Source organism: Macaca thibetana, chromosome 3, assembly GCF_024542745.1.
Source record: "Macaca thibetana thibetana isolate TM-01 chromosome 3, ASM2454274v1, whole genome shotgun sequence".
Taxonomy (NCBI): domain Eukaryota; kingdom Metazoa; phylum Chordata; class Mammalia; order Primates; family Cercopithecidae; genus Macaca; species Macaca thibetana.
In genome coordinates this window covers 81,004,398-81,076,486 of record NC_065580.1, presented here as the reverse complement: position 1 = coordinate 81,076,486, position 72,089 = coordinate 81,004,398, and positions in this window count along the sequence as shown.

The window sequence follows — 72,089 nt, the reverse complement described above, 5'->3', positions numbered from 1 at the left end:
TTCTTGCATATGTCAGGTGGTAATGCATTGTGGTTTTGATTTGCATTTTCCTGATCATTAGTGATGTTGAGCATTTTTTCATGTTTATTGGCCATTTGTATATCTTCTTTTGAGAATTGTCTATTCATGTCCTTAGCCCACATTTTTTTTTTTTTTTTTTTTTTTTTTTTTTTTTTTTTTGAGACGGAGTCTCGCTGTGTCGCCCAGGCTGGAGTGCAGTGGCCGGATCTCAGCTCACTGCAAGCTCTGCCTCCCGGGTTTTTACGCCATTCTCCTGCCTCAGCCTCCCGAGTAGCCGGGACTACAGGCGCCCGCCACCTCGCCCGGCTAGTTTTTTGTATTTTTTAGTAGAGACGGGGTTTCACCGTGTTAGCCAGGATGGTCTCGAACTCCTGACCTCGTGATCCGCCCGTCTCGGCCTCCCAAAGTGCTGGGATTACAGGCTTGAGCCACCGCGCCCGGCCTTTTTTTTTTTTTTTTCAGACGGAATCTCACTCTGTCACCCAGGCTGGAGTGCAGTGGTGTGATCTCGTCCTTGGCCCACTTTTTGATGGGATTGTTTGTTTTTTCCTTGCTGATTTGTTTGAGTTCGTTGCAGATTCTGGATATTAGTCCTTTGTCATATGTATAGATTGTGAAGATTTTCTCCCACTCTGTGGGTTGTCTGTTTTCTCTGCTAACTGTTCCTTTTGGCATGTAAAAGTTCTTCAGTTAAATCAAGTTCCATCTGTTTATCTCTGTATTTATTGCATTTCCTTTAGGGTTCTTGGTCATGAAATCCTTGCCTAAGCCAGTGTCTAGAAGAGTTTTTCTGATGTTATTTTGTAGAATTTTTATAGTTTCAGGTCTTAGATTTAAGTCCTTAATCAATCTTGAGTTGATTTTTGTATAAGGTGAGAGTCGTGGATCCATTCTCATTCTCCTGCATGTGACTAGCCAATTACCCCAGCACCATTTGTTGAAAAGGGTGTCCTTTCTCCACTTTATGTTTTTGTTTGCTTTGCTGAAAATGAGTTAGCTGTAAGTATTTGGGTTTCTTTCTGGGTTCTCCATTCTGTTCCATTGGTCTGTGTGCCTATTTTTTTTTTTTACAAGTACTATGCTGTTTTGGTGACTGTGGCCTTATAGTATAGTTTGAAATCAGGTAATGTGATACCTCTATATTTGTTATTTTTGCTTAGTTTAGGTTTGGCTCTGCAGGCTCTTTTTTGGTTCCATATGAATTTTAGAATTGTTTTTTCTAATTCTGTGAAGAATGATGATAATATTTTGATGGAGATTGCCTTGAATTTTTAGATTGCTTTTGGCAGTATGGTCATTTTCACAATATTGATTTTACCCATCCATGAAGATGGGATGTGTTTCCATTTGTTTGTATTGTCTATAATTTCTTTCAGCAGTGTTTTGTAGTTTTCCTTGTAGAGGTCTTTTGCCTGCTTAGTTAGGTATATTCCTACGTATTTTTTTTTTTTTGCAGCTATTGTAAACGGGGTTGAGTTCTTGATTTGATTCTCAGCTTGGTTGCTATTGGTGTATAGAAGGGCTACTGATCTGTGTACATTAATCTTGTATACAGAAACTTTGCTGAATTCTTTTATCAGTTCTAGGAGCTTTCTGGAAGAGTCTTTAGGGTTTTCTAGGTAAACAATCATATCATCAGCTAATAGCAACAGTTTGACTTCCTCTTTGTTGATTTGGATGACTTTTTTTCTTTCTCTTGTCTGATGGCTCTGACTAGGACTTCCAGTGCTGTGTTGAAGAGGAGTGGTGAGAGTAGACATCATTGTCTTTTTCCAGTTCTCAGAGGGAATGCTTTCAATTTTTCCCCATTCAATATTATGTGGGCTGTTGGTTTGTCATAGATGGCTTTTATTACATTGAATTATGTCCCTTGTTTGCCAGTTTTGCTGAGAGTTTTACTCATAAAGTGATGCTGGATTTTGTTGAATGCTTTTTCTGCATCTATTGAGATAATCATGTGATTGTTTTTTTTAGTTCTGTTTATGTAGTGTGTTGCATTTATTGACTTGCATATGTTAAACCATCCTTGCCTCCCTGGTATGAAACCCAGTCAATCATGGTGGATTATCTGTTTGATATGTTGTAGGATTTGGTTAACTAATGTTATGTTAAGGATTTTAGCATCTATGTTTATCAAGAATATTGGTCTGTAGTTTTCTTTTTTATTATGTCCTTTCCTGGTTTTGGTATTAGGGTGATACTGGCTTCATAAAATGATTTAGGGAAGGTTCCCTCTTTCTGTATCTTGTGGAATAGTGTCAATAGGATTGGTACCAATTCTTCTCTGAATGTCTGGTAGAATTCTGCTGTAAACCCATCTGGTCCTGGACTTTCTTTATTGGTAATTTTTAAATTATCATTTCAATCTCATTGCTTGTTATTGGTCTGTTAAAGGTATCTAATTCTTCCTGATTTAAGCTAGGAGGGTTGTATCTTTCTAGGAATTTATCCATCTCCTCTAGGTTTTCTAGTTTATGTGTTTAAAGGTGTTCGTAGTAGCCTTGAATGATCTTTTGTATTTCAGTGGTGTTAGTTGTAATATCTCCTGTTTTGTTTCTTATTGAGCTTATTTGGATTTTCTCTCTGCTTTTCTTGGTTAATCTTGCTAATAATCTATCAGTTTTATTTATCTTTTCAAAGAACTGGCTTTTTGCTTCATTTATCTTTTTGTTTGTTTGTTTGTTTCAATTTCATTTAGTTCTGCTCTGACCTTGGTTATTTCCTTTCATGTGCCAGGTTTGGGTTTGGTTTGTTCTTCTTTCTTGTTTCTTGGGGTGTGACCTTAGATTGTCTGTTTATATTCTTTCAGATTTTTTGATGTAGGTGTTTAGGGCTACGAACTTTCCTCTTAGCATTGCCTTTGCTGTATCCCAGAGGTTTTTATAGGTTATGTCATTATTGTTGTTCAGTTTGAAGAATTTTTAAATTTCTATCTATATTTCATTTTTGATCCAATGATCATTCATGAGCAGGTTATTTAATTTCCATGTATTTGCAGGGTTTTGAACGTTCCTTTTGGAGTTGTTTTCCAGTTTTACTCCACTGTGGTCTGAGAGAGTGCTTGGTAAAATTTCAATTTTTTTTTTTTTTTGAGACAGAGTCTCGCTCTGTCGCCCAGGCTGGAGTGCAGTGGCACGATCTCGGCTCACTGCAAGCTCCACCTCCCGGGTTCACGCCATTCTCCTGCCTCAGCCTCCCGAGTAGCTGGGACTACAGGCACCTGCCACCACGCCCGGCTAATTTTTTGTATTTGTATTTGTATTTTTAGTGGAGACAGGGTTTCACTGTGTTAGCCAGGATGGTATCGATCTCCTGACCTCGTGATCCACCCACCTTGGCCTCCCAAAGTGCTGGGATTACAGGCATGAGCCACCGTGCCCGGCCAAAATTTCAATTTTCTTAAATTTATAGGGGCTTGTTTTGTGGCTTATCATGTGGTCTATTTTGGAGAAAGTTTCATGTGCTGTTGAATAGAATGTATATTCTGTGGTTGTTGTATGAAATGTTCTGTATATGTCTGTTAAGTCCATTTGTTCCAGGGTATAGTTTAAATCCATTGTTTCTTTGTTGATTTTCTGTCTGGATGACCTGTCTAGAGCTATGAGTGGAGTATTGAAGTCCACTAGTATTATTGTGTTGCTGTCTATCTCATTTCTTAGTTATATTAGTAATTGTTTTATAAATTTGGGGGCTCCAGTGTTAGGTGCATATATGTTTAGGATTGTGATATTTTCCTGTTGGACAAGGCATTTTATTATTGTATAATGTCCCTCTTTGTCTGTTACTTTAAAGTTTGTTTTGTCTGATAAAATAATAGCTATTCCTGCTTGCTTTTGGTGTCCATTTTCATGAAATTTCCACCCATTTACCTTAAGTTTATATGAGTCCTTATGTGTTAGGTAAGTCTTTTGAAGGCAGCAGATAGTTGGTTGGTGAATTCTTATCCATTCTGCAATTCTGTATTTTTTAAGTGGAGCATTTAGGCTGTTTACATTACATGTTAGTATTGAGATGTGAGGTACCATTTACTCATTGTGTTATTTGTTGCCAGTATACCTTATTTCTTTTAATTTGGTTTTTAAATTGTATTTTTGTTTTATAGGTACTGTAAGATTTATGCTTTAAAGAGGTTCTCTTTTGGTGTGTTTCCAGGATTTGTTTCAAGGTTTAGGGCTCCTTTTTGCAATTCTTTTAGTGGTGGCTTGGTAGTGGCAAATTCTCTCAGCAATTTTTGTCTGTAAAAGACTGTATCTTTCCTTCATACATGAAGTTTAGTTTCACTGGAAACAAAATTCTTGGCTGATAATTGTTTCATTTGAGGAGGCTGAAGATAGGGCCCCAATCGCTTCTAGCTTGTAGGGTTTCTGCTGAGAAATCTGCTGTTAATCGGATAGGCTTTCTTTATAGGTTACCTGGTACTTTTGTCTCACAGCTCTTAAGATTCTTTCCTTCATTTTAACTTTAGATAACCTGATGACAATGTCCCTAGGTAATGATCTTTATGCAATGAATTGCCCAGGGGTTCCTTGTGCTTCTTGTATTTGGATGTCTGGGTCTCTAGCAAGGCTGGGGAAGTTTTCCTCAATTTTCCCCCAAATATGTTTTCCAAACTTTTAGATTTGTCTTCTTCCTCAGAAACACCAATTATTCTTAGGTTTGGTTGTTTAACATAATCCCACACTTCTTGGAACATTTATTAATATTTTCTGATTTTTTTCTTTGTCTTCGTTGGATTGGGTTAATTGAATACCTTGTCTTTGAGCTCTGAATTTCTTTCTTTTACATGTTTGATTCTATTGCTGAGATTTTCCAGAGCATTTTGCATTTCTGTAAGTGTGTCCATTGTTTCCTGAAGTTTTGGTTGTTTTATATTTATACTATCTATTTTATTGAATATTTCTCCCTTCACTTCTTGTATCTTTTTAAAAATTTGCTTACATTGGTATTTGCCTTTCTTTGGTTCCTCCCTGATTAGCTTAATAAGTAACCTCCTGAATTCTTTTTCAGGTAAATCAGGGATTTCTTCTTGATTTGGATCCATTGCTGGTGAGCTAGTGTGATTTTTTGGGGGTCTTAAAGAACCTTGTTTTGTCATATTACCAGAGTTGGTTTTCTGGTTCCTTCTCATTTGGGTAGGCTGTGTCAGAGGGAAGGTCTTGGGCTGAAGGCTAATGTTCAGATCCTTTGGTCCCACGTTGTGTTCCCTTGATGTAGTACTGTCCCCCTTTTCCTATGGATGTGGCTTCCTGAGAGCTGAGCTGCAGTGATTGTTATCTCTCTTCTGGGTCTAGCCACCCAGCAAGTCAACCAGGCTCTGGGCTGGTACTGGGGATTGTCTGCACAGAGTCTTGTGATATGAACCATCTGTGGGTCTCTCAGCCGTGGATACCAGCACCTGTTCCAGTGGAGGAGGCAGGGTGGTGAAATCGACTCTGGGTTCTTGGCTTTGGTGGTTTAATGCACTAGTTTTGTGCTGGTTGGCCTCTTGCCAGGAATGGCACTTTCCTGAGAGCATCAGCTGTGGTAGCATAGGGAGGAACACTTGTGGGGTGGGGCCCTAGATCTCCCAAGAGTATATGCTCTTTGTCTTCAGCTATCAGGGAGGATAGGGAAGGACCACTGAGTCAGGGCAGAGCTAGGTGTGTCTGAGCTCAGACTTTCCTTGGGCCAGTCTTGCTGAGGCTGCTGTGGGAGATGGGGGTGAGGTTCCCAGGTCATTGGAGTTATGTTCCCAGAAGGATGATGGCTATCTCTACTGTGTCATGCAGGTTGTCAGAGAAGTCAGGAAAGCTGGCAGTCACAGACCTCACCCATCTCCCATGCAGTCTGAAGGGCCTGTCTCACTCCCACCAGCAACGCCCACCGCCAACAGCATTGAGTCTCTTTCCAGGCAGTGGGCAAGCAGGGCTGAGAACTTGCCCCAGGCTACCCGCCTCTCAGCTGTGAAAGCAAGTATGGCTTTCCTTTTTCTCCCACCTGTGGAGTTTGCACACCGGATTCATACCCTCCCCCAAGTTCTGGCTAGGAGACTTCTCGATCAGTTCAAATTGTTACAAAGTTCAGCTGGAGATTTCCTTCTTCCTGTGGCCTTTTCCCAATGTCTCTGGCTACCCTCCTAAAGGATCCCTGTGAGGCCAGGCAGGAATGGCTTGCTAGGAGACCCAGCAAGCTCACAGGGCTTTTCCCACTGCATCCTCTATTCCTGTATTTTGCTTGGCTGTCTAAATTGACTCAGCTCCCTGTAAGGTCAGAACTTTCTCCTGTAATCTAGACCAGTTTCCTCAGTGGGGGGGTGTGTTTGGGGACAGACAATCTCCCTTCTCCACTTCCACAGTTTGACTGTGCAGTCCTTCAGAGGGTCTGTGGGTCTGTGGGTCCTCTTGGGTTTCCTGATTCATTCCTGCAGTTGTTCTAGAGAAAAATTTACAATGTGAGCCTCCACATGCTTCTTTGTCCATTGGAGCTGCAATCTAGTCCTGCCTCCCATCCATCATGATCCTCTGTGATCTGAGCTTCTGATTTCCTTGGTGCACATTAGTTTTCTTGTGATGAGATCAGGGCCTTTTTGCCAAAGATAGAAATATAACAGAGTCAACCTACAGTTTCTTTTATAATCCAATTAGCAAGAGGGTAATTGTGAATGAAAACCAGTAAAAAGGAGAGTTACCAAAGACATTACGCACCTCTTTTTCTCTGATAATTTAGATGTATTTTTTAGTTGTTGCAATGATAATTCTTACTGAATATTATTTATTAAGATGGTTATACATGGTCAGAGAGTTAAACTTAGCTTGACAATCTACAAATTAACTGACGGAGCTAAAGTATAAATTGTAATTCAGTGATTGTAGACATTTGTGAGTTTTTCTTTTTCTTTTAGCAAATTCCTTTCCACTTGAAGGTTAAAGTAGGGCAGAGATAACAACAGGGAAGGTACAAGAAAAAGTAACAGAAGCTTGAGAAAATGTTTTGGGATTAAGCAAGATTAAGCAGGATAATATTCAAGAACAGAACTTTGTAAGCTGTAAAGCATCACATGAGTATTTATTGTAAGAAAGTGTAAAAGAGAAATTCCTTGTGTGATCATTTATTATTTGCATGACTCTGAGGCTCTCAGGAATGATACTCTTTAACTAGCAAAAGTGATATCTTTTTGGTGTAGAGGCCATACAGATGGTGAATAGAAGTTGACATGATTGTTACTGATTTTATTGCTGTTTCAATACTAATAAAATTTTTGGCATACTTGTAAGCCAGCTAGTCCATCACACAAACTTAATGCACTTATGGAACATCACAAGAGTACTGAACCAGGTACTGAAAATAAGTCAGTTATGATAGAAACTGACGCTATGTTTCTGCCTTTTAATAGTTTGCAATTTAAGAAGAGAAAGCAGAAACAAAGCCCACAAAACGAGTATTAAAAGTACATATACTAACAATCACATAGTCAACTCTTGCTATGTAAAATAATACATATAATTATGTAAAAATAATTGTTTAAAACATGTCCTTACTGCCACTGTAGCCATCCCCCATGTTAATACTATCTGACTGTCTCTGTATTCAATTCATGGTCCCTACATTATGTCAGACTTCCTTATCAATCTCTTTTCTTGTCCATACAGATTATTATGTCTACCTTGAGGGTGCTGTCATTCAATCTTAATGTTTTACTCCTGAGTACCTGTAGTTGAATGTTGCAGTGATTTCAGAAGGAATTAACTTATTAGCATTTGGGAACAATAAAATACCTTCTAGACCAGTAAAGCAGAAGTTTTGTGTTTGTTTGTTTTGTCTTTTACTTGCTGTTTTTGTTACCACATTTATTTATGGTTGTAGCTTAAAAACTATAGCATTTCTTGAAATAAATTATTGTATCTTATTTACAGTTTATACATAATCACAAAAAATTCAATGGCAGATTGTTGATTTCAGGAATAAATTTTAAAAGCTAATATTACCTCATTTTGATCAGTTTGCTTCCCTGTGTGTGTATATTTTAATATGCTTATACTTGGGTTGATTTGCTAAGTTAATGTTTATTTTCTGTTAAAGATTATGATAAATGAAGTTTAAATCTTGTTAAAATTACAGAATATTCTTTCTTCCTAGGTTCCTTACTCCAGAATAATCTGATTTTTTTTTCTCTCACTTATTGATGGTCCCTAGAAAATTATTATGCCAAATGAAAAGCGGCTTTTTCTTTCCAAGCGAAAGGGGAAAATACAATAGTGTTATGGCTATGAAGAAGTGGGATGTTTTAAAAACATTTTTGGAGGAGACAAGTCTGTGTTCTTCAACACTGAGAGCTGAGGGATTGCCAACTGAAGTGTGTTTGATTGATCTGCCTAACATAAAAAATACGTTTTCTGACAAAGTGTTAATAAACTCTCTCTAGCAGTTGTAGGCTCCTTTCAAGATTCTACTGTTTGTTTTTGAAGTAGGAAAATGTACAGAGGACTATTATAACGTTCTAATTGAATTTCACAGAAATAGCCCTGGTATGACCCAAAATGGAAGGAAAAAAACCCAGCCCACAAAACCCTACACCATAAAGCAACTCTCTGCAGAATCGTTGTTTAAGGACATGAAGTAGAAAAGAGAGGCCCAACTCTCAAATAATTAGCCTCGGTTAATGAAGACTTTTAAGACACGGCAAGATGATGTTGATAACTTCTGTGGGACATAGGGAGATGATGAAAAAGATTGGCAGCTATAAAAGAGAAGTGTTTATTAAAACACTTTTTAAATAGCCTGGGGATATAATAAAAAGTCATCTTTGAAGGAACTTATTAAAATAAAACCTAGATGGAATTGATAATTTCACCACCTGCAGCTTTCACAGAACTTTCTTGGCTTTTGTGAAAGCTTTTACAGACTTCATGGAAAGCTTAACATATAGTATCTAGATTTTGCACTCTTTATTTTGGTGAATCATATTAAAAGAGGTTTATGGTTCATACTAACAGGAAAGTTTCCATATTTAAGCAAACAGTGATGTATGCGAAACACTTTTCTTCTCAACATGGCCAGTGATTAAGGAGTTGATACATAAACACCTTATCCTACAGATAGTAAAGTCATTTTTCTTGTGAGTTTATTAGTTTATAGAATGCTTCCCATTTATTGTCTCTTACCTTCAAAGTAAGCCAATGGTGTATGGCAAGCAGGTAAGGGTATTCTTAATTTTAATATGGAGAAAATGAGGCTAAGAGGTGAAGAGATTTGCACAAGGTCACATAGAGTTACAAAGGTCATACTATATTTAAGAGGGGAATGGGAATATAAACTCAATATTTGAACTATAAGGTCAAAACTATTTCTATTACCTTATAGGAGTGTCATGAGGGTCAAATGAAATAATGTACCTGGCCCTTAGGCCAGGCTCTTTCACAAGCTAAGTGCTCAGTACATGTTAGGTGTTATTATCACTTCTATTCTTATCAGACAATGACTCTTTGCATATGAAAAACACCATTCGAATCTTTACACATTTAACTGGAAAGCTGCAGTGTAAATAATGCCGTCTATAGGTAATAGAACCACTAATAGTATTTTGGGTTCCTCAACAAAGAAATTTGACAAATAGCCAGCTCTATTTCTCTCTAAGCTTCTCTGTAATGCTTTATTGGCTTTGTTAGCTCAAAATCAGACATTTGAAGAGAGGATATTCAGTATACCTCAAAATCCTCAAACATTTGACTTCTCTCAGGCTCTTCTCTTTCAGATCTGTCATCACTCAAGGGTTTGAGGGCTTTGGGGAGGTATACAACTTGGTCTTCACAGTACTATGGGATTGTTGCATTGTCACAGTTGTGTCTCCCAGATGGAGTCTGTGACTGCTCACCTGCTATGTGCTATTTGCTATACAATATATGATTGTCCAGAGTTTTGAGTCCTGGGAAAGAGGCTGACATTTCTTTAGAGACTTATAGATAGAGCATGAACTTACAGATAAGTAAGGACTTACAGATATGTAAGTCCAGCCTACCTGGACTTACAGATAGTTCATGAATTGACTAGTACTCTTCTGTGACAATAAATGGTATGGATGATAGTGCTAGGCTGGTGTTTGCCTTGGAAACTGACCTGCGCTGAGCCCTGGATATATCTGACATGAGCCAAGTCTCAGTTCTTGAGGAACTAAAGGTACAGAAGAGGCAGCTTTGCTAGTTCATTAGCACAGATGATTGCTATAAACAAAAAGTCTGATTGCTAAAATTCATTTACGTATGCTTTAGGTCGAAATGAGACATCATGACAAAAAAAATTCCATCAATTTCCTGTTTTTATATCATGTTGAAATAATAGGCAATGATTACTATTTTTGATGATCAGACTTGAGAAAACTACTACAACAAACAACTAGTGACTAGATTTCCTATTTTTTTCCCTGACTTCAATTTGAGCATTAGAATTCTGATGATAGGGCCTATGGGAGGTAGACACAGCTGTCATCAGGGTCCCAGGAATCCCAAGAGGGAAGAACAGAAAAGAGGAGGACAGGAGGACGTATTTGAAATATACAAGCAGAATGGCACAGATCGTCATAGAAACAAAAAAGAACAAAAGAGGACAGGAATGCAGGCTTTTCCTTTTTTGATTTTATAAAATTATATCAATTTCACTATCATGACCTCAAAATGAAATCTAAGCTTTCCCTAGGGAGCAGAGACAGGCCAGAAAAAAAATTATTTGGGAACTTCAGCCCTATTAACTCAAGATAGGATGAAGAAAGGAAAGTGTGTGGCATTATTTTTTACAAGAACAAATATTACCTCACCTGGAAAGACAATTGTTTCAAGTAATTTCATTGTTCTAAGCCTTGGCATGTATTTCCTTGTTCTAAAGTATTGAAAATATATATTATTGAAAACTAATATTTCTAGTCAAAAGTAGAATTTAATGTGTAAGCTGATGATGTGTAAGCACTGGTGAGAAATCTCCTTTGACCAATAATATGTTTGTTTCCTTATTAGAGGAGAAGTCATTTTTAACTCTTCTCATATTTTAAAACATATTTTCTGACTCTGTTAATGCATTCAGGTTTCAGAGGCATTCTATAATTTGTGGAGCTGGTGTGAATAGTAGGGATTTGCATATCCAGTAACTGCTGAAGTGGTTCAATCATGGCTCTGGGAAAGTCGCCCTGGCTGTGGAGTGTTTTCATAAAGATTTGATCGTCATCAAACACTTTTAATGAAAATCTTTCCCAAATCATCACGTATCACCAACAAGTATTTACTTAGTGTCCGTTTGCAAATGAATCTGCAGTAGATAGTTTTCAAACAGGTTAAGCAGTCGTGGTCCATACTGCCTACTGGAAATTTATAGGAAATAAGAGCCTGGGATAAAAGAAAAAAAAAACCCAAGATAATTTTTATGCAAAGACAAATGATACCTTAATTGGCAGCCTTAAGATTGAATCTGAGATGCTGTGGCCTTTAAAATTTAAGTGGCATATGCAGACTCAGGTGCTTCAGACACACTAATAGAGATAATCTTGTATTCTCAGATAAATGTTTGGGAGCCTCTTGCCTGCTGTCATTTAAGGATATGTGGCAAGTAGGGCAAGAAAACCAAAAGAAACCGTGAAGCCTGCATATTCTAGGACTTGCAGGGTATTATTTCTGTTAGCTGTGGCAGGCATACTCATGATAAGCATATCTAAAAATGATTTTAGCCATAGAGGTGATGAACTGATGAGAGCAGGCTCTAAACCTTTTGCCTTGTTCCTAAAATGTGTGGGCATCTGGTGGCTAAAGAATCAGTTGCACTAATCACCTCCCACCTTGGCTACTTAGTGAGAAAAATGTGATTTTGGTAATGGGGAAAGCATGGCAGAATCTAAGTTTTATAGAGCATTAAATTAATGATTTAGGAGTCATCTTTAAGAAAAAGAGTCTGAAGTATGTTGCATTTGCAAAATTTTAAAAAGAAAAATGTGAAAACATTGTAGGGCCCCTCCCAGGCTTTGGTCAGGACATAAGTGAAGAAAGGACACTGATATTCAAATTTTATTATCTCTGTGGTAAAGCTGCCCCTGCTTCTGGTATGTATGGGAAAGAGAAGGTCTGAAGACAGGTTTTCTACTAGTCAACACTTTAGGGTCTCGGGTTAAGCTGTTGATTCATTCATTCATTTAGTTTTTACTAAATTCTAACATGAAACGAATCACTAGTTGTCATCACAGATTGTGAGTCTTAAAGGATCGGTTACCTTTTAATTTGTTTTCTGAGAGTAGTCCTTTGCAATAGCAATAGTGGAATGGAAATAAAATGCTTTAGAAGAAAAATAATGAAATATCCCTTGATTGTAAGTTTCCTGTAGATCATAATCAGCTATCTATAATTTACTAGGATAAAAGTGAATTATATAGTTTCCAAATTCTCAGTTTCTTACTATTTTAATAAGGTTGGAATAGATCAGGCTAGTTTAGAGCTCAGAAGTAGGTCTTATTTGTATACAGGCATGACAATGGTTATGATAATGCCATAATAATTATGATAGCAAAAGTTAATGAGATACGTATAAAAAGCCTGTGAAGTCTCCTGCTGCTGAGATACTTTGGTGTCTTCTCAGATCCTCTTTATTAGGCTGGTGCTCCCATCTCCAGCTTCTGTGGTTGCTGAAAGCTCACAGGGGCACCTTTTCTGGAGGTTGGTTCTAGGCAGACAGGAGGTGCTTGGGAGGCCCACAGCCAGTGACTGACTACTATGGAGGAGTGGCAGCTCAGCCCCCTTACCTCTGGTTAGCACAACCCGTGAGATTCAATTCATGCTCCCAAGCTCCCTGGGGGACCAATCTGAGGCCAGGCTTCTGAAGCGACCTCATTATCCACCCTCTTTCCCTAATCTGCCTCCTTCCTCCAGCTTCTTAAAACCACTTCCTCAATAGATCATGGGTCTAAGAATACCCATATTAGTCTCTGCTTCCAGGGAATTCGACCTAGGACAGACTCTTAGCAAAGTCAGACTAACTTGAGTGTTTTGTATTTTCACTCAAGGTTTTTATGAATGCTAGTGACAAAATATAGGAGAAAGGATAGAAGTGATAGAAGTAGGGAACACATTTCTATAGTCTTAGTGTCTAATGCCTGACTAGCAATCAACTAAGTGAACTTTAAAATTAAATATGGAATAATTTTATAAGTAGTTGGCATCAAACCAGCACAGTGGCTTTCTCCTAAGAAATGTATTTTGCTAGTCATTTTGTAACCAAGCCACACTTTCTGGCATGGTTTGACATTTGCCCCCTGGTCAGGGTCAGGCATTCTGTGATACCAGACAGCCAATTTCAAGCATTGTTGGAGCCACAAAATGAGCCATTCATATGACAACAGAAGAGGCAGGAGTTGCAGGATGCTCAGGCTTCTCTTGGCAATTGTGCAGCAGGGCTGAAGCCAGATGCCAAGCTGTTTTTCCGTCTGCTGTTGACTCCAATCTGAATTAGCTAAACAGGACTCAACACCTGTTGATTAAAAACAGTTACAGCTTTGAAATGAGCAATTGGTCTTTTATCAAGGCCAGATATGAACTCATAATAACCAGATAACTGATATTAATATATTTCTGATGTTCAACAGTCTTTCTCAGTATCTGCAGAACAGTTTGAATAGGCTTGGTAGTTGTGATTTATACTCCTAAAAGTCCATTTGGAGGCAAGTTTTGGAAGACCTTGCCTTGAAGTAGCAGATGTTTTGAAAAGATAGTTAAATTGACCTTTTCTCCTCCATTTTATATTTGAAAATGAAACTACTCAGTGAATTGGGCTAGTGTGCCTGGAATGTTGAGTGTCAGGAGGGAGACTCAGGAGATGAGGTGGATAGAAATGGGGCAGGATAATGAAGGACTTTGCAAGTATTTTGGACCTTAAAATAAACAACCAAATTTTTAAAAATGAACCAAAGATCTGAACAGATCTCCTACCAAAGAAGAAATACAGATGGCAAGTGAGTTCATGAAATGATATTCAACCTCATATGTCATCAAGAACTGCAAATTAAAAAGAAACATATGACCACTACATACCTATTAGGATGACCAAACTGTAGTATACTGACACCTATTAGGATGACCAAACTGTAATATCCTGCTGAAATCATGGAGCAACAGGAACTCTCATTTATTGCTATTGCAAATGCAAAATGGTACAACCACTTTGGAAGACAGTTTTGTAGTTTCTTTCAAAACTAAACATACTGTTACCCTGGTTGTGCTTCTTGATGTATACCCAAAGGAATTTAAAACTTAAGTCTACACAAAAACCTAAACACAAATGTTTATAGTCACTGTATTAATAATTGCCAAATGCAAGATAAAATATCTGGCAGTTTTAATTGTTTGAAGTATAAACTATAATCCTTAAAGCTGGATCAATGTGAAAATATCAAAGCTAAATAACATATTTAGTCAAGGAGTTATATAAAAGCTTTCTTATATTAAAACTAAATAATATTTAGTCAAGGAGTTTTATAAATTGGATTTGAACTTCCAAATAAGTAGTCCATCAATAATAATGCCATTTAGAAACTATGTTAATTTACAGTGTTTTTTTATTTATAGCTAATTATTTCCCAATGATAGTTTTAAATAGCTTTTGTTAAACCATATTTAATCACATATAAGTAGGAAATATTTCATAGAAGATAAGCAAATGATATATTCCTATGAATCTTAAAGATTTTTGATATATCAAGTAATTCTCAGTGTATCATAAATACCTTCTTAACTAAGGCAAAAATTTAAAACATTCTCAGAATCCAAGTATAAAGGATGGTCTAAATTTTTTTTGAAATAATTTAAAGTAGTAGGAGTGCATAAAACTGGTCTGATTCAAGCACCTAAGTCATAGTAAATAGGTTTCACTTCATTTGTTATTTAAGAACAATTAGTCAACAGTAGTTAATACATTGCTATATGTCTATGTCATAGATCAGGAGTTGATAACCATTTAGAAGTATTAAGCCAATGTTGCGTGTGAGATAAGGTGGAGGTTGCTGATCTCTGAATGTTTTGGTGGTTGTGGTGTACCCGTATCTCAGGTGATGTATAGAGGCCATACTGATTGTAACAACAGTGAACAGGGAGGTATTATCGTGCTGCGTTTTTGTGAGGAAGTCTCAGTAAATGAATGAATCCCAAGTGACAAGCAAGAATTTTTGGGTTGATGATGGATCCACATCACCAACAAAATCTCTTTGAAGGGAATCTCTATTATTTATGCTTCTCCCACACCCTTTCTAATATTAGCTTTCTCCTTTTTGGTTGAGAAACCTATGCCATGTAGTTTAGTTGGTGCTGACTCCCTCAGGGTCACGTGGGTGGAATATCAGAATATCCCCACCCCCACTCTACCACAGTGACTCATACAGAGACGGGTCCCAACCCTAACTGTGCCAGAATCCTGTCAGGACCATTCCCAGGCACTGCAAGTTGAAGTAGGTTGTAGCCGGTCTTATCTGTAACCAAAGTAGAATTTTCGACGCTGAAATAATTTTTTACTCCTATGCTTAATAATTTAGCCTTCATTTACAATAAAATATAGGATGTTACCTTACAATATGAAAAATCATCAGAATTGTTTATGTTGTTAGACCATAAGAGAATACTTTCTGCCTCATCCAGGGAGTGAAAGAAATAATAGGTTTCTCTTCAAAGGAGCTAAAAATAATACAGCATAGGCATTTATCCCTAATGATTATTTTTCTTGATGTGAGAACTGAACTGAAAGAACTCAGAGGCAGCATCCATTCATTGTGAAAAATGTTTTCTCCTCACCAGTCACTTTACAGATGTCTCTTGGTAGGTGCTGGAATTGAACTTTCTGTGATTGAAAATGGCCACTTTTTCTCTCTCTTTAACAAAGGACCATTAGAATGTCAGAAAATTCTACCTAAGGAATAAAAAACTCTAACATCCCATGTACTCTGCACAGTGAACCCTAGATTATTCCACATGTAAGTAGACTTCAAATGGTTAGACATTGAAATATTAATTCCCTGTGTTGCTGTAGACAGGACAATGTCTGCTTGTATTATTTTGGATGTAACAAAGCCTCTGATGCCCATTTGTAAGAAAAACTTTTTTTTGGTAACACTCAAGATAAAAGGTGCTCTTTTTTCTCAAAAAGGAACAACAACAAAAAAAATCCAATAACTCCCCAAATAAATAAACAAACAAAACCCAAACAGAATGGGAAATAAAATGTATACAGTGATAAAGTACCTATTTCCAGTTCAAAATATTGTCTGGTTGATGGTTTTTATGTCTGGGGAATTGAATAATTTCACTTGATCTTGCAGCAGTTAAGAATGTGCTGGAGTTTTATCAGTTACTGCACATTTTGGTCAAGCAGGTGTCAAATATTCAGAGCCTTTAGCATAGTTGGGGGTAGGTTGAAGAATAGGCAGGTATTGAGAATCCTAAAACAAAATCTTTACTCCAACCAGGTGATAACATTGTCAGCAAGGGGCATTGTGGAGCCTTGAGAACCTGGGAAGCTTATAGTTCCTGCTTTGCTTCCCTTTACTTCATGCAGTATGTTCTTGTATTCTTCATTTCCAGTAAAGTTACTTGTTTTCTTCTCTTTCTGTCAATCATTCCGGCATTACCTTTGTGACAACAGTCCAGTAGGCAGGTAACACTGTAAGAAGACATTTGGCAGGAAGTGCTTTAGAAAGCCATGAACTAACTTAGTCTCAGGAGTTGTATAGATCTGTGCTATAGGCATTAGGAACAGTCATGGAAAGGGCATAGAGATGTGATTAAGGATACTCTCTTAAATGGCTTTGTTGATCTGTCACAAAAAGAGGGACAGACTCTTCAGGATTTAGTAAAGAAGGCTTGCTGTAAGGAAGTCAACATTCTGACAGTTTGTATACGATATGAACCAATTTAGGACACTGAGGAAAGATTAATGATGAAAAGGCTAGACTGAGGGAGATTAGAGTGAGATTTTCTTTATAGGATTTCACTAATTTCAAGATGCATATTTTTCATACTGTAACATTTCTAAAAATGAGATGTGTCTTATTAATGAGACTGTGCCATCTTTAACTGGCAGTGTTTTTACATTCTAAGTAGAACATAAAAAATACATCTTGTAACCAGTGTCATCTTAGAAATATGGTAACTACCTAACAAAACAGGTTTAGAATGACACCAACTTCACATTAACTTAAGATATAAAACCAAAGTTATATCTTATGTGAAATGTTTCATAAACTACATATAGCATATTATAGACTAGAGGTGGAATAATTCTTGAATAATCATTTCTATTCTTTCTACAATGCCTTAAACACAGAGATCCGCTCTTGATATTGCTTTTCCTCTCATTAGGCTGCACTTTTTATAACGTGCTGATGATCACGTGTTTCATTTACCAATGAATTTCCAGCACTGATGTTACATCAAATTATCCATTTCTAGGGGATCCTATTTAAATCAACTTTGATACCACAACTTTACAAGAAGTTATCCATTGCCAAGGGATCCTATTTAAATCATCTTTGATACCACATGAGAGATACTGACCTTATGCTATAACTACTTTCCCTTGTATAAAGAACATTCCTTAGGTCAGTTTCCATAATTATTAAAGAAAATAATGTATACATTTTTAGCTGAGACAGAGCTTTACATTTAATTTTATAAAATAGTTACCTTAAAATGAATAATAGGAAGAAGAATTATTTTTAATTAAGGATAGAATTTATAAAGGAATGTAGGGAATATTATATATGCTGTAATGCAATTTTAATAAAGATGTTTGAAAATTTCAGTGAGTTAGATGACACAGCCATCTAATGACTGAAAAAGGTTTTTAAATAAATCCTAATGGCTTTTTTGTATTAAATATGTGTGGTATATAATACATAATTAGGGAGCAGGGGCAAGATGGCCGACTAGAAGCAACCATGTTTGGAGGCTTCCGTTGAAATAAGCGATAATAAGCATGTGAATTCTTCACCAGCAAACAAGATATCCAGGTTCTCTCAGCAAAATTGATGAGAAGGCTGGCATGACCCACAGAAGGAAGAGCAGTGTGGTGCCGTAGCCTACCTGAGAGCCACAGGGGAAGGGGAATCCCTTACCCCCAGCCAAGGAAGGCATTGAGTGAGTGCGCTACCCAGCTGGGGTAACTGCATTTTCCATGGAACTGTGCAATCCGTGGATCAGAAGATCCCACTCACGATCTCACAGCACCGGGGCCTAGTGTCCCAACCCTGGAATGCACAGATTCTTACACCCTCTCAGCTGGAATCTGCTTAAGCCTACCGAACTCCCCGGGGAGACCAGCACTAGCTGTTGCTGTCGCTGTCTAAGTCATTTGAGCTTCTTGAGGGAGGGGCAGCAGCCAGCACTGGGACTCACAACTGCCTAACATGCTAATCTTCTTGGGCGGGGGAAGGGTAGCACCCATTTCTATAGCTCCAGGCTGCGCTTTTCCCCTGCTGGGGCCAGGGAGGCTGAAAGGCTTGGTCTCAAGACTTGTCCCCACAGCCTAATACATTGGGTGTGCCAGTATGTGGCCAGAGTGCCTCTTAAGGCCTAACTCTGACCTATCCTTCCTCAGTGGGTGGAGCTTTCCCTCAGGATCTCCAATAACTCCAGCCAGAGGGTCAGGGACAGAATTCAGATCTCCCTGGGCCTGCCTGAGCCCCTAGCGGGAGGGGTGGCTGCAGTCTCTGTGGACCAGCAGACTTAGCCTGTCCTCCTGGTAGTTCTGAGGAATCCGGGCAGCCCAGACAAGTGGGTTTCCCCTAGAAAAACACCACCCCCATCCACCAAGGGACAAAGTGCTTTGTTCAATGGGTCCTGCTCCCTGTGCCACTCAACTGGCCAAGACCCTCCAACAGGGGTTGTCAGATGCTTTATATAGGAACGATCCTACTGGCATCAGGTTTGTGACCATCAAAGTCAGAGGTCCCAAAAGGAGCAGGCACCCATCTTTGCTGCTCTCCAGCCTCCTTGAGTGACATCTCTGGGCACGGGGGCGAATCAGATGAATAGGGCCTGAAGTGAATCCCCAACAAACTGCAGCAGCCCTACAGAAGAGGGACCTGACTATTGAAAGAAAAACAAACAAGAAGAAGGCAACAACAAGCATCAACAACAACAAAAAGGACCCCGCAAAAACCCCATCCAAGGGTCAGCAGCCTCAAAGACTGAAACTAGACAAACTCATGAAGATGAGAAAGAAACAATGAAAAAATGCTGAAAACTCAAAAGGCCAGAGTGATTCTTCTCCAAAAGATCACAACGTTTCTCTATAAAGGGCACAGAACTGGACTGAGGATCAGATGAATGAACTGACAGAATTAGGCTTCAGAAGATGCATGTTCTAACCCAATGCAAAGAAGCTAAGAAACTTGATAAAAGGTTAGAGGAATTGCTAACTAGAATAACCAGTTCAGAGAGGAACATAAACGACCTGATGGAGTGGAAAAACATAGCACAAGAACTTCATGAAGCATACACAAGTATCAACAGCAGAATTGACTAAGTGGAAGAAAGGATATCAGAGTTTGAAGACCACCTTGCTGAAATAAGGCATGAAGACAAGAATAGAGAAAAAAGAATGAAAAGGAATGAACAAAGCCTTCAAGAAACATGGGACTTCATAAAAAGACCGAACTTATGATAGATTGGAGTACCCGAAGGAGATGGGGAGAATGGAAACAAGCTGGAAAACATGCTTCAGGATATTATGCAGCAGAACTTCCCCAACCTAGCAAGTCAGGCCAACATGCAAATTCAGGAAATACAGAGAACACCATTAAGATACTCCACAAGAAGAACAACCCTGAGACACATAATCATCATATTCTCCAAAGTTGAAATGAAGGAAAAACTTTTAAGAGCAGCCAGAGAGAACGGCCAGTTTACCTGCAAAGGCAAGCCCATCAGACTAACAGTAGACCTCACAGCAGAAACTCCACAAGCCAGAAGAGATCTGGGGCCAATATTCAACATTCTTAAAGAAAATAATTTTAAACCCAGAATCTCATATCCAGCCAAACTCAGCTTCATAAGTGAAGGAGAAATAAATTCCTTTCCAGACAACCAAATGCTGAGGAATTTTGTTACTGCCAGGCCTGCCCTGCAAGAGCTCCTAAAAGAAGAAGTAAATACTGAATGGAAAAACCAGAACCAGCCACCACAAAAACACACCAAAATGTAAAGACCAATAACACTACGAAGAAACTGCATCAACTAGTGTCCAAAATAACCAAATAGCATCATGAGACAGAATCAGATTTACACAATACTAACCTTAAATGTAAATGGGCTAAATGCCCCATTAAAAGACACAGACCGGCAAATTGGATAAGGAGTCAAGACCCATTGCTGTCTTCAGGAGACCATTCTTACATGCAAACACCCACAGGCTCAAAATAAAGAGATGGAGGAAAATTTACCAAGCAAATGGAAAGTGAAAAAATCAGGGGTTGCAATCCTAGTCTCTGACAAAACAGACTTAAACAAAGATCAAAAAAAGACAAAGAAGGCCATTACATAATGATAAAGGGAATAATTTAACAAGAAGAGTTAACTATTCTGATTGTATATGCACCCAATACAGTAGCACCCAGATTCTTAAAACAAGTTCTTAAAGACCTATAAAGAAACTTAGACTCTCATACAATAATAGTGAGAGAGTTTAACACCCTTCTGTCACTATTAGACAGATCAATGAGACAGAAAGTTAACAAGGATATTCAGCTCTGGATCAAGCGAACCTTGTAGATGTCTATAGAACTCTCTACCCCAAATCAACAGAATATGCATTCTCCTCAGTGCCATGAGGCACTTAGTCTAAAATCGACCACATAATTGGAAGTAAAACAATCCTTAGCAAATGCAAAAGAACGGAAATCATAACAAATAGTCTCTCAGACCACAGTGCAATCAAATTAGAACTCAGGAATAAGAAACTCACTCAAAACCACACCAATTTCATGAAAATTGAACAACCTACTCCTGAATGACTCCTGGGTAAATAATGAAGTTAAGGCAGAAATCCAGAAGTTCTTTTAAACCATGAGAACAAAGAGACAACATACCAGAATCTCTGGGACACAGCTAAAGCCGTGTTAAGAGGGAAATTTATAGCACTAAATGCCCACATCAGAAAGCTAGAAAGATCTCAAATCGACACCCTGACATCACAATTAAAACAGCTGGATGGGCAAGAGCAAACTAATCCAAAAGCAAGCAGAAGACAAGAAATAACTAAGATCAGAGAAGAATTGAAGGAGATAGAGATACAAAAAAACCTCCAAAAAATCAACAAATCCAGGAGCTGACTTTTTGAAAAAATTTACAAAATAGACTGCTAGCTAGACTATTAAGGAATAAGAGAGAGAAGAATCAAATAGACACAATAAAAATGATAAAGGGGATATTACCATTGACCCTACAAAAATATAAAGTACATCAGAGAATACTATAAACACCTCTATGCAAATAATGTAGAAAATCTAGAGGAAATGGATAAATTCCTGGATGCATACATCCTACCAAGATTAAACCAGGAAGAAGTTGAATCCCTGAATAGACCAATAACAAGTTTTGAAATTGAGACAGTAATTAATAACCTACCAACCAAAAAAAAAAAAAAAAAAAAAAAAAAGCCCAGGACTGGATGGGTTCACAGCTGAATTCTACCAGAGATACAAAGAGGAGCTGGTTCCATTTCTTCTGAAATTATCTAAATAATTGAAAAGGCGGGACTCCTCCCTAACTCATTTTATGAAGCCAGCACCATCCTGATACCAAAGCCGAGAAGAAATGCAACAAAAAAAGAAAATTTCAGGCCAATATCCCTGATGAACAGTGATGTGAAAATCCTTAATGAAATACTGGAAAACCAAATCCAACAGCACAACAAAAAATTTATTCAGCATGATCAAGTCAGCTGCATCCCTGGGATGCAAGGCTGGTTCAACATATGCAAATCAATAAATGTAATCCATCACATAACCAAAGACAAAAAAAGCATGATTATCTTAATAGATGCAGAAAAGGTCTTCGATAAAATTGAACATCCCTTCATGTTAGAAACTCTCAATAAACTAGGTATTGATGGAACATGTCTTAATAAGAGCCATTTATGACAAAACCATAGCCAATATCATACTGAATGGGCAAAAGCTGGAAGGATTCCCTTTGAAAACTGGTACAAGACAAGGATGCCCTCTCTCACCACTTCTATTCAACATGGTATTGGAAGTTCTGGCCAGGACAATCAGGCAAGAGACAGAAATAAAGGGTGTTCAGAGAGGAAGAGAGGAAGTTGAGTTGTCTCTGTTTGCAGATGACAGGATTTTATATTCAGAAAACCCCATCATCTTAGCCCAAAACCTTATTGAACTGATAAGCAACTTCAGCAAAGTCTCAGCATAAAAAATTGATGTGCAAAAATCACAAGCATTCCTTTACAATAACAATAGGCAAACAGAGAGCCAAATTAGGAATGAACTCTCATCCACAATAACTACAAAAAGAATAAAATACCTAGGAATAAAGCTAACAAGAGATGTGATGGACATCTTCAAGGAGAACTCCAAACCACTGCTCAAGGAAATAAGAGAGGACACAAACAAATGGAAAAACATTTCATCCTCTTGGATAGGAAGAATCAATGTTGTGAAAACAGCCATACTATAAAAAGTAATTTATAGATTCAATGTTATCCTCATCAAGCTACCATTGACTTTCTTCACAGAATTAGAAAAATCTATTTTAAATTTCAATATGGAATCAAAGAAGACCCTGCATAGCCAAAATAATCCTAAGCAAAAAGAACAAAGTTGGAGGCATCACGCTACCTGACTTCAAGCTGTACTACAAGGCTACAGTAACCAAAACAGCATGGTACTGGTACCAAAACAGACATGTTGACAAATGAAGCAGAACAGAGATCTCAGAAATAACACCACACACCTACAACCATCTGATCTTTGACAACCTGACACAAACAAGCAATGGGGAAATGATCTCCTATTCAGTAAATGGTGCTGGGAAAACAGGCTAGTCATATACAGAAAACTAAAACTGGACCCCTTCCTTACACCTTACACAAAAACTAACTCAAGATGGATTGAAGACTTAAAGGTAAAATCCATAACCATAAAAACCTTAGAAGAAAACATAGGCAATACCATTCAAGACATAGGCAAAGATTTAATGACAAAAATGTCAAAAGCAGTTGCAACAAATCCAGAGTTGACAAATGGAACCTAATTAAACTAAAGAGCTTCTGCACAGCAAAAGAAACTATCATCAGAGTGAACAGGCAACCTGCAGAATGGGAGAACATTTTTGCAGTCGAGCCATCTGACAAAGGTCTAATATCCAGAATTTACAAGGAGCTTAAACGTATTTACAAGAAAGAAACAACCCCATCAAAAATTGTGCAAAGGATATGAACAGACACTTCTCAGAAGAAGACATTTATGCAGCCAACAAACATAGAAAAAAGCTCAACACCACTGATCATCAGAGAAATGCAAATCAAAACCATGATGAGATACCATCTCATGCCAGTCAGAATGGCAATTATTAAAAAGTCAGGAAACAATAGATGCTGGTGAGGCTGTGGAGGAATGGTAACACTTTTACACTGTTGGTGGGAATGTAAATTAGTTCAACCAATGTGGAAGACAGTGTGGTGATTCCTCAGGGATCTAAAACCGGAAATACCATTTGACCCAGCAATCCCATTACTGGTATATACCCAAAAGATTATAAATCATTCTACTATAAAGACACATGGACACTTATGTTTATTGCAGCACTGTTTACAATAGCAAATACATGGAACCAACCCAAATGCACATAAATGAAACACTGGATAAAATACTGTACATATACACCATGGAATACTATGCATAAAAAGGAATGAGATCATGTCATTTGCAGGGACATGCATGAAGTTGGAAACCATCATCCTTAGCAAACACAGGAACAGTAAACCAAATACTGCATGTTCTCACTTATAAGTGAGAGTTGAACATTGAGGGCGCATGGACACAGAGAGGGGAACAACACATACCAGGGCCTATTAAGTGGTGGGGATAAGGGGAGGGAACTTAGAGGACAGGTCAACAGGTTCAGCAAACCACCATGGCGCATGTATACCTATGTAACAAACCTGCACGCTCTGCACATGTATCCTGTTTTTTTTTTTTTTTTTTAGAAGAAGTAGGAATAGGGAAAAAGAAAAAACTTAAATGAAATATATGAGAAAGAAAAAAAACCCATAATTATGTACTATATATACTGTCTACCTACTTAATATTAAAAGCTATCATTTTAGAAATATATAGTTATATAAGTTAATCTTATTTATTCCTGCTTCTAATAATTTCCTAAAACATAATTCAGGTGATATTGCACTAATTAAAATATACATGTGCTGTATATATTGTATCTATATACCTGTTGTTACAATATGAGTCATTAAGCTATTATGGCCGCATAAGGATCTGAAATTTGCTTTTCACTTTTTATCACCTCATTGTTAGATCTTGATCTCTGTAGCATATTAGTTTTAATGAAAAAGAAAGATAATATAATAAAATATGGGAACTTACTATTTGCCTTAGAAACTATAAATATTAATCTAAGAATATAAAGTTAGGCTTCCCATGAAGACTAATAATGGAAATGTTTTGGTATTATGAAAAAAGTATAAGAAAGCTACTCTTAGATCAATGATAGGCAATGCTGATATTCTTGATGATTTGGGGACATTTTTCTCTTTCTCATTCTCAAATGTATTCCACGTTCTCGCTCTCACTCTTTCTTGATCATCTTTTTCTATTTCTTTTTCTCCCACTTCACTCCTTCCTGTCACCACAGTCTGTCATTCCTTGGTCTCCCTATAGCATCCAGTCTGTCAGTATGAATAGACAAAGACCATAAGCTTCACAAGGTCAGAGACTGTGTCTGTTGACTCTCCACTTCATCCTGGTGCCTATCACATTGCTGTCACATGGCAGGCACTCCAAATTGCTTGATGACTGAAAGAATTCTGAGTCTGACATATATGTGAAGTAGACACTGTGTATGAATTTTAGACTATGTCCAAAGAGTGTTTATTGCGTTAAATAATGCTTATTTGGTTGTTGCTTTATTACCATTGTTATGCATTGTTTTATTAGATTTGAGTTGGTTCCTTAAAAGAGGGATAATGTTTTATTTTAATTCCTCTAGCTAAAACTAACTAACTTTTGCCCTCCCTTTCTACAAAGGTATGAGTATGATATGATAGCTTGAGACCCATGAATAGTTTTACAAGTTAGAGAGGACTCCCAGGCACTAGTGTAGAAATTTGAAACTCATGCAAGCTGAATTTTCAAAGTGTCACTGAATATCTGATGATCATGTTGAAATCCTAGGCAGGGATTAGAAATGATTGTTTTGCCCATGGCCATAGGATGTGCTTTCTTTAACAGAAGACAATTCCTGAGAAAAGTCTCAAGTTCTGAAATGAAAATAATAATAATTAATAATAATAATAAAGCCAGAACTTTACTAATGACATATTTACCTTTTCATGTCTTGTGTATTATAGAAAATTGTTCCTGTTATATGTATTGACTTAGTAAATGGGAACCTATTAATATAACATGTAATTTATAACATGCTAAAGGGTTTAAGATAATAAAATAAAAATAGAAAATTAAAAAATTTTTCAATTATATTGGCATTTCTTTGACATTGTCTTTCTTATCAGTAAAAAAAATCTTCCCAGTGTTTTTAAAAAATATATATTTCGGCCGAGCACGGTGGCTCACGCCTGTAATCCCTGCGCCTTGGGAGGCCGAGGTGGGCAGATCATGAGGTCAGGAGATAGAGACCATCCTGGCTACCACAGTGAAACCCCATCTCAACTAACAACACAAAAAATTAGCTGGGCGTGGTGGTGGGTGCCTGTAGTTGCAGCTACTCGGGAGGCTGAGGCAGGAAAATGGCGTGAACCCAGGAGGCAGAGTTAGCAATGAGCGGAGATTCTGCCACTGCACTCCAGCCTGGGTGACAGAGCGAGGCTCTGTCTCAAAAACAAACAAACAAACAAAATATATATATATTTCAAATTGTACTGCTAAAAGAGTACCTAACCTAGCACTAATAAAAGTGATTTTAGGCAGAATATGCTCCTTTTATTGGCTCTAACAGAAGATTTGTGCTTATATCAGCTCCATGGGGACATGAAGTGAGAAGAGAATTAGAAGGAACAACTCCTTTGGCAGATTACTTTTGTTTTTGCAATTTCCTCAGGTCTCACAGATGATTTCTGGTAGTATTACTGGCTAGTGTTTCAAGCATATAGATTCTCGAGTTGCTTTCTAGGTCCTCACGGTTCTAGCTAGGGGAACTTTCTGTACCTTAAACTCTTCATCCTTACAGTGGGAATAATTAAAATAATAACAACAACAATAATAACATTATTATATAGGGTTGTTATGAGGCTGAAAGGAGTTAACATATGTAAAACCTTCCCAACAATGCCTGTAACATATGAAGTACTTAGGTAGTACCTGGAACCTAATTTGTATCAGTAAGTCTTAGCTAATTATCACCAGATAATTATCATCAGCATCATAATTACACAAAATACTTTCTACTGGTGTTTCTAATAGTCTTTAGATTATTTCCAAAAATAAAAAATAAAACTAGTTCCTTAAAACCAAGTCATCCTCTTGGTATTCTTTTATTTAAAAAAAAAAATATGTGACTTATTATATGACTCATTTATTTATGTTGTGAGATCTATTTAGGCTAAATTAAATGTATTTAGTTTAATATTCATGAATGAAAGTGATTTGTTTTTAACTGCTCACTGCAGTGCAAAAAAAGCTCCTGAACAATTAACCTAGATTCATATAATTTGCAGTTTTTTGCTTTTTCTAGTATTAATCTTTTTGCTGAACCCACAAAAATGTTCTTACTCTTGTGTGTTTCAGTTCCATTTCATTGTCTTTTTGCTTTCAGGTGGAGACCAATTCAAAGCCACACATTTCATGCTGTGATAGTACTTTTCCAGTGTCAAAAAGAAAGGAAGAAAATTAACATTGACTTCAATTTTACTTGTATTCTTATCTAACAACCTCTTGAGACAGATACTATCTTCACTTTGTAAGGAAGTATGAAGGTGCTGAGGTCACACAAATAATAAATGTTGGAGCTTGGTTAAAATTGAGGTCATCTGACTCTAAGGGAGTGATCATTTCTCCAAGTCACAGCACACAGTTCCCAGATATGGACAAAGATTCATCCAAAGGAACACCAGAAAACTTTATTTGGTCAGAAATAAGTTGCTAAAGCTTACTTTCTTGGTGATTGTCCTGGAGAAATAGCATCAACCATCTTAAGTGAATTTGTATCTTGGCAAGTGTATGAAAATATGTGTATCTGTGTGTGGGAATAGAGAACAGCATTGTTATTGACATAATTTTGATGCTAATAAACATTTGGGCCACACCTCCTATTGTTGCTGCGCATGATGGCCCTTGGCAGGACTGGATCTGCCTTTCTGTGGTCTGAAAATAGCTCTGAAAATGTCACGATCTGCTGTTTTCCCCTCATGTAGAGGCAGCCTGATCTACATAGGTAAATGAAGTGGAAGATTAAGTAATTATTTTCAGAATTTGATTAATGTGGAAAATCAACATGAAAAATTTTAGCATCTCGAGCATTTTTTCCCCTCAATTGTGCATGTTCAAACCTTAATTAAGTAAATATTTCCTTAGTCTTTTCTGTGATTTTGACACCAGGATTGAAGAGGACAGCGTTCAAGCAATTCTAAAAGGGTTTTAAAAACTCCTGAAACAAAAGATGTTAACTGTGGGCCATACAGCCATAGTGGTCTTCAGCCTGAGACAGTGAGGGTCAAGGAACACAGGCATTGGTCCTAAGGCCATACCATCATGTCTTCTGATTCTCAGCCCCACTCTCCATCAGTGTTCCACTGCATCTGTTTACACAGCTGACTACTCCATCTTTCAGACTGTGTGGAGTTCCTTCGTATCTCCAGTCACAGCCTTGTCTCTGGGACTGGTCAGCTTCTAAAATGGCCATCCTTATTCAAAAAGTCTGGTACTCTCAAAGACTTTGTACTTTGCCCCTACAGTGTAAATCCTCCACAGCAGCTAAGGAATAACTTTACTATTATAAATTAATAATAATAATTCAGTAATTATCTGTGAAAATTTGTAATAATTTATATTGTTTTGAAGAGTTTAAGCTATATTCCTCCATGTGCCTTCCACTCTTGGTCAATGCCCTGGCTACCACTTCCTTGGGAGCCTCCATTCCCTGCTGTATCCTTTAGTTACTGAATGGGGCTCAATCTAGAGTGGAAAGAGGGCGATACCTACTGGTCATTGTTCTGATCTTAGATTCTTGCCAGAGAATGAAACTCTTGGATGTAATCATCAGATGTCAGAGATAGAACTGGTGGAGGAGATAGGCAAAGGAGGGGAGTTAATGCAATAAAAAGGAGAATGTGTGCATATATGTGTGCCTACAAGTAATAACTGCTAATTTTATTCAATTTTGTAATCTAGGAATATGGTAGTAGCCAGTAGCCTGAAGCCTCTTCCTTGTAGCCTTTTTTTTTTTGACCATGTATCTCTAAAACTAATTTTTTTTAAAAGTTACTCTTTACACATTTTAGATCTTCATAATATTTTATAATAAATTGAAAAAAATTGAAAATAATGAGAAAGTATGTTAAGTTCAGTACAGTCTTCTCTCAGTATCCATCAGGGATTGGTTCCAGGACCCCCTTGGATACCAAAATCCACGACTGCTCAAGTCCCTTATATGAAATGGTGTTGTATTTGCATGTGACTTTTGCATATTCTCCTGTATATTTTAAGTCATCTCTAGACCACATGTAATATCTAAAACAATGTAAATACTCTGTAAATAGTTGCTATACTATATTTTTATTTGTATTATTTTTACTGCTATATTGTTATTTTTATTTTTTATTTTTAATATTTTGATCCACAGTTGGTTGGATCCGTGGATATGAACTCACAGATACAGAGGGCTGACAGTATATTACAAATACTGACAGCAAGAAGTAAAATTTTCCATTACTCTTTTACATGTATTCAAAGAAATATCAAAAAAATGCATAAGTAGTTTGATAACCATCATCTGTCTATTTATGTGGATTTATGTATATATGTGTATGTATACATATATATGTAAAATCTAATGTGATAATTGAAACATTTACATTATTCTTTATTTTCCCTCAAATTTGTACTCCCATTCCACTTTTTGCAAAAATTTTTGTCCCAATGTAATATAATTTTATGCTTGCAGGATTTTTATTGATCACCCTATCATACTTCTGTACAACAAAAATTATTTATACATTAACTTTTTATATAACCCAAAGTTTTAAGTATTAATCTTTTCTGTGTTGTTATATTATAAATATTATCATATAATTGATCAAAACAATATAAATGATCACAAATTTTGCAGATAATTATTGAATTATTATTAATTTATAATAGGTTGTTTCTTAGCAGCTGTGGAAGATGTACACTTTTGGGGGCAATGACCATGAGAGGGCTGTTTTGTGACATGGAAGACTGGTGAATGGGAGAGGGAGAGAGAAGGAGAACTTGCACATCAGTGACTCTACAGGTAGATGAAGTTTCAGACAGAATATATACAGGAATTGAGGACCTTGAAATTACTTTTTAAAAATTCTGACTTTTTCAAAGTAACGTACCGTACTTTGAAGAGCCCTGCTGTAAGCTTTAGTTCTTGTGTTAGTTTTTTTTTTTCTCTACACTGCAAGCAAAGGAGTTCCATTTGAGTCTCTTCCCAACCATCAGTGATAGAAACAACATTCTTTTCTTGACTACATAATGGCTGAGAGAGCTTCTGTTTTTCCCACAGTAGTTTACTGTCCATTCCTCATATGTTTCCCAAATAGAGTCCCCTTAAATCCTCTTTCCTCTCTCAGGGCTTCTGCCATGTAATCCATGACTGTGAATTCACTAAGGTTACAAATATTAACATTTTTGCGATAAGACATTCTGAAAGATATTCTAAAATTAAGTCAATGTAATCAGGTACTCAAAAAGCTTACAATGTAGTAGAAGAAATAGGATATACACACAAATCACTAGGCAGAGATGGGAAGCTAAGGTATTATAGGTGGGTGGAGGGGGAGGGGGCAGATGACAGGTGGAGATGTCCCAAAGTGTCAAAGCACAAGGTGTCACCAGAGAATGGGAGCTGTCCAATCTGCCTGGAGCACAGAGCAAGCTTAAGAACAGAAATTCCTGAATCTGCAGTTCAAAGTGTATCTATAGAACAAATGTTAAAAAGTGTTTTTGAAAAAGAGCTAGTGACTGTGTTAGTTTTGTTTGAATTGTCAGTTTTGAAGTCAAGTAAGTAAAGAAAATGCTAATATGCTAGATTTTTTTAAAAATCAGACTTCTTCATTATAGAATGTATTAATTCCCACCAAAGTTTCATACATTAGGGAAAGCCAGGAGAGATGGTAACACAAAATTATTTCCAGCTCATTTTTTTTTCTTTTTTGAAGGCTATCTAGTCAAACAAGAGGGCAAGGAAGAGGCTTAGAAAGAGCAGTTTCAGAAATAGTTAGATATAAGGAAGCAAAGATATTCTGGAGTCAGGTTGCTAAAGCATAACATGCGGAATTGCTTTGGTAAGTGGTGAAAGTCGTTGATGGCTTTGGCAAGATTGCTCACAAGTTGAGATGTAATATGGCTAACCTGGTGGTCTGTGTGAGGTGAGGGATGAACTAGCAGGGGGTACAGAGGAAAAAAAAAACACCAAGGCAAGAAGTATTAAACAATTACACAAGGAAAAAGTAGAAGTATATATCTACAGTTGGGTAGTTTAAGTATAGTTGAAGTGGGAACAGAGAGAAATGTATACCTATGTGCACACACATACACACGACCATTTGCAAAAGTTGAAACTTTTAGTTAACTTGATGTTGAGGCTTCTTTTTTTTTCCAATTTACTTTTACTTTTGTGATGTTAAATCAGAAGTTTAACTTTCGTCTCCTTTGAGTTTATATTCAAATAAAAGAAAAATTCTTACCTAAAAACACAAAACATCAGGACAAAAGAACTGTTTAATTTTTTTTATGTTTTCAATGTTGATATTTTTCCCAAGAGGTAGAGAAATATCTCTAGATGGTTATCTAAAATTTATAATTTTTGTACCGATATGGTATATAGGGCAGTGTCATAGTTTTAATGTTGAAAAAGCATTCTTTTTAAATTATAGCAAATTATAAAGTATTTATATACATAATATGGCAATATCACTTCAGGAATTCAGAATTTTACAAACTAAAATAAGAAAAAAAAGTCAATTTAAATACAACATTTAATTATTTAGGTGGTTTACCCTATCTCCCATTTATTTAGTCTGGTTGCTTTGGTATATCTTTAGATTGGATAAGATTTATTCTCTTCTTGTTATAGGACATCTACTCTAGCATTTTAGATATACATTCTTTAGCACATTGTGTAATGGTTTAGCAAAAATTATAGCTTTATCCCTATTAATATAAATCAGAATGATTAATTAGCCCAATCAAATATAAAAATGCAATCCTTAATTGGTTCTTATTGTAAATGACCCACAAACAACAGTTTCAACCACCTTCAGAATAAAAAATAAAACACTTAAGCAAGCATAGTAACACTTAATAGAGCACAGTAATTTGACAGCTAATGATTTGACCAATTGTATTGAGACTTGATATGACATTTTGATAGAAAACACTGTAGCCTGTTTAATTATTGAGTAATGCATACCATGGACTCTTAACAATGAACATTTAGTTTCCTGTGATAAACCGACATTAAGTAAGAAATAGCACAATGCTAAAATAAATTATCTTAAAATAAAATTCAGATCAAGAATAATCATAACAATAATACATAATAATGGCCCTGATTTATGAGTATTTACTATGTGTCAGTAGCTTCAGATACAGTAGCTTAATCCTCAAATAGTTTTGCCTGCTGGAAATTATCACCCCATTTACAGGTGGCAAAACAGGCTTCAAAAATGTAAATGAAAACCTAAGTCCCACAGTAGGTAGCCTTTCTAATATTCTGTGCTGCTCCCACACACTGCAACTCATCATTGGTCTTGAGCTTAGGTATTATGTAAGCTCTGACATAAGATTAATAGATTGTGCTTTTATTTCAGCTCAAATTTTTCATAAGAGATCGTGAATTTTTTTAAAGCTGTGTCCTTGTGTTTTTCAGTATTTTGTGTTTCATAAAAATATAATTGATTCAGTCATGTGTGGGCTTAGCAGAAATCAGCATTTCTTAGATTGGAAAAGGAAATGATCTCCTTGATTTGGTTGATTGACAAAGTTTAAATGTTTGACACATGAAGTGGGTATGTATACATGTATGTTTGATCTATGTATCTATTATCTGTGCAAAAAATAATTATGGTTTTAGATTTCAAGGGTTTTTACAGTTGCGTAAGTTCAAAATTTCTGAGCAGAGTCAAATCACTTTGGTGCAAAAAAGCCCAATATAAGGTAAGAAAAATAAAAGCTTCAACTAATTGTGCTTAGAAAAGCATGTAGGCAGTTACTGGCTGATTGCCAAGAATTATATTCTGCAGATTCTTTTTAAAACTGAAATGCACAAAGTTTGGACATATGCTACAAATTCTGAACATAGATTATATACAAATACCTACTCCATTTCTTGAGATTAATTATAATCTGCTTTAGGGGAAAAGGAAAAAAAATCTTTGCTTCATCTGGTGCTTGAAGAGGGGAGATAGGTTTATTTTTTATGACCAATCTTGCCCTTCAGCCAAAGTTTCTACATTTTTTTTCCCCTTAAGATTAGCCTTGTTCCTTCTGGTAAGTAGCATCTTGTTATTGGGACTGATTTCCCCCCAAATGATGTATTTTCTGAAAGGCTTATGTTCAAACTGTAGTTATAATTATTATGTAAGGTACCCTAAAATGACGAGAAGTTCACAAAAGTTAAGGAGGTAGCACACAAACTGAGAAAGGTAGCTATTTCTTAGGGCAATAGGTCCTTTTGAGAAATGTTGCTTGGTGATTTGGAATTTGAACATTGTGGAGTTACACATGTGCTTTACCATATTAAGCTTTCTCTAACATTTGGAGCTTTCCCTACATAAAGCTTGGGGCTCTTATTTGCATTCTCCCTACTGCCAAATGGCTGCCTAGGGCTCCAATACACATTTTCCTCTATTTCAGTGATCTGTGGGATGGCTTTAGAGGCCTTAGAGGTCATTTGAAAGGACCTAAATACTATGTGGAACAAAAGCAATTAGTTCTGCTCATTTATTGATCTTAGGAGTCTAGGAAATGGAACTCAGGACTACTTGTCTTCAGTTGGGGAAGAAATCTACCAGGTAGAAGAGGCAGTTGCTTAAGAGAGGGGTGAGTACCTACTACGTTTCAGGCATTGTTACACACTTTTTATATTAAATTTCCCTAACAGATATATGAACAAATATTATTATCTACATTGATATCTGTAGCTTTGATTTCTCCCCTGTGCTCTGTGACCATATACCCAACTGCTTAATGGATATTTACATTTGAATATCTTACAGGCATTCCAAATTAACAAGTCCAAAACTGACCCCACTCACCTCAGCCCCCTCACACACAATACAATCTATCTCTGACTCCTGCCAGTAATAACTTTTAAATGTTGCTCGATTTCTGTTCATTTCCTCTGCTACCACTCTATTTTGAATGAACGTTGTTCTCAGTGGGACTGTTGCAATGGTTTCCCTGCATTTCTACCCACACTTCTCCCTTTTGAATCCACTCTTTCCACTATAGTCAGAGTAATCTTTTCAAAAGATGCCAAAGCTCTCAAAACACTTTATTGCCTAAATGACTTTAGTGGTTTCCCATTGCCCTGAGGATGGAAGTGAAAATACTAAACATGTGCAAAGACCCCACCTCCTTCTCCAATCTCCCTACCACTCCCTCCTTCTCTGCACTTGCATTCCACCCGCTCTCTTAGTTCTGTGAAAAAGCAGAGATTTGTCCTGTTGTAGGGCCATTATCCCATTTGTTTCTTCTCTCAGGCCTCTCTTCCCCAGTATACATAGTTAATTTACTATCTGTGCTTTCAAACTTACTTCAGATATCACTTCCTCCAGGAGCTTTTTTTGACTCTAGATAAGAGAGGTCAAGATTCCCTGTTAAATGATTTTCTTTCGGAGTTCCACAATGATAATTAAATGTGGTATTAATACAAATTAATATTTGTATAATTAGCTATCTAATATTTGTTTCCCTAGCTACAGAGTAAGACCCAGGAGGGCAGGGGAAAAATGTTTTACACATACTGTATCACCAGAGCTTTTTACAGTACTTTGCCCAGGAGGTTGTTAGGTGAATATTTTTTGAATGAATGAGTAAGTGAATGAGCAGATAGGTATTTTCCAGTGAAGAAATTTAAGGTTGGATGGGTAAGTGATAGAGTGGGAATGTGAGCTCAGGATGAATTCACCCTGTAATTTGTGTTCTTTCCGCTTAAAATTTTCCAGTCAAAATTTTACAATTCACATTTATGTTATTTTTACCAATACTATTTCCATAATGAGTTTTTAAATAATATTATATATTTTACTCGAGTGTTGTGGGGCCAAAATACTAGAGACAAATATTACACTTATGTTTTTTCCCTATTGTAGAATTTTCCATAATATTAAGTGATTTTTTTTGTCACTTGGATTGTACAAATTTCTTTGAGTGACTTTAAGGTGCTCATTTCTAATGTAATAGAGTTGTCAGTTTGATTTGTCACTAGTATTTCTATCTTCTTTATTTAAAAAGTTTTATCAAGTAGTAAGCAGCAAAAATGTAATTAGGCTGGTTATTAATTTGAAAGTTTATGAGGACTAGACAGAGAGCATAAATGGGTAAAGCAGCTTTACAGGACATTGGTAACTGGAAGAGACCACTGTTCTGTCTAAAGTGAGAGCACCTGCTTGCCTCCCACCAGTGGTGACAATGTCAGAATATGAATAGAACATTGTCAGATTATGTTTTTTTTTTTTTTCCAAGAGAAGACCTCAACTGAATTTTTGTAAGCAGTCATTTGTTTCTATCTGTTGAAAATGTATTGGATTAAAATAACCACCACCACTAAAAACTCTATTGGCCAAATAAAATGTATCTGTAGGTCTGTTCTAGCCTCTGAGTTGTCTGTTTTCAGCCTTTCATGAAGACCATGTTTGATCTGTATTTTTGTTTAGGTCCTATAGAAGTTATTCTTACAACAGTGATACTTGAGTTTTCTACTGAGCTCCATTCTCTGGATAAGCACTTGTGAAATGTGTTTACATGATTTGGAATGAGGTGTTTTACACCTTTGACCTTTGACTTGTCTTTGTTGTCCTTTCACTTGGAGTTATAACTTAGATGCCTTTGTGGTGTTTTCCTTCTGATTCTTTCAATAAGGAATCATTAACTGACCTATGACCTTCCAAACACCCTACAAAATGAGCAAATGAAATACTGAATTCATTTTGTTATTGAGAAAGGCAAATAAATGTTCTTGTGTATTTTATGGCTGATTTTAAAGGCGTTTAGTTTAGTCTGGTTTTCTCAATAAGTAGTTGAAACAGCAGCTAAATCAGCACAAGGGCTGGGGAAGCAGTTCAGCCTATTCATTTCTACATTTCACTAGTAAATGACTATTTTTGGTCCTTTCATGGTAGACCCTTCATAATGGGTATGACAAAATTAATTTTTTAAATGCTTGCTAATTGTTTTCAGAAAAAAAGAAACTTCGGATATTTTTGGAATCCTGTCCTAGATTTTTATTTGGAAGCTTACTGCATCTTGACTGTGCACACCATATTAAATATTATTAAACTGTATACATAAATTAAGCAGTTGGGAAATTGAATTTCACAATGGATCACTGACTTTAAACTACAGAATTCTACCTTGGGCTAAATTAAAAAGTAACCACTTGGTGTTTTGACGTCTCAGTAGCAGCAATCTCTGCAAAGTCTTGCTTAGAAGAATGAAAACTAGAGAAGTTATTTTGTGAAAATAATGTTTTGGGAATTAATATTTTTAGATAATGAATGTGTAGATTTTTTAACAGCAATTAGTTAACTTTAAGAACCTTCTTTGTTATCTAAGTTTGTTTTTGCTTTCATTTCTTTAAAAGCTACTTCAGAAGATGTTTGTAATTATTTCTGTGACTACCCTATAAACATTAAAAGCAAAGAAAAGAAAAACAAAGGAGGTGTGAAGTTTTACTATTAAATTGATTTTTCTCTTAATCCAGTCTGATTATGACCAAACATAGATCTGTTAGTGGGGATATGAGGAATAAGACAAGAGCATAAACAGTTTCAGGAGTGATTCAACTATTTCTGCTGCAATGATCCTATTTTCTATGACCTCCTGCAGCCCAAAGTTCTCTATGCTGAATATCAATATAAAGAACTCTTAGCAGCTGTGTTGCAGCCAGAGTTGTTCAGTGGCAGCTGAATAACTCTCCTCCTTGTCTGTAAAGGTGCATGGTGTCACCTTCAAAGTGTAGAAAGGGGAATTTTCTTCATTACAATTTTATAGAAGTAATAAAACAAAAAATAATTGAAGACATTGTTCTTAACTTGCTTTCCAAAATTACCAGGACCAGGAAAGACTTGTTCAATTGTTTCAATTCTCTTTAGAGAAATTTCAAGTGTTTAAATTCCCTGAAACATTAAAATACAAATTTGTGAATCTGAAAAGTGCAGTACTCAAAGTTTTTCTTATTAGATCATTGACAGTTTTTCCAAATATATTTATGTATTTTAGTGGAAGCCAAAGTCAAGATTGAGTGGTGATAGAAGAGTATACATCATGTAGGAAGCTGGAACTAATAGCCAGAGCACATTCTAAGGTTCCTGTGTAAGATATGGTGGGGTCAGCCACCATTGGGAAAATATCAAGGCTGTGAAAACAGTCAAAATTCATAGTAAATACTGGATCAGAAGCAACAAAATGGTGAGAAATAGGAGCCTGGAAGAACTGTTTCTAAGAAAAAAATAGTCTAGCCACTCTAATAATTAAAAACCCATGATAGGCTTGGAGTGGTGGCTCATGTCTGTGCTCCCAGCACTTTGGGAGGCCTAGGCAGGCAGAACACTTGAGGCCAGGAGTTTGAGACCAGTCTGGCCAACATGGTGAAACTGTTCTTTACAAAAAATACAAAAATTAGTCAGGCATGGTGGCTCATGCCTGTAATCCCAGCTACACACAAGGCTGGGGCATGAGAATAGTTTGAACCCGGAAGGCAGAGGTTGCAGTGAGCTGAGATCACGCCATTCTGCGCTCCAACTTGGGCAACAGAGTGACACTCTGTCTCAGAAAGAAAAACAAAACAAAACCAAAAACCCATGATGATTCTCTAATACCCCAAGACAAAATCTAAATTCCTCCCAAACATTAAAAGTCCCATATAACTTGATCTTGGTCTATTTTAATGACTTCACATTCTGCCACTCTATTTCACCTTTCTCTCCATTTCCATCTACCAACATCACCCATGCAATTGTCTGCCACGCTAAGCCACCTGGTGAATTTTAAGTTTCCTTGTTAACACCTGTGTCTCCATTCTTTCATGTGACACACCCCCGAAGACAAGCCCTCAGCCCTGTCCATGTAAGTCATTTCAAGGATATATTTTAAATATAACTGACGCTAAGCTTTTCCAGGTTATCTAGGCCAAGTCAGTGGGCTATTGGTGCTTTCATGTCACCTTGTTCACACGTCTACCATGTTACTTACCACAGTGGTTCTTCACTGTTTATTTACAATTTTGTTTCCTCCAATACTCTGGGAGTGCTGAAATGAATCTAGGAGATGGTAAAATGTCTGGGCTTGTGATCTGAAAATTAGGACGTAGACCAAAATGACAGGTTCAAGGAAAAGTCTGAATAAAAGACATGAAACCAGAATTAAAAGATGTCACTGTGGGAAATTCTAGACCTAAATAGAGTTTTGAAAATTCCAGTAGACATTAATTCCTGCTCCTAGTCTTCCTAAGTCCTGCAGAGGTAATGAAAGACACAAGGTCCCCCAGGGCTAGAGAATATGTGTGGCTAGGCTATAAAGGCTCACACTGACCATCTGTCTAATATGCAAACTCATAATGGCACAGATCTCCAAACCCAAAACCTAAGAGAAATCAGATTAACATTTTAAATAATAGAAGCTGACTTACCACTCTGTTTAGACAGTAAAGGTTTATTTGTATGAATCTTCAAAAAGGTTAAGTAAACCCCTGCCTTCTTCCCCAATTTCTTCTCTATCAGATAGAAGGCTAAATACAGGGGATAAATATCTATTTTATTTAATTTGTTTTCTTTTTTTAAATAGGAGAAAATCATACAATTAATAATAATCATAATCATCATTATTTTATATTAGATTCAGGGGATACACGTGCAGGTTTGTTACAAAGGTATATTGGGTAATGCAGGGGTTAGGGTTTCTAGTGAACCTGTCACCCAAATAGTGAACATAGTAACCAATAGGTAGTTTTTCAACCATTGCCCGCCTCCACCTTTTGGAGTCCACAGTGCCTGTTGTCTTTATGTCCTTGTGTACCTGTTGTTTAGCTCCCACTTATAAGTGAGAACATTTGAAATTTGACTTTCTGTCTCTGCATTAATTCACTTAAGATAATGGCCTCCAGCTGCATCCATGTTGCTGTAAAGGACATGATTTCACTCTTTTCTATGGCTGTGTAGCATTCCAATTAGAACATGTTTTCTAGTTTTTTGATGGGTCATAATAAAAGGACAGTTTGCATGAACTTATTTTATGGTTGTAGGAAGCTAAGTGAGAGGCATGCCACCAGGAATAACAGAATTGGGAGTGTTCCATCTCTGTAAAGCTATACATCTTTTTCAATCATCTTCCTCTGTGGAAGTAGGAGAGTTTTAAGATTCCTATGAAGACAAGAAGGGACATTTATATCCTCAATCTGGACCCCTGGTGGGAGTAAAGTTCAGTCCTCTAGGTAGGAGGTTTCCAAAGTTGATTTTGTGTGAGTCTATCAGTAAAACATTTCTGTGCATGGCTCCTGCTATTCATTTATTTATGTATAAATTATATGGCTGAGCTACTTCATGCGTGGACAATGTATGTAAAAATAGAAAGTAAAAAGATAATAAAACCGAACTAAGCCATCTTTCAGAAATCACTTTTTTAAAAAAAATCAGAATATAGTTTATATTAGAGTGGATATAAGCCCATCACTCAAGTAGTCTTATACACTGGATGTTTTAGGCTGACATTTTGGCAGATGTTATTGGTGTACTTTTGGTCTTAAACATGACTGATGGAGAGCTTGAACTGGGAGTAGGGGTGCGGGCCCATCTCTGACTGTTCACTTGGAATTGTAGCATTCTTAATTTGAAGATGATTGTATTAGTTTTTAAAATTCATATGTCCATATTATGATAGTTGACTGTTGTATACTGTGGAATCAATTAATGTAACAGAGTATGTAAACTGCAATTTGTCATAATATGCTAAAAAGGAATGAAAAAGGGAAGGTAATACTACCACCCCTTCACATGATAGAACTCCTATGATTTCTTGAGGATACCTCACTGATATGGTTTGGCTATGTCCCCTCCCAAATCTCAACTTGAATTGTATCTCCCAGAATATCCACGTGATGTGAGAGGAACCCAGGAGTAGGTAATTGAATCATGGGGGTTGGTCTTTTCCGTGCTATTCTCGTGATAGTAAATAAGTCTCACGAGATCTGGTGGGTTTATTAGGGGTTTCTGTGTTTGCTTCCTCCTCATTTTTCTCTTTCCGCTGCATGTAAGAAGTGGCTTTTGCCTCCCACCATGATTCTGCGGCCTCCCCAGCCATCTGGAACTTTAAACCTCTTTTTCTTCCCAGTCTCAGGTATGTCTTTATCAGCAGCATGAAAATGCACTAATACAATAAATTGGTACCAGTAGAGTGGGGCATTGCTGAAAAGATACCCGAAAATGTGGAAGCAACTTTGGAACCGGGTATCAGGCAGAGGTTGGAACAGGTTGGAGGGCTCAGAAGAAGATAGGAATGTAGGAAAGTATGGAATCTCTTAGAGACTTGTTGAATGGCTTTGACCAAAATGCTGATAGTGATATTGAGAGGTGACAACGTGCTAGCAGCCCTCGCTGGGTACCTCCTCAGCCTCGGCATCTGCTCTAGCCCTGGAGGAGCCCTTTAGCCTACTGCTGCGCTGTGGGGGCCCCTCTCTGGGGCTGGCTGAGGCCAGAGCCGGCTCCCTATGCTCATGGGGAAGTGTAAGGGGGGAGTCGCGAGTGGGAACCTGGGCTGTGTGGGCCAGCGCCAGTTCCGGGTGGGTGCAGGCTCCACGGGCCCTGCACTCGAATTGGCAGGTCAGTGCAGCAGGCTGTGGGCAGTGAGGGGCTTAGCACCCCGGCCAGCAGCTGCCGAGGGTACGCGGGGTCCCCCAGCACTGCTCTAATTCTTGCGGGCCTCAGCCACCTCCCCCACAAGGACTCCTGTGCAACGGAGCCTCCCTGATGGGTGCCAACCCCTGCTCCGCGGCGCCGGTTCCATCGACCACTCAAGGGCTGAGGAGTGTAGGCATGGGACTGGTGGGCAGCTCTGCCCAAACGGCCCTGGCACGGGATCCACTAGGCAAAGCCAGCTGGGTTCCTAAGTCGGGTGGGGACCTGGAGAACTTTTGTGTTTAGTTGGAGGATTGTATATGCACCAATCAGCACTCTGTATCTAGCTAATCTGGTGGCGACTTGGAGAACTTTTATGTCTAGCTGGAGGATTGTAAATGCACCAATCAGCACCCTGTCTCTAGCTTAAGGTTTGTAAACACACCAATCAGTGTTCTGTGTCTAGCTAAAGGTTTGTAAATGCACCAATCAGCACTTTGTGTCTAGCTAATCTAGTGGGGACTTGGAGAACTTTTCTGTCTAGCACCCTATGTCTAGCTAAAGCATTGTAATGCACCAATTAGTATTCTGTGTCTAGGTAAAGGTTTGTAAATGTACCAATCAGCACCCTGTCAAAACAGACCAATCAGCTCTCTGTAAAACGGACCAATCAGCTCTCCATAAAACAGACCAATCAGCTCTCTGTAAAATGAACCAATCAGCAGGATGTGGGTGGGGTCAGATAAGGGAATACAAGCAGGCTGCAGTGGCAACCTGCTTGGTCTCCTTCATGCTGTGGAAGCTTTGTTCTTTTGTTGTTTGCAATAAATCTTGCTGCTGCTGCTCACTCTTTGGGTCCACGCTGCATTTATGAGCTGTAACACACACTGCGAAGGTCTGCAGGTTCACTCCTGAAGCCAACAAGACCACAAATCCACCAGAAGGAAGAAACTCCGACGCATATGAACATTGGAAGGAACAAACTGTGGACATACCATCTTTAAGAACTGTAACACTCCCCGCGAGGGTCTGTGGCTTCATTCTTGAAGTCAGCGAGACCAAGAACCCACCAGTTCTGAACACAATATGAACAATAAAGTCCAGACTGAGGTGGTCTCAGATGGAGATGAGGAACTTAGGAACTGGAGCAAAGGTGACTCTTGTTATGTTTTAGCAAAGAGACTGGCAGCATTTTGTCCCTGCCCTCGATATTTGTGGAACTTTGAACTTGAGAGAGATGATTTAGGGTATTGGGTGGAAGAAATTTCTAAGCAGCAAAGCATTTAAAAGGTGACTTGGGCACTGTTAAAACATTCCATTTACAAAGAGAAACAGCATAAAAGTTCAGAAAATTTGTAGTCTAACAATGCAGCAGAAAAGAGAAACCCATTTTTTTTGTGGAGAAATTCAAGCTGGCTGAAGAAATTTGCATAAGTAACAAGGACCCAAAGGTTAATCCCTAAGACAATGGGGAAAATGTCTCCAGGGTATGTCATGGATCTTCATGGCAGCTCCTCCCATCACAGACCGAGAAGCGTATAAGGAAAAAGTATTTTGTGGGCCAGGCCCAGGGTCCCTATGTTGTGTGCAGCCTAGGGATTTGGTGCTCTATGTCCCAGCTGCTGTAGTCCTGACTGAAAGGGGCCAACATAGAGCTTGGGCTGTGGCTTTAGAGGGTGGAAGCCCCAAGCCTTGGCATCTTACACATGGTGTTGAGCCCGTGGGTGCACAGAAGTCAAGAAAATTGAGGTTTGGGAACCTCCGCCTAGATTTTTAGAAGATGTATTAAACACCTGGATCCCCAGGCAAAAGTTTGCTGCAGGGGTGGGACCATCATGGAGAACCTTTGCTAGTACAATGTGCAAGGGAAATGTGGGGTAGGAGCCTCACACATACTGGGGCACCACCTAGTGGAGCTGTGAGAAGAGGGCCACCTTCCTCCAGACCCCAGAATGGTAGATCCACTGACAGCTTGCACTGTGTGCCTGGAAAAACCGCAGACACCCAACATCAGCCAGTGAAAGCAGCTGGGAGGGAGGCTGTACCCTGCAAAGCCACACGAGTGGAGTTGTCCAAAGCCGTGGGACCCTACCTTTTGAATCAGTGTGACCTGGATGTCAGACCTGGAGTCAAAGGAGATCATTTTGGAGCTTTAGAATTTGACTGCCCTGCTGGACTTCAGACTTTCATGGGTCCTGCCATCCCTTTGTTTGGGCTAATTTCTCTCATTTGGAATAGCTGTATTTACCCCCATTGTATCTAGGAAGTAACTAGCTTGCTTTTGATTTTACAGGCTTGTAAGTGGAAGGGTCTTGCCTTGTCTCAGATGAAACTTTGGACTGTGGACTTTTGGGTTAATGCTGAAATAAGACTTTGGGGGACTGTTGGAAAGATGTGATTGGTTTTGAAATGTGAGGGCATGAGATTTGGAGGGGCCAGGGGCAGAATGATATGGTTTAGCTGTATCCCCACCCAAATCTCAACTTGAATTGTATCTCCCAGAATTCCCACGTGTTGTGGGAGGGAACCAGGGGGAGGTAATTGAATCATGGGGGTAGGTCTTTCCCTTGCTATTCTCGTGATAGTAAATAAGTCTCATGAGATCTGATGGCTTTAGCAGGGGTTTCTGCTTTTGCTTTCTTCATTTTTCTTTCGCCTCCGCCATGTAAGAAGTGGCTTTTGACTCCCACCATGGTTCTGAGGCCTCCCCAGCCATGTAGAACTTTAGGTCCAATTAAACCTCTTTTTCTTTCCAGTCTCGGATTTGTCTTTATCAGCAAAGTGAAAACAGACTAATATACTTGACCACTACATGGCAGTTCTATCCTTTTGATATGTGGGCTGAGGAAAGATACCAGTGTCGATCAGTATCTTAATGGTTTGTGAACTTTAGTTGCTTTGATAAACATAAGCACATTGAATAATATTGGCTTACTTGCACCCTAATAACCTAATCCTTTTGGACACACCTTGAGGAATGTGTACCAACTTTGGAGACTACTAGTCAGTATTATAGAGAATCAGACAAATTGGAACTATGTTCCTCAATGTAATTATTGGCAATAGTTGAAGTTTTGAAAGAAATAAAACAATGTATTTGTTTCAAAAAAAGGCACAGGAATAAGGGGTAGGTTTTTAAATTGTATGATTTTCTTCAAAATATGTGAATTTATGTTTATATTCATGGGTTTCAGACCCTACTTTTGAAAAGATGTATGATTTCTTTTGTTAGTGTGTTTCTCTTCAAATACTTGGTTTGGTTACAACTGATCAAACTGGCAGTAAATTGTGATTTATGTTGCAAGTGAAGCAAAAATGAAACTTTGGGGAGTTTTATAGTTTTAAAATATATTTGAAGAACTTGGTTTCTATACACTGCATATACTTGGATTCCAAAATGATATTTATAAAAGTTCTGCAAGATTCAGAAAGTCAATGAATATCACTCACTCTGTGAGAGCAGTCATACCCCCAGTGCCACGCAAGGCACCAGTAGACAACCTGTGAATACTGATGGAATAGAAGGAGTAGATTGTCTTAATGAAAGACCATTTTGTTTAGCAAATTCCTGCAAATCCATGGTAGTCTAGGGAAGAGCTATAAGGTTAATTTTAGTTTAGGAAATGTTGGTAAATTATAAGAGATGCCTTTAGAATAATTCAGAAAATGTAAGCTAAAAGACAAAAGTATTTTTTCAATTAAGAGACAGTATATATAATTGTTCATTAAAATAAAATGAAAATGAAAACCACATTCTGTGTAGCAAACGTCACATAAGATTAATGCATCCTTTTAGAAAAGCTGAACAAATAGAAAATATATGCACTTTATTTTATATACTAGATGTGTTTCTTGAAATTTTCAGGTGCATCAAACTGTTAATTGAACTGTTTGAATTGTTATTTCAATATATCACCATACTTTTAAACTTTTAAAATTAGAATTGCTGAAATTGGATGAGAAGTGTGTGTATGGGGTGGAAGAAATGGTGGGGATTAAAGGGGCAGGAGTAACTAGTGACAGTGGTTTTAGATCTTTTATCCCTAAGATACCAGCAAGGAAACCCCAGAGCTTCTTGGGATTACTGAGATGATAAAACTTAGAGCTTCCTTTGAAAATTAAATAATTTAATTGTTTTTGCCAGTCTATATGCTCATTCATTAATTCATTCATCTATCCACCATTCATGCATTTATTCAATCATACATTCATTTGGCTAGACTTCATTGTTTGTCCTCTGTGTTACAGACACTGCATTTGACCCTGGGGAATTACAGTGATAATACAAAATCCCTGACCTTGAAGTACCTATAATATTGTGAACAATTGCTGCCAGGCGGGAGCATTTACAGGACTCCCTTCTGTTTTATATTGTTAAAGTGAAATGGGACTCCTTATAATCAGGCTAATTAATTTTTTAGAAATTGGTTGAAGTAGAAAATACCTTTTAAAAGTCAGTTATAAAACCGTCTATTGATAGGTAAGAGTATTTTGTAATGCATCTGTGTAGTTACTTTGTGACTTTGATTACCCACATAGCTGATATTTAATGTATTGGCATCTATGATGATGTCTTTTTTCCAGTGACCTTCAAACTTAGCCTCAGTGTATTTATTCAAATTATCCATTAAAATAAATTATATGTTAGCAGAAGTGCAGATAACACCGTGGTGGTTTGAGGGTTTACTGTGTTTATGTCTGTTAAATCTTTACTAATGTTATTGTGTTAGAGGAAGTTCTGCTTGGCACGACATTTCTGGCTGAAAAGCCAGAGTTTCTTAAATTTTTCAGTTCTCATAAAATGTAGTTTCAGCCTTTATGTATTATGTATGATTCTTTATGACATCTAATTCCCTCCCCCTTCCACCCTAGGGTCTAACTATAAATAGCCATAACATTTAGCCCTGGCGATTGAACAAGCATGAGGAAAATTTAGATCCAAATGGGAGTCATTACTTCACATTTCATGATTCAGTGTGCAATCTATGTTTTAAAATGGCTCTTTTATTATTATAAATATGTTCCTTTCTGCCTAATTGTGACATCCTCAAGAACAATTATTGCCAATCGAGTTCATGGCACTTTAAAATAAGTAACTCCTATGGTTTGAAATGAGTGAAACAGTAATTATATTGTAGATGGGATATTAAAAAAAACTTTTTCTTTAAAGTTCAGCTCAGCCACTATCAATAGTCATGTGGGACTTTTTATGGATATGTTACTAAAGCTGGTTGATATAAATTCACCTTGCAATTTAAAATTTGAAAAGATGGAAACCATTAATATTTGTATTATAAAGAAATTAGTCAAAGAAAGTTAAAATTATATTTTGGAAAAAAAGCCTTAAATCTTACCTCCAAATGATAGAGCTCCATTGATGCTTACATACTGTTATTGCTTTGAGAAATTTTGAAGTGAATTGGAAACACTGACATATAAAATCTTTACCTCTTGTGCTGGTGAAACTAGTCAAATACAAACAGGGATAACATGAGGATTAAATGAGGAAACATGAAAATCACACTGACACAGTAAATATTGATAGAATGAATGATTACATGATAAATAATAAGGTAAAGCTTTAACTGTGCTGTGTGAGATTAATTAATAGTAGGCGATCAAGGAAGGGTCTAAATCAGTGATAACTGTAATGACAGGCAAGACTTGGCTCCAACACTTCATTAAACTTCTATTTTTATGGGGATTTCTTCATTTCCACTGGAATGAACAAGTCAGTATGCATGACTTACTCTGCAATGAACTTTGATGAATTTTTCTAAGTACATTAAAAATGAGTTGCACCCTTCTCTTAATCCGAGAAACCCCTTATACCTACACTGATAAACCCTCTGATGCACATGTAAGAAGGCAGGATAATGGGCATGAAGGACAATCCTCTATATGTATATGTAAAAATATATTTTTGCTTGTCAGTAATAACTCTGAACTGCCTACAGCATTCATCGTGCCTCTTAAAAGTCAGGTATTGTATTGAATTCAAAAATTCTCTTATGCTGAGCAGGGAAAGGAAAAAAAAAATCAAACACTTTCTGAATTGGGCCCAAATATCCAAGGTTAATTTTCTGAGAAAGCTGCAGCGGCTTGATAAGGCCATCCCCTGCAAATTAGTTTTGCCTGCCTGGATTACAGCTAAATTTATGCAGCTTGCCTTATCCTTTCGGAAACGCCTCTGAAGTGTCGTAATTAACTGGCACACATAAAGTGAGCACATTTTCTGCTTGGTAGCGGCCATTCCTCATTGCATCTCAGTTCTAACCCAAATGGAAAGGTAGTTTCTTATTTTTACTGTTAAAAACACACATGAATGCACTTGTGTATGTGTGTGCACACACACAAATACACTCTCCAGTAGTTTACCAGAAGCCTTTGAAAACAATCATAAAACAGTTGCAGAACAGAGTTTGGAAATTTAAAGGGGTAAAGAATACTGCTGAAAGAGCAGAGAGAAATTTTTTGCAGGAAATTGAAATAAAGAGTATAGGCACCCTTTGTGAAGTGGCTGAACCTTTTTTTTTATTTAACTAGAAAAATTATGTTTTAACACATTTTCTTTGTGTATTTATCTGAATGGAAACTCAGAAATCACCAAGAAATGGTGAAAACAAGTATGATGAATGTCTCTTTAGTTTGTATTTTCTAATGTCATTTTAAAATATATCTTTTAAATACCCCCTTATTTTTTTAAACCTAATAGTTCCATTAAAAACTTAAATCCTCCACCTCCCCTCACCTCAAAAAGCTCAGAGCAAACTATCATTAGACAACATTCTCAGAGATGTGACTCTGTCTTCCTATTTGTTGTTACTTTGGCTAAAAATTTTTTTTTTCTAAACATAAGGCTGAAGCAGTCAGTGTTTATTGAACTTCAATGTTAGTCTTTGTTGGAATCATCCCTGGCATCATATTTGACTGTGGATATCTCCTGGAAAATACAGTAGATATTAGAGCACTCCTTGCTTAACTTCTTCATTAAGGAGTTATTTTTGTTTTGAAGACAGAACATTGGACTTGCAGCCTACAGAAAGTGATCAAGAATCCCACAATGTCCAGGTTCATGGAGTTCAGTGTTGGGAATGACACCAGAGCAGTCATAATCCTTGAGGGGCCAGGAGAGATTTTCTGCCTTCCACCCTGTACTCTGTTCCCAGATTTGCTTTGGATTCAGTTCCTCATAGAGTTATTATGAGGATTAAGTGTGTTAATACATATAAAATGTTTAGAACTGTGCCTGGCACACGGCAAGTGTTCAATAAATGTTCGCTGTTATGATTCAATTCTCAGGAGGAGGATGCTCCAATGCTGGCTTCTGGCAGAATCCTTTCTTACTCATTTAAGTAGCAGTTGCCTTTTTCCTGGACAAGTCCTTATTTTTAGCAGGTGAACTGTATCAGGATTTCATTTTTTTTTTTCTTTCAGTTTTTGTAACTTCTTTCCCTTCTAGGAAGCAGAGAACACCACTTCCTGCCCCCTCTAGTGGCTTTTTCCTCTCAATCTTGCTTTCTTCTTCCCCTGTAAAGTTCAGGGCATCACTTTTCACCCTCTTTTCTGATGTTTGCTGTAGTGCTCTCTAGGACCTTTTCTTCATTCTTCTTTACTATTCTTATAACCCTTACCCCTTTGATTCTCCTTTTTAGAAATGTTTAATTTCCTGTCTCAAGTAACTAACTACCCACAAGAAATAGATACCAAATTCTTTTGTGTAGGGGAAGCACTCAGTGGTGCCTGAAGGAAGATGTAATCTAATTGTGAAGTCATCTAATACAGTTTAGAAAATATTTCCCTTCCTTGATTATTTTATCCCATGGGAAAATTGTCATGCTGAGACTTCTTTACGTGAAATAGATTATTCACGTTTCCCACTCTAATACACACTTAAAAGACAATCAACACTTTGCAAAATTCATCAGAGTTATACAGATTGATAGTCTCCTCTACTTACCTTCAAGATGCTTTCCAATTGATGGTGACTAGTCTTGAGACTTTCTCAGGAAAGTCAAATACATCTATATTCTTTTGGGGTGTGATGGAGCGTGTATGTGTGTGTGTGTGTGTGTGTGTGGGTGTCTGTGTAGAGGGGGTGGGGAAGGTGCTTCATCTTTTGGTGACATCTTAGAAGTGAGGGAGAGAATAAGTCAAAATATTTCCCAATGGGAGATGGACTTCTTTAGGACATCTGAGTTTTGATCCTGGTTCTAGTTTAAGCCATTACTTTTCTAAGTGACTAGAGAGTAAATATAATATGATTATTCTAAGACTGAGGCTAAATAGGATGTTCACTTTGAGGACACCAAAAATACCAGTCTCTTCAAGGTCTAAGAAGTAGGCATCAAGTTTCTGGGCATAGATCTTGTTACTGAAGTAAGAGTGCTTGAATGATATCTTATTCAAAGGTACTGTCTGGAGGGAGGCAGACTTGGTTGTAAGATGAAGACATTACTCAATTTTTGTTGACTTGATTAAAGCAGCTGGTTCCTGAGACACCTTTGTAATTCTGACCACCAGAATGTGTTGTTAACTTTAGTTAGGAGCCCAGAAGACTTATTTCAGCTCTAGCTCCTGGGAAGACTTGGGCCGGGCAGAGCACAACTTCATCACCATATCATGAAGAAACAAGAAACAATGACAGTAACAGAATTTTCTCTTTCCTCCCACCCTTGGCCTTCTTTTAGATTTAAGTGTAAAATTTTGCTTAAATAGTTATTTAATGTTTTCAATTGATAATATGTTATATTTATATATTTTAGATAGGTGTCTAATTTTTTATTATAAAATTATACATGTGTATTATTTAAAATTTGAAAAATGAAGGAATTTTTAAAAATTTATAGTTTTACATTTTAAAAATGATACTTGATATTCTTTGCTGTACTTACTCTTTTTTGTTGTTATTAAGCTTGTGTTTCTCGTGATGTACTTACTCTTATCACTTCAAATCTGCAGTGTGTGGTTCATCACCTAAGTTATGTTATAGCTAAAATTGTTATATGGGCCTATCAAAGATATTTTACTACATGTGTTTAACAGTATTGCACAGAGAGCCCATGCCAGAACTTACTTTATGTATTCTGATCCCAAACTTCTAAAGCTAATAAAAGAGGACTTTTAAATGCAACCACTATGCCTAGATAGTGTCACTTTTATTGAGTGTATTACCATAGTAGAATGACAACCCAAGTTGATCTATAGCAAGATTTAAGCATAAAATCTTCAACTAGTGATCACCAATAAATATTTAATGAATACGTAATTCCTCTACCCATGTAAGAAGAGGTAGAACTCTATTGTCTCCTCCTAAAATTTTATTAATCCTGAGGTAGGAATGAGGGGAGGAATACCTAGCAAAAAAGAAAAAATATCCTCAGTGATGTATCTAGAATGCCATATCACCTCCTGACCTGAATCAGGCTTTGAGCTGAGCAGAGAAAAAATATATTTTAATCCAATAGCTCTCATCTTCTTTAATGTCTCTCTGTAATGTTTACTTCAAAGAACAGTCATTACTTTTTTATACTTAAAAATATAGATTAAACTAATTTCCTAGAATTATGCTGCAAGCTTTCATGTCAAGTAAATCCTTACTCTCAACCTTAGTATTATGCTGCAAGTTTTCATGTCAAGTAAATCCTTACTCTCAACCTTAGTATTAAAATACATTTTATATTTTAATTCATATATTTATATTTTACTATATGAACAAATATAAATAATTATAAATTAAATTATTATAAATTAAATATTATAAATATTTGTAATATTTGTTCATATTTCTTGCTTTAAAAAGTGGTCATTTGTGGATGGACTTGAGTGTTGGTGTCATATTTTCTTGTTTTTAGGTTGTGATGGAACTAAAACTCTCTGTTCACTGCAAATTCAGTGAAAATTCCCAGCAGAGGTCATAGTCTGCACAGACTGGAAATACACTTAAAACATCTAACATGTTTAGTTTTTTTTGAGGTATATTAATTTTAATAAAACCAGGACTGACCGAAACCAGAAAGCAAAGATCTATATTCTAAAAACCTAAAGAAAGAAAAAAATCAATTATTTATAGAATTAGCACAGGATTAATTGGCCTTTAACAATAGCAATGACTATAGGAATATTACCATCTGTGGAAAAGGTTGAGAATTCATTTTTATATTCTTTAGAATTAGGAACAACTTCCCTCAGTCTAGAGGCTTAGAAAAAGAATGACACTTAAAAAAAGGCATTCCAAAGCCTGTTCATTTTGAACTTGTTCTTCACACAATTGCATGTATGTGACCGTCTTTCTATGTCCCTCTTTCTTCTGGCTAGAAATGTGAGGGCTAGGTGATTTTCAGGTCTTTTTATTGGCATGAGTAATTTTTATTTTTTTTTTCTGTAGTAAGAAAGAAAATGAATAACTACAATTTCTACCCTCCCCTTACATGGGGGAATAACTCCTTTTTCTCCCAAGCGTAATCTTACAGTAAAATGGAGTGAGCTGGAGATTTCTGAACTGAAAGTGGTGCCCAGCATGAAACTACCTGCTGCTTCAAGCAGTGCCCAGCAGCAAAGGTTCTTATCCTGTCACCCTCAGCAGCTACTCCCAGTACCAACCAGCAGCTGTTCCTTCAGTAGTGACCCTGGTGGAAAACAGTCCTTGCGGCAGTGGTTTCAGCTTCCAGTGCTTTTTTCACTTGTCGAGAGTGAATTCAACCAGCAGCTTTACTCTGATAGAGGCTTCTGGTCTTTCATCTGTGAGACAATTTAGGGTAATGAGAGTGATTCTTTTTGCATGTTCCTTAGTATTCCTGAGGTACTTACATGTTAAGATCACTTAACAGCTCCCTCCGCCACCAGGCTGTGTGCCGATTCAGTCTTTGGGAACGTGCCTGTTCCAGGGAGGCGAAAGTGAAGGAATCTAGGGCAGTATTTGGATAGCTCAAAATTATCTAGAGTTTGTGTTTGTGTCAGTTACTAGGAACTGGGATCTTGCTTTGTTTGTGACTTCATCACTTACCTCCCCACTTACCTGTCCTAGCACATGGATGATGACACCTTGTTCTAGTTCCTTGACCTGCTCCTCATTCTTAAGTTGGGTGTTTGTACCCAATGAAATGCTCCTGTTCTACCTTGCTTTTGCAACTTCTTGCAGGGTGAAGACTTCTTTCTCTCATGCTCCAAAGACACAGAGTTCCAGTAAGTGGATTCAGGCCTTTCCTTTAGGCTCTAAATCCTGCTACTGAACAGTTACCCGCAAAGGTAGACAAAGGTAGGAGTCTTGCCAAGACTTCTAGGCAGTGTTAAACTGGCTGTGGTTTTTGGAGCCTTGATTCCAATACAATCCACCAGGTCTGCTTTGTGTTTGTTTAACCATCAGACAGACCTCCTAGAAAAAGAGAGCATATTATCTTTAAGATATATTCTGGTCTCCATGTTTTCTAAACAGTAAATATCTGGAAGCTTTGTTTCACAGTTAACTCTCAAGGTAACTTATGTTTTTCTATTCTCTCCTCCCCCTTCCTTCTCTGAAGTCTCAGCAATGAAATAGTTTTCTCTGAGCCTGGGATCTGGGAGGCATTCTGTTCTTGGAGAATAACAAGGAGAATATCATTCACTTCAGGTAATGATTGGCTCTTGTTAAGAGCACACTATCACATTTAATTCTTTCCTTAATATATGGAAAAACTGAGTGCCAGGGAGTTTCTAAACTCTGGCATACATGGATTTGGAAAAAACCTTCAATTTTTCTTTATATATCTCTTTTTAGAGATATTCTGGGTCAAAATGCAAATTAAATTCCCTGAGAAAACTTCCCCAAGGTAAATATGCAAATTTACTCTAATTATGGCCATTCATTGCATATGAATATGCCCTTTCTTGTAACAGAATTGGTTTCTGTTATTAGGTATTTCCATGTATTAAGTATTTATCATTACTTTGATAAATTAACATGATGCTAGATTACTGACCCTTTCTTTTACAATTTTTTTCCAGTCTTAACATGGTAAAGCCTGCATAATCTGCTTATTGTAGCCATGTTTGGTTGAAAAAAAGTTTTAGTTATATCCGAGCTGTTAGTGTTGAAAATATTCATTGAAGAAATGTTAGAAACATTAACAAGTAAATAAGAAGAAAGATGAATAGCTAAAAGATTATATATGTAGTAATTAAAAATTTAACAATTATCATGACAGTGAAGGTGTGGCATCCAAGGACGATAGTTTTACATACTTTAGGGATATTTTGGGAGGGTCAGCAAAGCAAAAATCCATGCCAGAAATGAATACCCTAGTGAAAGTCATGAAAATATGTAAAAATTATTAATAATCAGTGAAAAGGGCATGGGTTTTTTGATAAGATAGGAATTTGTGTTTCAACTTTTATTTCTTACCCTTCACTATATCTGTGGCTTCAGGGAATTTACTTACCTTATTGATTTATCACCTTTCCTATTTTATTAAATGGATCCAATAATGATAATATTTATGTCACAAGTTATGATGAAGCAAAATATATGAAAGTGCCTTATAAACTGTAAAGCATTGTATAGATGCTAGTTTTATTTATTTATGCATTCATTTTATTATTTGCAAAGCAGTGCTGTAAGCAGGGTGGAGACTACAATAGTGTGTTGAACACAAGGGACGGAAGTCCCTGACATAAAAGAGCTGCATTTTATATCAAAGCAAGAACTTTAAGGCTGACTTTTTTCTCTGTATTAAATCCACTGGAGTTTATTTATAACTTAGCTTCATCTAAGCTTGAGGAAAGGTTTAAAGGTTGAAGGTATTTGTGTTTGTTTAGTTAAATTCTGTGTCCAAAAAAGCTTCCACAATGTTTACTCCTAAGATTATTTGGATGATGTACATAAGGGGAACAAGGATTGGATTTGGGGTATTTATAAATTAAGATAGTGAAGCCATTGAGAAGTTCTCAGTAGAACTGTTTCTTTGCTTCTGGATATAAACTGTACACGAATATGACTGCTTTAAAAAAGTGTTATCTTGAAAAACAGACTGCGTATGACAGTCAAGGTCTCTCAAATTATTTAAGATTTGATTAAAAATCTGTCTCTTTGAAGACATCACTTTGGCTGTAACTGAGAAGCACCTATGATGTCATAGTCAGGTAGACTGTATCAGCAATGGGTGCATTAATATTTCTGGTCCCACATGCTCTTTCTGTTACTCATCCTTCAAGAGATAGAGTTGATTTCCATTTCCTTAAACTGAGAAGGGCCTTTGTGACTGTCCTGATGAACAGAATGAGGTGAAATTGAGGCTACACATGATTTCCAAGGTTAGGTCATAAAATAAGACAGCTCCTGCCTGCCTTTGTTCCTCTTGGAACATTTCTCTTGTAAGAAGTCCAGTTATCCTTAATTCAGCATCCTGGAGAGACCTTGTGGAGAGGGCTCACAGGAATAGATGTCTCAGGAGCCTCAGCTGTGACAGTCCCCAGGTATTTGAGTTCTCCCTGAACACTGGGTTTTTGGATGGTGATATGATTTGGATGTTTGTCCCTTTCAAATCTCATGTTGAAGTGTTATCTCCATTGTTGGAGGTGGGGCCTGGTGGGAGGTGTTTGGGTTATGGGGGCAGATCCCTCATGTCTTGGTGCTATCCTCACGAAATAGTGAGTGAGTTCTCTCATGATCTGACTGTTTAAGAGTGTGTGGCACCTCCCCTCCCCTCTTGCCATGTGAGATGCCTACTTCGTCTTCACCTTCTGCCATAATTTTAAGCCTCCTGAGGCCTCACCAGAAGCAGATGCCAGCACCATGCTTCTTGTACAGCCTGCAGAACTAGAAGCCAATTAAAACCTCTTTTCTTTATAAATTGCTCAGCCTCAGGTATTTAAAAAATTTTTTTTGAGACAGAGTCTCACTCTGTCACCCAGGCTGGAGTACAGTGGTGCAATCTTGATTCACTGCAACCTCTACCTCCTGGGTTCAAACGATTCTCCTGCCTCAGCCTTCTGAGTAGCTGGAACTACAAGAGTGCACCACCTGTAGTGGACCACCTCCTGGCTAATTTGTGTATTTTTAGTAGAGATCGGGTTTCAACATGTTGGTCGGGCTGGTCTCAAACGCCTGACCTCAAGCGATCCACCTGCTTCGGCCTCCCAAAGTGTTGGGATTACAGGCATGAGCCACCGTGCCCAACCAGGTTTTTTTTTTTTTTTTTTTTTTTTAATAGCAATGCAAGAACAACCTAATACAGATGATTACAACATCCTGCCTTCAGATGTTGCTGTTGCTGATAGACCAGAGACAAGCTGTCCCTGCTGAGCACTGCCCTTATTCCAAATTCATAGGTAAATACATTTTGCTGCTTTGGAGTGGCTGGTTTGAAACCACAGACAACCAGAACACAAAGTAGCCCGACTGACCATTTGTTTATGTATTTAGGTTGAAACACTATTGATATAAGCTCTGTAGCTTTTATCTGTTTTTATTGTTTTCATTAACCTTATATAGCCACTAGATAATAAATGCCTTGAGGACCTCTTTGCATTGGATCTACTCTATATAAATACTTTGCATAGGATACACTGCTATGTCTATGTTGAAACTAGTGGCATTTTTTGGTATATGGGGTTATCCAGTATGGTTCTTTGTATCTGGTTTATCCTGTTTATGTGGGTTGAACCTCTTGTCTCATTGATTATGTGGAAGCTTTGATGGATTATTTTATTAAGGAGATCTGCTGCAAGTAGCAAAAATACAACTGAAAGTGGCTGAGCAAAAAGACATGTAATAAGAAGCTTAGGGGCAGCATGCTTGCAGATTTTAGCACTGTCAACCTTGGCATGTTTGCTACATTATAGGCTTGCCTCCTTAGGGTTCCAAAAAGTCTCTTGGTCTTCTCAGAACCACATTTAGACTGGAAAACATCCAACTAAAGAAGAATGACTTTCCTCCTGTGCACCCCTCTTATTTTTTCAGAGGCCCACAGCAGGCTTCCCTTCAAGGGCCTGAGTTATATGATCTTGGAAGTGCCTTGAATAATCAAGCAATGCCACCAGAGATCTCCAGGATCCTATTAGATACTATTTTATATCATAGAAGTGGTATCTGAAAAGTTAGGGATCTTATGAAGAAAATATTAGATTGCATCAAACTTAATCATCTTTAATGTTAGGAAAAACATTTGCACAGTATAAGAGCAAAAATGCAACATATAATTACGTAATAAATGTGTACAGAGATTCTGCTGACTCTGAGGCACTGAGACCTACTCTACTATCTTAGTTTTAAAATTCTTCCTTTAGATTATAAAGATAATTCAGAATACTCTATCAAGACTTGTGAAAAAAAAAATCCAGTTAGTGATCCAGGTAAAATATATGTTTTACGTTTTTATTTATCTAATTTTAATTTTTTTATTGAGAGAGGGTCTCATTCTGTCACCCAGGCTGGAGTGCAGTGGTGCAACCTGCCTTCCAGGTTCAAGTGATTCCCATACCTCAGCCTCCCGAGTAGCTGGGATTACAGGTGGGTGCCACCATGCCTGGCTAATTTTTGTATTTTTCATAGAGATGGGGTTTTGCCATGTTGTCCAGGATGGTCTCGAACTCCTGGCCTCAAGTGAGCTGCCCATGTCAGCCTCCCAAAGTGTTGGGATTACAGACGTTAGCCACCACACCCAAGCTAAAATCTATGTTATTTAAACAATTGCAACTGAGAGGGAAATTATTCCCTAAAATTGCCCGTTATGACATAAATATTACCTTAATAGTTAAGTGCCTTTCAACCTTGGGAAGACTGGGAATTCTGTGATTTCTAGTGTTTGAATGTATACCCCAAAAAATATGTGCTGGAAACTTAATCTTCAATGTAACAGTGTTGGGATGTGGGGCCTAACGGGAGGTGTTTAGATCATGATAGCGCCACCCTCATGAACGGATTAATGCAAATTATAAAAGGACTTGAGGCTGTGAGTTTGATCTCTTGCCCTCACATGTTCTTGCCTGTATGTCTTCTGCTGTGGGATGATACAGCATTAAGGTTCACACAAGATGCTGACATCTTGATATTGGACTTTCCAGCCCCGGCAACTATAAGATATAACTTTCTTTTCTTTATAAATTACCCAGTCTGTGGTATTCTGGTATAGCAACAAAAAACTGGCTAAGTCAGTGATAAAAAATTTAAGATAATCTAACCATGGTATTAACAGTATATTTGATGGTTTATATAATAATTCTTATGAAATTGGTTTCCGTAGAGTTGCAAGTCAGCTTTGTTATTCCCCCTTAAAATATAAAATAGTTATCAATTTTGGCTTGTGTTTTATGATAAAATCTTACTAGGTTTATAGACAATGTTGAAACATTCATGAGAATATATGATTCATCATGCTAATAAGTTTAATTTATTAAATATAAAGTTGTTTTAGAACTCAAGTTTTGTAAGTAAAATAATTTAAATATTTTACATTTTGAATACACTTAATTTATAAATACAGTTTGAAGTATTTAAAATTGTTTAAGTTTGTAAGTGATGACAAACATTAATCAAAGGAACTTTAAAACCAATTATTAAAACATGCTAGGTTATTAATAGAATTATCATAAACTCTATAAGCCAAAAGCTTAAAGAGAACTGTTTTTTTATATATGTGACTTTAATAAAATGAATTTTAATTTTTTAAATAAAAGTAAATGTACAAATAGATTTTCTTTTCTGGACACACAAATATGCTCACCAAGAAATTCGTATTTAACAGCAAGGACTTATTTACAAGTTCATTCCTAACGAATCACTGCAAATCTAATGTGTCCACAATGAACAATTTAGACCTATTATTTCACCATAGGGACCTGAGGAGGAGCCTCCCTTAATCTCCTGGTATCCTAGCTCATGTTAACAAAATCAGCCCATCCATCATACACGGAACCTCACGTAATGTTTGCTAAAAAATAAAGATCTGTGTTAACAAAGAGATTCATAATTTTTATTTCCTGGGATGAATACTGCCATCTCTTTATAAATCTACAATATTTTACTCTTCTAGACAAATACAACCCCTTGATAATTTCTGCACACTTGAGTGGATAAATACTGTGACTTTCAAATTTATTTTATATGTATCCTTTCAAATAGGTGTTTTGAAGTTTCCTTATTTATATCTTAAAGGTTTCTTTTTCCCAACTTGCTGAACATCCTGAGGTTTCATCTTCCCTACCTGATTGTCACAAGGATACTGCTTCCCTTCTGACCACAGGAAAATTATGAAAGGTGTCTTGGGAATATGTCAGTATAAAAGACAGGCTATAAAAAAGAATCCTTTTCCCATTGCTTGTTTTTGTCAGGTTGTCAAAGATCAGATGTTTGTAGGTGTGTGGTGTTATTTCTGAGGCCTCTGTTCTGTTCCATTGGTCTATATATCTGTTTTGGTAGCAGTACCATGCTGTTTTGGTTACTGTAGCCTTGTAGTATAGTTTGAAGTCAGGTAGCATGATGCCTCTGTCTTTGTTCTTTTTGGTTAGAATTGTTTTGGCTATATGGACTCTTTTTTGTTTCCATATGAAATTTAAAGTAATTTTTGCTAATTCTGGGAAGAAAGTCAATGGTAGCTTGATGGAAATAGCATTGAATCTGTAAATTACTTTGGGCAATATGGCCATTTTCGTGATATTGATTCTTCCTATCCATGAGCATGGAATGTTTTTCCATTTGTTTGTGTCCTCTCTTATTTCTTTGAGCAGTGGTTTGTAGTTCTCCTTGAAGAGGTCCTTCACGTCCGTTTAAGTTATATTCCTGGGTATTTTGTTCGCTTTGTAGCAATTGTGAATGGGAGTTCAGTCTTGATTTGGCTCTCTGTTTGTCTTTTATTGGTGTATAGGAATATTTGTGATTTTGGCACATTGATTTCATATCCTGAGACTTTGCTGAAGTTGCTTATCAGCTTAAGGAGATTTGAGGCTGTATCAATGGGGTTTTCTAAATATACAATAACGTCTTCTGGAAACAGAGACAATTTGACTTCCTGTCTTCCTATTTGAATATGCTTTCTTTCTTTCTCTTGTCTTATTGCCCTGGCCAGAAATTCCAATACTATGTTGAATAGGAGTGGTGGGAGAGGGCATCCTTGTCTTGTGCAGCTTTCAAAGGGAATGCTTCCAGCTTTTGCCCATTCAGTATGATATTGGTTGTGGGTTTGTCATAAAGAGCTCTTATTATTTTGAGATGCATTTCATCGATACCTAGTTTATTGAGAGTTTTTAGCATAAAGGGTTGTTGAATTTTTTCGAAGGCCTTTTCTGCATCTATTGAGATAATCATGTCATTTTTGTCATTGATTCTGTTCATGTGATGGATTACATTTATTGATTTGCATATGTTGAACCAGCCTTGCATCCCAGGGATGAAGCCAACTTGATCATGTTGGATAAGCTTTTCAGTGTGCTGCTGGATTTGGTTTTCCAGTATTATTTTCAGGATTTTCACATCAGTGTTTATCAGGGATATTGTCCTGAAATTTTCTTTTTCTGTTGTGTCTCTGCCAGGTTTTGGTATCAGGATGATGCTGGCCTCATGAAATGAATTAGGGAGGAGTCCCTCTTTTTCTATTGTTTGGAATAGTTTCAGAAAGAATGGTACCAGCTCCTGTTTGTACTTCTGGTAGAAATTGCCTGTGAATCTGTCAGGTCCTGGACATTTTTTGGTTGGTAGGTGATTAATTACTGCCTCAATTTCAGAACTTGTCATTGGTCTATTCAGGGATTCAACTTCTTTCTGGTTTAGTGTTGGGAGGGTGTATGTGTCGAGAAATGCATCTATTTCTTATAGAACTTCTAGTTCATTTGCAAAGAGGTATTTATAATATTCCCTTGTGGTAGTTTTATTTCTGTGGGATCAGTGGTGATATCCCCTTTATCATTTCTTATTGTGTCTATTTGATTCTTCTCTCTTTTCTTCTTTATAAATCTGGCTAGTGGTCTATTTTGTTAATCTTTTCAAAAAACCGGCTCCTGGATTCATTGATTTTTTTGAAGGGTTTTTCTTGTCTCTATCTCCTTCAGTTCTGCTCTGATCTTAATTATTTCTTCTCTTCTGCGAGCTTTTGAATTTGTTTGCTCTTGCTTCTCTAGTTGTTTTAATTGTGATGTGAGGGTGTCAATTTTAGATCTTTCCCGCTTTCTCATGTGGGCATTTAGTGCTACAAATTTCCCTCTAAATACTGTTTTAGCTGTGTCCCAGAGATTCTGGTACATTGTGCCTTTCTTCTCATTGGTTTCAAAGAACTTATTTATTTCTTTTTTTTTTTTTTTTTTTTTTTTTTTTGAGACGGAGTCTCGCTGTGTCGCCCAGGCTGGAGTGCAGTGGCGCGATCTCGGCTCACTGCAAGCTCCGCCTCCCGGGTTCACGCCATTCTCCCGCCTCAGCCTCCGAGTAGCTGGGACTACAGGCGCCCGCCACCACGCCCGGCTAGTTTTTTTTTGTATTTTTAGTAGAGACGGGGTTTCACCATGTTAGCCAGGATGGTCTCGATCTCCTGACCTCGTGATCTACCCGCCTCGGCCTCCCAAAGTGCTGGGATTACAGGCTTGAGCCACCGCGCCCGGCCGAACTTATTTATTTCTGCCTTAATTTTGTTATTTACCCCATAGTCATTTAGGAGCATGTTGTTCAGTTCCCATGTAGTTGTGCAGTTTTGAGTGAGTTTCTTAACCCTGAGTTCTAATTTGATTGCACTGTGATCTGAGAGACTGTTTCCATTCTTTTGCATTTGCTAAGGAGTGATTTACTTCCAATTATGTGGTCAGTTTTAGAGTAAGTGCTATGTAGTGCCGAGAAGAATGTATATTCTGTTGAGTTGGGGTGGAGAGTTCTGTTGATGTCTATTAGGTCTGCTTGGTCCAGAGCTGAGTTCAAGTCCTGAATATCCTTGTTAATTTTCTGTCTCATTGATCTGTCTACTGTTGACAGTGGGGTGTTAAAGTCTCCCACTAGTACTGTGTGGGAGTCTAAGTCTCCTTGTAGGTCTCCAAAAACTTGCTTTATGAACCTGGTTGCTCCTGTATTGGGTGCAAATATATTTAGGATAGTTAGTTTTTCTTGCTGCATTGATCCCTTTACCATTATGTAATGCGCTTGTCTTTTTTGATCTTTGTTGGTTTAAAGTTCTGTTTTGTCAGAGACTAGTATTGCAACCCCTGTGTTTTTTTTTTTTTTTTTTTTTTTTTTGCTTCCCATTTGCTAGGTAAATATTCCTCCATCCCTTTATTTTGAGCCTGTGAGTGTCTTTGCATGTGAGATGGGTCTCCTGAATACAGCACAATGATGGGTCTAGAATCTATTAAATTTGCCAGTCTGTGTCTTTTAACAGAGCATTTGGGCCATTTACATTTAAGGTTAATATTGTTATGTGTGTATTTGACCCTGTCAGATACACACTGGTTATTTTGCCCATTAGTTGATGCAGTTTCTTCATAGGTCGATGGTCTTTACATTTTGGCATGTTTTTGCAGTGGCTGGTACCGGTTTTTCCTTTCCATATTTAGTGCTTCCTTCAGGAGCTCTTCTAAGGCAAGTTTGGTGGTGACAAAATCCCTCAGCACTTGCTTGCCTGTAAAGGATTTTATTTCTCCTTCACTTACGAAACTTAGTTTGGCTGGAAATGAAATTCTGGTTTGAAAATTCTTTCCTTTAAGAATGTTGAATATTGGCCCCCACTCTCTTCTGGCTCGTAGGGTTTCTGTAGAGAGATCTGCTGTTAGTCTGATGGGATTCCCTTTGTGGGCAACCCAACCTTTCTCTCTGGCTGTCCTTAACATTTTTTTCCTTCATTTCAACCTTGGTGAATCTGATGATTATGTGTCTTGGGGTTGCTCTTCTCGAGGAGTATCTTTGTGGTGTTCTCTGTATTTCCTGAATTTGAATGTTGGCCTGTCTTGCTAGGTTGGAGAAGTTCTCCTGAATAATATCCTGAAGTGTGTTTTCCAACTTGGTTCCATTCTCCCTGTCACTTTTAGGTACACCAATCAAGCATAGGTTTGGTCTTTTCACATAGTCCCATATTTCTTGGAGGCTTTGTTCGTGCCTTTTCATTCTTTTTTCTCTAATCTTGTCTTCACGTTTGATCTTCAATCTCTGGCATTTTTTCTTCTGCTTGATTGATTCAGCTATTTATACTTGTGTATGCTTTACCAAGTTCTTATGCTGTGTTTTTCAGCTCCCTCAGGTCATTTATGTTCTTTTCTAAACTGGTTATTCTAGTTAGCAGTTCCTGTAAGCTTTTATCAAGGTTCTTGGCTTCCTTGAATTGTGTTAGAACATGCTCCTGTTGCTTGGAAGAGTTTGTTATTACCCACCTTCTTTTTTGGGGGGCGAGGGATGGAGTCTCGCTCTATTGCCAGGCTGGAGTGCAGTGGCACAATCTCGGCTCACTGCAACCTCCACCTCCCAGGTTCAAGCGATTCTTTTGCCTCAGCCTCCCAAGTAGCTGAGACTGCTGGTGCGTGCCACCACACCAAGCTAATTTTTGTATTTTTAGTAGAGATGGGGTTTCACCATGTTGGCCAGGATGGTCTCGATCTCTCGACCTTGTGATCCATCTGCCTTGGCCTCCCAAAGTGTTGGGATTACAGGCGTGAGACCCTGCTCTCAACCCTGTTACCCACCTTCTGAAGCCTACTTACCTGTCAATTTGTCAAACTCATTCTCCATCTAGTGTTGTTCCCTTGGTGGGGAGGAGTTGTGATCCTTTGGAAGAGAAGAGGCATACTGGTTTTTAGAATTTTCGGCCTATTTGCACTGGTTTGTCCTCATCTTTGTGGTTTTATCTACGTTTGATCTTTGATGTCAGTGATCTTTGGATGGGGTTTTTGTGTGGGTGTTTTTTTTGTTGATGTTAATGCTATTGCTTTCTGTTTGTTAGTCTTCCTTCTAATAGTCAGGCCCTCTGCTGCAGGTCTGCTGGAGTTTGCTGGAGATCCACTCCAGACCCTGTTTGTCTGGGTATCACCAGCGGTGGCTATAGAACAACAAAGATTGCTGCCTGCTCCTTCCTCTGGAATCTTTGTCCCAGAGGGGCACCCACCAGATGCCAGCCAGAGCTCTCCTGTATGAGGTGTCTGTCGATCCCTGCTGGGAGATATCTCCCAGTCAGGAGGCACAGGGGTCAGGGATCCACTTGAGGAGGCAGTCTGATCCTTAGCAGAGCTCTAGCACTGTGCTGGGAGATCCACTGCTCTCTTCAGAGCAGGCAGGCACGATTGTTTAAGTCTGCTGAAGCTGTACCCATAGCTGCCCCTTCTCTCAGGTGCTCTGTCTCAGGAAGATGGGAGTTTTATCTATAAGACCCTGACTGGGACTGCACCTTTCTTTCAGAGATGTCCTGTCCTGAGAGGAGGAATCTAGAAAGGCAGTCAGGCTACAGCGGCTTTGCCACACTGTGGTGGGTTCTGCATCTAATTCAAACTTCCCAGCAGCTTTGTTTACACTGTGCGGGGAAATCTGCCTATTCATGCCTCAGTAATGGCAGACATCCCTCCCCACACCAAGCTTGAGCATCCTAGATTGACTTCAGACTGCTATGCTGGCAGCGAGAATTTCAAGCCAGTGGTTCTTAGCTTATTGAGCTCTGTGTGGGTAGGATCTGCTTAGTAATAGTACTAGGCTCCCTGGCTTCAGCTCCCTTTCCATGGGAGTGAATTGTTCTGTCTCACTGGCATTCCAGGTGCGACTGGGGTAGGAAAAAAACTTCTGAGCTAACTTGGTGTCTGCCCAAATGGCTGTGCAGTTTTGTGTTTGAAATCCAGGGCCCTGGTGGTGCAGTTACCCAAGGGAATCTCCTGGTGTGTGGGTTGCAAAGACCATGGTGAAAGCATAGTATCTGGGCCAGATAGCACCGTCCCTCAAGGCACAGTCCCTCACGGCTTCCCTTGGCTAGGGGAGGGAGTTCCCCAACCCTTTGCACTTCCTGGGTGAGGCAACGCCCCACTCTGCTTCTGCTCGCCCTCTGTGGGCTGCACCCACTGCCTAACCAGTCCCAATGAGATGAACCAGGTACCTTAGTTGGAAATGCAGAAATAACCCACCTTCTGTGTTGGTCTCACTGGGAGCTGCAGACCAGAGTTGTTCCTATTTGGCCATCTTGAGATCCGTTCCCACATTTTCTTGATCTAATCTGGTTTTGATGTGCATTTAGGTTGATTCTATCTCTTTGCTCTTGTGAAAGTGCTGCAAAGAAAATATGTATGCATGTGTCTTTATGGCAGAATGATTTATATTTATTTGGGTTTATACCCAATAATGGAATTGCTGAATTAAATGGTAATTCTGTTTTAAGTTTTTTTTCTTTTTTTTTTTTCTTGAGACGGAGTCTCACTCTGTCACCAGACTGGAGTGCAGTGGCGTGATCTTGGCTCACTGCAACCTCCAACTCCCTGGTTCAAGCGATTCTCCTGCCTCAGTGTCCCGAATAGCTGGGATTATAGGCGTGTGCCACCATGCCCAGCTAATTTTTGATTTTTAGTAGAGACGGGGTTTCACCATGTTGGCCAGGAATGGTCTCGATCTCCTGACTTCATGATCTGCCCCCCTCGGCCTCCCAAAGTGCTGGGATTACAGGTGTAAGCCACCGTGCCAGGCTTATTTTAAGTTCTTTGAGAAATCACCACACTGCTTTCTACAATGGCTAAACTAATTTACATTCCCACCAACAGTGTTTAAGCATTCTCTTTGCTCTGCAACTTCACCAGCATCTTTCATTTTTTGAAAGTAAGCAATTTTAGACCATGAGTGAGGAATTGTTTATTTTGTGAGGTATTTTTTATTTCTTCTCACTGATCATAGCTAGTATCCTACCAGTCTTGATATAGTTGGAGTCTGTATCTCCAACTAAGTGTGTGGCACCTCCCACCCCCCGCTTCCTCCTGCTCAGGCCATGTAAGATATGCCTGCTTCTTCACTTTCCACCATGATTGTAAGTTTCCTGAGGCCTATCCAGCTATGCTTCCCGTAGAGCCTGCAGAATCATGAGCCAATTAAACCTCTATCCTTTATAAACTACCCAGTCTCAGGTAATTCTTTATAGCAGTGCAAGAACAGAGTAAAACAAGCCCTATAAAAACAAAACAAAACAAAACAAAATGAAACACCTCTTCAATTGGTCTCTGATAGGAATTAAACTCCCTTGGATGACACCTCACTGGAAATTTTATGAACTTGAATCAGGGCTCACTAGTCCATAGCTCCAGAGGCAATGATTTTGTTATAGCTATTTAAACAATGTATTTTGAATGTCATTTTATTAACAATCACAATTCTCCTTCTAATTCAACATAGTATTTTACTGACTCCTCCATGGTATATCATAAAATTGCAGGGCTAGTCTGAGGCTGAAATCCATGATTTCAGTTATTTTCACCTTATATCTCCAGTATATTTTATGTAAAGACTACTCCTTCTACTCCTTTACGTGATCGTTCTCTCAGATGTCAATGAGCTCTGGCCAAGACTTAATTAACATTAAACTGAAAGGACTAGACTTTTCATTTCATGCCAGTCTTAAATAGTGTACACCATTGGATGGTTTTGTGTGTGCGAAATTTTTTTCTAATTGTTTAGTAATCTACAGCTGTCTTTAAAAATGAGTATAATCTGTTAAAGTTTTATACTGAGAGGTTAATAAAGTATAATCAAACCAAATAAACCAAACTAAAAAAAAACCTTAGTTGGCCTTGCTAAACTGTAAAAGGAAAATCGCTTTCATGTAGAAGTGACAAACAAATCCTGTGTACCAATGATATAAATCCAATGCAGGTGAAGCTGATAAATCATCAGTCTCTGAAATACTTAAGAAAAGTCGCACCTCCTGGATCATGGCTGAGTGGGCAATAATATTATGGTTGAGAATCTTTTGTTTTCGTTTTGAAGCAGCTTAGGAATTTTCTGTGAGAAACAGCTTCTAATAGGTTAAATATGTTAAAATTGCCCAATCATGCCAAATCATTTGAAAGCAAAAATTTTTAGTTTTACTATATATATTTCTTTGAAGAAATGAATTCAGTGGAGAGTATTTTTAGACAACTAAATCAATACCTTATTTTTCTTTATTGATCATTTTACTTGGCATGGGGCAAAAGAAACACCCAACATGCCAATATCACTTTCAATCAGTAGATAGATGTTATGATTTTTGACCTCTTTACTTCTCTTTCTCCCTCCCTCCCTCCCTCCCTCCTTTCCTTCCTTCCTTCCTTCCTTCCTTCCTTCCTTCCTTCCTTCCTTCCTTCCTTCCTTCCTTCCTTCCTTCCTTCCTTCCTTCTTTCCTTCCCTCCTTCCTTCCTTGACAGAGTCTTTCTCTGTCACCCAGGCTGGACTGCAATGGTGCAGTCTCGGCTCACTGCAACCTCTGCCTCCTGGATTCAAGTGATCCTCCTGCCTCGGCTTCCTGAGTAGCTGGGATTGTAGGCATGCATCACCACACCCAGCTAATTTTTGTATTTTTAGTAGAGACGGGGTTTTGCCATGTTGGTCAGGATGGTCTCGAACTTCTGACCTCAGGTGATCTGCCTGCCTCAGCCTCCCGAAGTGCTGGGATTACAGGCCTGAGCCACCACGCCCGGTCAGCCTCTTTTCTGTCTGATTCCACAACCTTTGGTATTATGATCGTAAGAAACACTTTTCTTCCTCACATGAATTGAAATCCTCTACAGACACTGAGAAAAACATTGGAAATGTTTAATAATCGAGTCTTGAAATACACATGTGAGTAATATAAAACGTTATCTTCTTATTACCTATTCAGAGTGATCTGAGAAAAAGTAGTCGTGAGGTAGATCTTGAAAATGAGAGACAAAGGTCTTTAGATAGATAAAGTATTCTAAGTGTTGAAGTTTAAAGAAGGAAATAAATGATTGATCACGTTAGAAAGTGAACAGTCAGAACAACTATCCATGTTTTATTTGCCCAATTTAGAAAAAGACACCCATTTTTTAGCATAATAGTTCTATGGGCTTAAGTCTTAAAAAAAAGATGGTGTCTTTGTGTGTATGTGTGTGTGTATATATATTATACATATATATATTTATTATTATTATTATTATTTTGGAGATGGAGTCTTCCTCTGTCTCCCAGGCTGGAGTGCAGCAAGCAGTGTGATCTTGGCTCACTGCATCCTCTGCCTCCCAGACTCAAGCGATTTTCCTACCTCAGCCTCCCAAGTAGCTGGGACTACAGGGGCACACCACCACACCCAGTTAATTTTTGTATTTTTAGTAGAGACAGGGTTTCACCATTTAGCCAGGCTCTTGAACTCCTGACCTCAGGTGATCTACATGCCTTGGCCTGCCAAAGTGCTGGGATTACAGATGTGATAATTTTATTTATTTTTTTTTTTTTGAGTGTGTCTTCCTCTGGGCAAATCAGTCGCATGCTATGTTACATCGTTTAACAAGAAGAGTGTAGGCTGAATTATAGTCTCCACTCCCTCGTTGGCTAAGGGTTCTGGGCAGTCAGTACTCTGCTCAGCCATTCATTGTGGTCCTGTGAATGGAAGAAGAGCATTTCAGTTGAGAAGGATGGAAGAGTTAATGGGAGGACATTTCTTTAAAAGTTAACATTTTTTGCTCCATTTTCACCACTGTAAAAATTAAGTCTCTTTGGTTGCAAGTAACAGAAACTGACTTTGACTAATGTAGGCAATATTTATTGGAATAAGATAGAGTATTTCACAATATTAAAGAATAATCTGAAGAACCAGCCTTTGAAAAAAATATGAACCAGGCAAGGTGATATGGTTTGGCTGTGTCCCAACCCAAATCTCATCTTGACTTGTAGCTCCCATAATTCCCACATGTCATGGGAGGGACCCAGAGGGAGGTAATTGAATCACAGGGGTGGGCCTTTCCCATGCTGTTCTCATGATAGTGAATATGTCTCACGAGATCTGATGGTTTTATAATGCACATGCTCTCTTGCCTGCCACCATGTAAGACATAACTTTTCTCCTCATTTGCCTTCTGCTGTGATTGTTCAGCCTCCTCAGCCAGTGGAACTGTGAGTCAATTAAACCTCTTTCATTGATAAATTACCCAGTCTAAGGGATGTCTTTATTAGCAGTGTGAGAACAGATTAATACACAGGGCATCTTCACAGATCAAAGTAGACTAATAGAGAGTCTCTTTTGAACTGGAGAAGTGGTCCTCTGTTCTTGCTGAAGTTTACGATAAGGTGGGAAACTTTTAAAAGCCCTGATGCTCAGGCCACACCCAGACCAATGAAATCAGGATCCCTTGGGCGGACACAGGCAGCCATAGTTTTTTATTCTTCTCAGGTGAAACATGTTTCATAACTTTACCTTTGGGATAATGAAAGCCAGCTGATTTCAGTCTTTATGTCATTACAATTAGACTTAAATTCTGAGTCTGTTGGAGGAGAATCTGGATGTCCAAGTTTGGGCTTCGTACCTATCACTCCTTAGCTGGGAGAGGAGAGGTATCCTAAACTACATTCTACCACACTGTATGTTAAAAGAGTAAAAATAAGCCCCTGTAGCAAATCAAAGGGTTATAAAGCCTGAGTATTCAAAACCAACTGATGTTTTCCTACAACTACTTTTGCAGATAAGTAATATATTGAACAAGAAAGAAGAATAATTGGAAAATTCTTTCACTGATGATTTTATATTAATATTTTTCCTCTTTTCAATTATTATAATGGGAATATATTTGTTTCTTAGTATGATCGTTATTGTTATAGTAAACATTGAAATCAATTTTTAGAAATAATGTATGAATTAGGGTATTATATAGTTTGGATGTGTGTTTGTGCTCAAGTCTCATATTGAAATGTAAGCCTTAATGTTGGAGGTGGGACCTGGGGGGAGGTGACTGGATCATGGGGGTAGATTTCTCATGAATCGTTTAGCACTGTCCCCTGTGGTACTGTCTTTGTGATAGTGAGTGAATTCTCATGAGATCTGGTCCTTTAAAAGTGTGTAGCACCTCCCCACTTTCCCTCTTGCTTCTATTCTGGCCATTGTAACTTGCCTGTTCCCCTTTTACCTTCCATCATGAAAGGTTCCTGAGACCCCCTCCAGAAACCAAGCAGATGGTGGCATCACGCTTCCTGTACATTCTGCAGAACTGTGAGACAATTAAATCTCTTTTCTTTATAAATTACCTCGTCTCAGTATTTCTTTATAGCAATGTGAGAACAGACTAATACAGGGTTTAAACCTCTGAATCTTAACCTTACCCTATCATTTTTTTAGAAAAGCTTCTCTAAGATCCTAAAAGTAATTTTTGCACTATGCAACTGAGACAACACAGGAACAGGCCAAGTGACAACTCAGGTCTGTTAAAAAGGAAAACCTCACAGATAATTTATGTAGTTTTTCATGTCTATATTATACTAGTTTCCCAAAATTCTTCCCAATTTAATTCCTTTATTGTAGAAACCTATAAAACATAATAGTCAAAAATCATAGAAAGTGAGACAAAAAAAAGAGGAAGCTTTTGATGCTTCTCTTCAGGGTTCCATTTGAAGTCTTTCTCCTCATCATTTATAAAGTTTCACAAGCATTTGGAGATTCTAACTTGCGGGTGCCTGGCAGGACTCTTTAACCCTTCTCTACTGTCTGCTAGTTCACACCAGTTTTATATTAAAAGGCTAAATTAAATAAACTACATAGCAGATAGGGGAAAGGAGGTCACTAATTTACTGTATTCTTAACCATAAAATAAGCTGCAAATACAAAGCCATCTAGCTGAAAGTGAGTGTCTCCAGAATCCCTGCTTTGAGAGGAAAAAAAGGCAGAATGTGTGGGATTCTCCAACATAAAGTCTTTTTAAGCAGGAGGACAAAGGAATCTCAGGAAGCGTTAGGCCTCAGAGAACATGTTATTCATCATGAAGGGTTCTGGCTAGGAGAAAAAAGAAAAAAAGACCCAGGTAGGCTTAAGAATCCCTTATGCCTCAAGCAGGCTTCCTAGAGCAGTTCACCCTAATTTCGTGTGAATTTTAGACCTCTCCAACAGTGAACACTGTTTTAAGTGTTATCAGTCACCTAGTTAGAAATCACAAGTCTTTTGAATAATCTTGCAATTGGTAACAATCTTTAGGGCAGAAGTAGCTACACAATTGAAGTGACATTTACCTTTTCCGACATACGAAGTGTTTTATACTTCTGGGGTTTACTTCTTTAGAGAATAATAGAGAAATGTGATGTTATTGTGCATAACCTTGTGTAATGTGATACATATATGACCAACTTATGGATAAAATATAGCAAAATCCCTTATACATAAAAAAATGAATCAAAACTGGTAAGGAAAAATAACCTCTAAATTACAAGCAGGCAAAAATTAAGGAAAAGAGGTATAACATCAAGAAATAAACCTCAAAAAATGGCAGATGAGGAAAGATAAAGAATATTCTGGTGAGGCAGAACCTATCCCCTAATCCCTGAGACCTGCTTTTCATATGATGGAATAAAGCACACATAATGAAATTCCAAAAAATTTTACTAATGACCCAATTTGGAGAGAAGTAGTGTTTAAGGTGAGTAGGCAGACTGGTGAAAAACTCTTGAAAGTGAAAAACCAAAAACCCCAAACATTTGAAAGTAGACATCCTTTTCTACCACTGAAAACATATTCATTAGTGGGGCTGAAAGGTCTTAGAGACCCTTCAGAATCTTGGAGAATGAACTGAAGCCCATGAGAGTGAGAGAAGACCCTTACTATGTAAGTGGGCCTTGGTGTGAGTATTTATGGCATCTCAGATGAAAGAAACAAGTTCAGAAACCCAGCAAATGCTAAATGCCCTCTCAACTAAATGCTACTTCATCTCCATGCCTCTAGGTTTTGGCAAAATAGACAAGAAGTAGTAGCCAGCACTCCTACTGAAGTGTGCAGAAAGATGGGTCATAGAAAAAAAATCAATGAAGAGAGGATACAAGAGAATTCACTCATATTGATATTATTAAAGAAAGTAGGCATTCTGAATAAAGATGCCAATGTTAAGTCTCAGCAGGATGAAAAGAAAGGCATGGAGACTAGATCACTTATATTTTGTTTGAAAACAAACTACCATGATTCAGTGTTTCAAAATAATGAGTATTTATTTAATTCACAGTCCTGCAGGTTTGCAATTGATCAGTGCTCAGCTAGGCAGTTCTGGTTTCAGCTGGGCCCAGTCACAAGTCTGCAGTCAGCTGCCAGATCCTTTGGAGGCCAACTTACTGGGACTATCCATTAACTCCTTGTGGTCTCTTAACCCCTAGCAGTCTAGCCCATGGTTGTTCACTTTAACTCTGGACAGAGTTCAAGAGAGGAGGCAGAAGTGCACAAAGTTTCTTTTTTCTTTATAGCTTTTTTGAAGTATGACTGACAAATAACAATTGTATGTATTTAAAGCATTCAATGTGAGATTTCGATACACATGTTTTGAAATGATTATCATAATATAACTAATTAACATATTACCTAATATTGTAGTTACCTTTTTGTGTGTGTGTGGTAAAAACACTTAAGATCTACTCTCTTAGGAAATTTTTAGTATACAATATATTAACTATGGTTGTCATGCTGTACATCAGGTCTCTGGAACTTATTCACCCTATGACTGAAAGTTAGTACCTTTTGACCAACGTCTCCCCATAGCGCCTGTTCTGGTAACCACTCTTCCACTCTCTGTTTCTGTGAGTTCAAATTTTTTAGAATCATATATAAGTGAGAGTATGCAGTATTTGCCTTTCTGTGCCTAGCTTATTTCACTTAAGGTAGTGTCTTTCAGATCCACCCAAGTTGTTGAAAATGGCAGAATTTTCTTTTTTTTAGGCTGAATAATATTCCATTGTATATATACAATACATTTTCTTTATCCATTCATCAGCAGGCACTTAGATTGTTTACATATTTTGGCTATTGTGAATAATGCTGCAGGAAACATGGAAGTGTAGGTATCTCTTTGATATACTAATTTCATTTCCTTTGGAAGGAGTATACCCAGAGTGGGTTTGCTGGATAACATAATAGTTCTGTTTTTGATCTTTTGAGGAACCTCTATAATGTTTTCCATAGTGGTTCTATCAGTTCGCATTCTCACCAACAAGGTACATAGGTTTCCTTCCTTCACGTCCTCACCAACTTTTGTTATTGCTTGTTTTTTTCTATAATAGTCATCCTAAAAAGTGCAAAGTCATATCTCATTGTAGTTTTGATTAACTTTTCCCTTATGATTAGTGATGTTTATCATCTTTTCACATCCTGGTTGCTCATATATGTGCCTTTTTTTGACAAATGTTGATTCAAGTCCTTTTTCCATTTGAAAAATTGTGTTATTTATTTATTTTTGCTATTGAATTATATGCGTTCCTTAAATATTTCCCTTTTAGCCCCTTATGTATGTGGGTTGAAATGTCTTCTCCCATTTTGTGGGCTGCCTTTTCATTTTGTTGATTATTTCCTTTGCTGTGCAGAAACTTTTGTTTGATGTGCAGGCATGTGTGACATAATGATGTTTTGGTCAATGATGAACATACACAGTATAGTGGTCCCATAAGATTATAATGGAGCTTCCCTATACAGGTATGCCATTTTTAATCTTTTATACAATGTTTTTACTGT